The sequence below is a fragment of the Patagioenas fasciata genome, chromosome 25 (assembly GCF_037038585.1).
Source record: "Patagioenas fasciata isolate bPatFas1 chromosome 25, bPatFas1.hap1, whole genome shotgun sequence".
NCBI classification, from domain to species: Eukaryota; Metazoa; Chordata; class Aves; order Columbiformes; family Columbidae; genus Patagioenas; species Patagioenas fasciata.
The window spans coordinates 7723609-7794447 of NC_092544.1; the positions used below are offsets into that span (position 1 = coordinate 7723609).

A 70839-nucleotide genomic window follows, 5' to 3' on the forward strand; every position below is an offset into this window, starting at 1 on the left:
GGACAAAGGGGGTCCCCATGGTGTCACAATGGCCCTGGGGATAAAGGGGGACCCCAGGATGTGTATAATGGGGCCTGGGGACAATGGGGGGTCCTGGGATGTCACAATGGGCTCTGGGGACAATAGGGGGTTTTGGGACGTCACAATGGGCCCTGGAGAAAAGGGGGGGTCCTGGCATGTCACAATAGGCCCTGGGGACAAAGGGGGTCTTCAGGATGTCACAATGGGCCCGGGGGACAAAGGGGGTCCCCAGGATGTCACAATAGGCCCTGGGGAAAAAGAGGGCTCCCCAGGATATCACAATGGGCCCTGGGGACAAAGAGGGGTCCACAGGATGTGCACAATGGGCCCTGGGGACAAAGGGGGCTCCCCAGGATATCACAATGGGCTCTGGTGACATAGGGGTCCCCAAGATGTCACAACGGGTCCTGGGGACAAGGGGGGTCCCAAGGATGTCACAATGGGCACTGGAGACAAAGGGGGGGTCCCCACGGTGCCACGATGGGCCCTGGGGACAAGGGGGTCCCCAGGATGTAACAATGTGCCCTTGGGACAATGGGGGCTCCTGCGATGTCACAATGGGCCCTGGGGACAAAGGGAGGCCCCAGGATGTCACAATGGACCCTGGGGACAAAAGGGGTCCCCGGGATGTCACAATGGGCCCAGGGGACAACGAAGCATCCTGGGACGCCACAATGGGCCCGGGGAAAAAGGGGGGTCCCCAGGTTGTTCACAATGGGCCCTGGGGACAATGGGGGTCCTGGGATGTCACAATGAACCCTAGGGACAAAGGGGGTCCCCAGGATGTCACAATAGGCCCTGGGGACAAAGGGGGTCCCCAGGATGTCACAACGGGCCCTGGGTACAAGGGGGGTCCCACCCTGTCACAATGAGCACTGGGGACAAAGGGGGTCCCCAGGATGTCACAATGGGCACTGGAGACAAAGGGGGGGTCTCCACGGTGCCACAATGGGCCCTGGGGACAAGAGGGTCCCCACGGTTTCACAATGGGCCCTGGGGACAAGGGGGATCCCCAGGATGTCACAATGGGCCCTGGGGACAAGGGGGGGTTCCCATGGAGTCACAATGGGTCCTGGGGACAACGAGGCGTCCTGGGACGTCACAATGGGACTTGGGGACAAAGGGGGTCTTCCACAGTCTCACAATGGGCCCTAGAGACAAGGGGAGATCCCCAGGATGACACAATAGGCCCTGGGGACAAAGAGGAGTCCCCCTGAATGTCACAATGGGCCCTGGGGACAAGGGGGGTCCCCATGGTATCACAATAAGCCCTGGGGACAAAGTGGGGTCCTGGGATGTCACAACTGGCCCCAGTGACAAAGGGTGTCCCCATGGTGCCACAATGGGCCCTGGGGACAAAGAGGGTCCCCAGGATGTCACAATGGGCTTTGGGGACAAGGCGGGGTCCCCAGGATGTCACAATGGGGTCTTGGGACAAAGGGGGTCCCCAGGATGTCACAATGGTCCCTGGGGACAATGGGGGGTCCTGGGACGTCACAATGGGCCCTGGGGACAAAGGCGGTCCCAGGGTGTCACAATAAGCCATGGGGACAAGGGGGGTCCCCAGGATGTCACAATGGGCACTGGGGACAAAGGGGGGTCCCCACGGTGCCATGATGGGCCCTGGCGACAAGGGGGTCCCCAGGATGTCACAATGGGCCCATGGGACAAAGGGGGTACCCATGGTGTCACAATGGGCGCTGGGGACAACTTGGGGACAACTTGGGGTCCTGGGATGTCACAATGGGCCCCGGTGACAAAGGGGGTCCCCGTGGTGCCACAATGTGCCCCTGGGACAAAGGGGGTCCCCAGAATGTCATAATGGGCACTGGGGACAAGGGGGGTCCCCAGGATGTCACAAGTGGCCCTGGGGATAAAGGGGGTCCCCATGGTGCCACAATGTGCCCCTGGGACAAAGGGGTCCCCAGGATGTCACAATAAGCCCTGGGGACAAGGGGGGTCCCCAGGATGTCAGAATGGGCCCTGGGGACAACGCGGGGTCCTGGGATGTCACAATGGGCCACGGGGACAAAGGCGATCCCCATGGTGTCACAATGGGCCCTGGGGACAAGGGGGTCCCCAGGATGTCACAATGGGCTCATGGGATAAAGGGGGTACCCACGGTGTCACTATAGGCCCTGGGGACAACGGGGGGTCCCCACGGTGCCACGATGGGTCGTGTGGACAAGGGGGTCCCCAGGATGTTCACAACGGGCCCTGAGGACAAAGGGGGTCCCCACGGTGTCACAATGGTCCCTGGGGACAACTTGGGGTCCTGGGATGTCACAATGGGCCCTGGGGACAAAGGCGGTCCCCAGGATGTCACAATAAGCCCTGGGGACAAGGGGGGTCCCCAGGATGTCACAATGGGCACTGGGGACAAAGGGGGTACCCACGGTGTCACTATAGGCCCTGGGGACAACGGGGGGTCCCCATGGTGCCACGATGGGCCCTGGGGACAAGGGGGTCCCCAGGATGTTCACAATGGGCCCTGGAGACAATGGGGTGTCCCCAGGATGTCACAATGGGCCCTGGGGACAAAGAGGGTCCCCAGGATGTCACAATCGGCCCTGGGCACAAAGCGGGGTGCACATGGTGTCAAAATGGGCCCTGGGGACAAAGGGCGTCCCCAGGATGTCACAGTGGGCCCTGGGGACAAAGTGGTCCCCATGGTATCAGAATGGGCCCTGGGGACAAAGAGGGGTGCCCTGAATGTCACAATGGGCCCTAAGGACAAAGGGGGGTCCCCAGGATGTCGCAATGGGCCTTGGGGACAATGGGGGGTCCTAGGATGTCACAATGGGCCCGAGTGACAAATGGGGTCTCCATGGTGTCACAACGGGCCCTGAAGACAAAGGGGGTCCCCTGAAAGTCACAATGGGCCCTGAGGACAATGGGGGTTCCTGGAACGTCACAATGGGCCCTGGGGAGAAAGGGAGGTCCCCAGGATGTCACAATGGGCCCTGGAGACAATTGGGGGTTTTGGGATGTCACGATGGGCTCTGACGACAAGGGGAGGTGCCCATGGTGTCACAATGGGTCCTCAGTGACAAGGGGGGTCCCTATAGTGTCACAATGGGCTCTGCAGACAATGGGGGGTCCTGGGATGTCACAATGGGCACCAGTGACAAAGGGGGTCCTCATGGTGCCACAATGGGCCCTGGGGAGTAAGTGGGGTCCTGGGATGTCACAATGGGTCCTGGGGACAAAGGGTGATCCTTTGATGTCACAAGGGGCCCTGGAGGCAAGGGGGTCCCCAGGATGTTACAATGGGCCCTGGGCACAAAGGGGGTCCCCATAGTGTCACAATGGGTCCCCAGTGACAAGGGGGTCCCCACGGTGCCACGATGGGCCCTGGGGACAAGAGGGGGTCCCCATGGTGTCACAATGGACCCTGGGGTCAAAGGGGGTTCCCAGGACATCACAATGGGCTCTGGGGACAATGGGGATCCTGGGACATCACAATGAGCCCTGGGGACAAGGGGGGGTCCTGGGACGTCACAATGGGTCCTGGGGACAAAGCGGTTCCCCAGGATGTCACAATGGGCCCCGGGGACAAAGCAGGGTCCTGGGACGTCACAATGGGCCCTGGAGACAAAGGGATTCCCCAGGATGTCACAATGGGCCCTGGGGACAAAGGGGGTCCCCACAGTGTCACAATGGTCCCTGGGGACAAAGGAGATCCCCACAGTGTCACAATGGGCCCAGGGGAAAAAAGGGGGACCCCAGGATGTCACAATGGGCCCAGGGGACAATGGGGGGTCCTGGGACGTTATAATGGGCCCTCGGGAAAAAGGGGGTCCACATGGTGCCACAATGGGCCCTGGGGACAACGGGGGTCCCAGGATGCCACAATGGACACTGGGGACAAGGGGGTCCCCAGGATGTCACAATGGGCCCTGGGGACAACGGTGGCTCCTGGGATGTCACAATGGGCCCTGGGGACACAGGTGGTCCCCAGGATGTCACAATGGGCCCTGGGGACAAAGTGGGGTCCTAAGATGTCACAATGGGCACTGGGGACAAAGGGGGTCCCCATGGTGCCACAATGGGCCTTGGGGACAATGGGGTCTCCCCAGGATGTCACAATGGGCCTTGGGGACAAAGGGGTGTCCCCTGAATGTGCATAATGGGCCCTGGGGACAAAGGGTGGTCGCCGGGATGTCTCAGTGGGCCCTGGGGACAATGGGGTGTCCTGGGATGTCACAATGGGCCCCAGTGACAAATGGGGTCTCCACGGTGTCACAATGGGCCCTGGAGTAAAGGGGCGTCCCCAGGATGTCACAATAGTCCCTGGGGACAAAGAGGAGTCCCCTGAATGTCATAATGGGCCCTGAGGACAAGGAGGGTCTCCACGGTGTCACAATGGGCCCTGGGGACAATGGGGGGTCCTGGGATGTCACAATAGGCCCTGGGGACAAAGGGGGTCCCCATGATTTCACAATGGGCCCAGGGGACAATGGGGCATCCTGGGACGTCACAATGGGCCCTGGGGACAAAGGGGGTCCCCATGGTGTCACAATGGCCCTGGGGATAAAGGGGGACCCCAGGATGTGTATAATGGGGCCTGGGGACAATGGGGGGTCCTGGGATGTCACAATGGGCTCTGGGGACAATAGGGGGTCCTGGGACGTCACAATGGGCCCTGGAGAAAAGGGGGGGTCCTGGCATGTCACAATAGGCCCTGGGGACAAAGGGGGTCTTCAGGATGTCACAATGGGCCCGGGGGACAAAGGGGGTCCCCAGGATGTCACAATAGGCCCTGGGGAAAAAGAGGGCTCCCCAGGATATCACAATGGGCCCTGGGGACAAAGAGGGGTCCACAGGATGTGCACAATGGGCCCTGGGGACAAAGGGGGCTCCCCAGGATATCACAATGGGCTCTGGTGACATAGGGGTCCCCAAGATGTCACAACGGGTCCTGGGGACAAGGGGGGTCCCAAGGATGTCACAATGGGCACTGGAGACAAAGGGGGGGTCCCCACGGTGCCACGATGGGCCCTGGGGACAAGGGGGTCCCCAGGATGTAACAATGTGCCCTTGGGACAATGGGGGCTCCTGCGATGTCACAATGGGCCCTGGGGACAAAGGGAGGCCCCAGGATGTCACAATGGACCCTGGGGACAAAAGGGGTCCCCGGGATGTCACAATGGGCCCAGGGGACAACGAAGCATCCTGGGACGCCACAATGGGCCCGGGGAAAAAGGGGGGTCCCCAGGTTGTTCACAATGGGCCCTGGGGACAATGGGGGTCCTGGGATGTCACAATGAACCCTAGGGACAAAGGGGGTCCCCAGGATGTCACAATGGGCCCTGGGGATAAAGGGGACTCCCCAGGATGTCACAATAGGCCCTGGGGACAAAGGGGGTCCCCAGGATGTCACAACGGGCCCTGGGTACAAGGGGGGTCCCACCCTGTCACAATGAGCACTGGGGACAAAGGGGGTCCCCAGGATGTCACAATGGGCACTGGAGACAAAGGGGGGGTCTCCACGGTGCCACAATGGGCCCTGGGGACAAGAGGGTCCCCACGGTTTCACAATGGGCCCTGGGGACAAGGGGGATCCCCGCCCTGTCACAATGGGCCCTGGGGCCAAAGGGATCCCCAGGATGTCACAATGGGCCCTGGGGACTGCGGGGGGTACTAGGATGTCACAATGGGTCTTGGGGACAAAGGGGGTACCCAGGATGTCACAATGGGCCCTGGGGACAATGGGGGGTCCCTTGAAGGTCACAATGGGCCCATGGGACAAAGAGGGTGCCCACGGTGTCACAGTGGGCCCTGGCAACAAAGGGGGATCCCCAGGATGTCACAATGGGCCCCGGGGACAAAGTAAAATCCTGGAATGTCACAATGGTCCCCAGTGACAAAGGCGCTCCCCATGGTGCCACAATGGGCCCTGGGGACAAAGTGGGTCCCCAGGATTTCACAATGAGCACTGGGGACAAAGGGGGGGTCCCAGGATGTCACAATGGGCCCTGGGGACAAGGCGGGGTTCCCATGGAGTCACAATGGGTCCTGGGGACAACGAGGCGTCCTGGGACGTCACAATGGGACTTGGGGACAAAGGGGGTCTTCCACAGTCTCACAATGGGCCCTAGAGACAAGGGGAGATCCCCAGGATGACACAATAGGCCCTGGGGACAAAGAGGAGTCCCCCTGAATGTCACAATGGGCCCTGGGGACAAGGGGGGTCCCCATGGTATCACAATAAGCCCTGGGGACAAAGTGGGGTCCTGGGATGTCACAACTGGCCCCAGTGACAAAGGGTGTCCCCATGGTGCCACAATGGGCCCTGGGGACAAAGAGGGTCCCCAGGATGTCACAATGGGCTTTGGGGACAAGGCGGGGTCCCCAGGATGTCACAATGGGGTCTTGGGACAAAGGGGGTCCCCAGGATGTCACAATGGGGTCTTGGGACAAAGGGGGTCCCCAGGATGTCACAATGGTCCCTGGGGACAATGGGGGGTCCTGGGACGTCACAATGGGCCCTGGGGACAAAGGCGGTCCCAGGGTGTCACAATAAGCCATGGGGACAAGGGGGGTCCCCAGGATGTCACAATGGGCACTGGGGACAAAGGGGGGTCCCCACGGTGCCATGATGGGCCCTGGCGACAAGGGGGTCCCCAGGATGTCACAATGGGCCCATGGGACAAAGGGGGTACCCATGGTGTCACAATGGGCGCTGGGGACAACTTGGGGACAACTTGGGGTCCTGGGATGTCACAATGGGCCCCGGTGACAAAGGGGGTCCCCGTGGTGCCACAATGTGCCCCTGGGACAAAGGGGGTCCCCAGAATGTCATAATGGGCACTGGGGACAAGGGGGGTCCCCAGGATGTCACAAGTGGCCCTGGGGATAAAGGGGGTCCCCATGGTGCCACAATGTGCCCCTGGGACAAAGGGGTCCCCAGGATGTCACAATAAGCCCTGGGGACAAGGGGGGTCCCCAGGATGTCAGAATGGGCCCTGGGGACAACGCGGGGTCCTGGGATGTCACAATGGGCCACGGGGACAAAGGCGATCCCCATGGTGTCACAATGGGCCCTGGGGACAAGGGGGTCCCCAGGATGTCACAATGGGATCATGGGATAAAGGGGGTACCCACGGTGTCACTATAGGCCCTGGGGACAACGGGGGGTCCCCACGGTGCCACGATGGGTCGTGTGGACAAGGGGGTCCCCAGGATGTTCACAACGGGCCCTGAGGACAAAGGGGGTCCCCACGGTGTCACAATGGTCCCTGGGGACAACTTGGGGTCCTGGGATGTCACAATGGGCCCTGGGGACAAAGGCGGTCCCCAGGATGTCACAATAAGCCCTGGGGACAAGGGGGGTCCCCAGGATGTCACAATGGGCACTGGGGACAAAGGGGGTACCCACGGTGTCACTATAGGCCCTGGGGACAACGGGGGGTCCCCATGGTGCCACGATGGGCCCTGGGGACAAGGGGGTCCCCAGGATGTTCACAATGGGCCCTGGAGACAATGGGGTGTCCCCAGGATGTCACAATGGGCCCTGGGGACAAAGAGGGTCCCCAGGATGTCACAATCGGCCCTGGGCACAAAGGGGGGTGCACATGGTGTCAAAATGGGCCCTGGGGACAAAGGGCGTCCCCAGGATGTCACAGTGGGCCCTGGGGACAAAGTGGTCCCCATGGTATCAGAATGGGCCCTGGGGACAAAGAGGGGTGCCCTGAATGTCACAATGGGCCCTAAGGACAAAGGGGGGTCCCCAGGATGTCGCAATGGGCCTTGGGGACAATGGGGGGTCCTAGGATGTCACAATGGGCCCGAGTGACAAATGGGGTCTCCATGGTGTCACAACGGGCCCTGAAGACAAAGGGGGTCCCCTGAAAGTCACAATGGGCCCTGAGGACAATGGGGGTTCCTGGAACGTCACAATGGGCCCTGGGGAGAAAGGGAGGTCCCCAGGATGTCACAATGGGCCCTGGAGACAATTGGGGGTTTTGGGATGTCACGATGGGCTCTGACGACAAGGGGAGGTGCCCATGGTGTCACAATGGCTCCTCAGTGACAAGGGGGGTCCCTATAGTGTCACAATGGGCTCTGCAGACAATGGGGGGTCCTGGGATGTCACAATGGGCACCAGTGACAAAGGGGGTCCTCATGGTGCCACAATGGGCCCTGGGGAGTAAGTGGGGTCCTGGGATGTCACAATGGGTCCTGGGGACAAAGGGTGATCCTTTGATGTCACAAGGGGCCCTGGAGGCAAGGGGGTCCCCAGGATGTTACAATGGGCCCTGGGCACAAAGGGGGTCCCCATAGTGTCACAATGGGTCCCCAGTGACAAGGGGGTCCCCACGGTGCCACGATGGGCCCTGGGGACAAGAGGGGGTCCCCATGGTGTCACAATGGACCCTGGGGTCAAAGGGGGTTCCCAGGACATCACAATGGGCTCTGGGGACAATGGGGATCCTGGGACATCACAATGAGCCCTGGGGACAAGGGGGGGTCCTGGGACGTCACAATGGGTCCTGGGGACAAAGCGGTTCCCCAGGATGTCACAATGGGCCCCGGGGACAAAGCAGGGTCCTGGGACGTCACAATGGGCCCTGGAGACAAAGGGATTCCCCAGGATGTCACAATGGGCCCTGGGGACAAAGGGGGTCCCCACAGTGTCACAATGGTCCCTGGGGACAAAGGAGATCCCCACAGTGTCACAATGGGCCCAGGGGACAAAAGGGGGACCCCAGGATGTCACAATGGGCCCAGGGGACAATGGGGGGTCCTGGGACGTTATAATGGGCCCTCGGGAAAAAGGGGGTCCACATGGTGCCACAATGGGCCCTGGGGACAACGGGGGTCCCAGGATGCCACAATGGACACTGGGGACAAGGGGGTCCCCAGGATGTCACAATGGGCCCTGGGGACAACGGTGGCTCCTGGGATGTCACAATGGGCCCTGGGGACACAGGTGGTCCCCAGGATGTCACAATGGGCCCTGGGGACAAAGTGGGGTCCTAAGATGTCACAATGGGCACTGGGGACAAAGGGGGTCCCCATGGTGCCACAATGGGCCTTGGGGACAATGGGGTCTCCCCAGGATGTCACAATGGGCCTTGGGGACAAAGGGGTGTCCCCTGAATGTGCATAATGGGCCCTGGGGACAAAGGGTGGTCGCCGGGATGTCTCAGTGGGCCCTGGGGACAATGGGGTGTCCTGGGATGTCACAATGGGCCCCAGTGACAAATGGGGTCTCCACGGTGTCACAATGGGCCCTGGAGTAAAGGGGCGTCCCCAGGATGTCACAATAGTCCCTGGGGACAAAGAGGAGTCCCCTGAATGTCATAATGGGCCCTGAGGACAAGGAGGGTCTCCACGGTGTCACAATGGGCCCTGGGGACAATGGGGGGTCCTGGGATGTCACAATAGGCCCTGGGGACAAAGGGGGTCCCCATGATTTCACAATGGGCCCAGGGGACAATGGGGCATCCTGGGACGTCACAATGGGCCCTGGGGACAAAGGGGGTCCCCATGGTGTCACAATGGCCCTGGGGATAAAGGGGGACCCCAGGATGTGTATAATGGGGCCTGGGGACAATGGGGGGTCCTGGGATGTCACAATGGGCTCTGGGGACAATAGGGGGTCCTGGGACGTCACAATGGGCCCTGGAGAAAAGGGGGGGTCCTGGCATGTCACAATAGGCCCTGGGGACAAAGGGGGTCTTCAGGATGTCACAATGGGCCCGGGGGACAAAGGGGGTCCCCAGGATGTCACAATAGGCCCTGGGGAAAAAGAGGGCTCCCCAGGATATCACAATGGGCCCTGGGGACAAAGAGGGGTCCACAGGATGTGCACAATGGGCCCTGGGGACAAAGGGGGCTCCCCAGGATATCACAATGGGCTCTGGTGACATAGGGGTCCCCAAGATGTCACAACGGGTCCTGGGGACAAGGGGGGTCCCAAGGATGTCACAATGGGCACTGGAGACAAAGGGGGGGTCCCCACGGTGCCACGATGGGCCCTGGGGACAAGGGGGTCCCCAGGATGTAACAATGTGCCCTTGGGACAATGGGGGCTCCTGCGATGTCACAATGGGCCCTGGGGACAAAGGGAGGCCCCAGGATGTCACAATGGACCCTGGGGACAAAAGGGGTCCCCGGGATGTCACAATGGGCCCAGGGGACAACGAAGCATCCTGGGACGCCACAATGGGCCCGGGGAAAAAGGGGGGTCCCCAGGTTGTTCACAATGGGCCCTGGGGACAATGGGGGTCCTGGGATGTCACAATGAACCCTAGGGACAAAGGGGGTCCCCAGGATGTCACAATAGGCCCTGGGGACAAAGGGGGTCCCCAGGATGTCACAACGGGCCCTGGGTACAAGGGGGGTCCCACCCTGTCACAATGAGCACTGGGGACAAAGGGGGTCCCCAGGATGTCACAATGGGCACTGGAGACAAAGGGGGGGTCTCCACGGTGCCACAATGGGCCCTGGGGACAAGAGGGTCCCCACGGTTTCACAATGGGCCCTGGGGACAAGGGGGATCCCCAGGATGTCACAATGGGCCCTGGGGACAAGGGGGGGTTCCCATGGAGTCACAATGGGTCCTGGGGACAACGAGGCGTCCTGGGACGTCACAATGGGACTTGGGGACAAAGGGGGTCTTCCACAGTCTCACAATGGGCCCTAGAGACAAGGGGAGATCCCCAGGATGACACAATAGGCCCTGGGGACAAAGAGGAGTCCCCCTGAATGTCACAATGGGCCCTGGGGACAAGGGGGGTCCCCATGGTATCACAATAAGCCCTGGGGACAAAGTGGGGTCCTGGGATGTCACAACTGGCCCCAGTGACAAAGGGTGTCCCCATGGTGCCACAATGGGCCCTGGGGACAAAGAGGGTCCCCAGGATGTCACAATGGGCTTTGGGGACAAGGCGGGGTCCCCAGGATGTCACAATGGGGTCTTGGGACAAAGGGGGTCCCCAGGATGTCACAATGGTCCCTGGGGACAATGGGGGGTCCTGGGACGTCACAATGGGCCCTGGGGACAAAGGCGGTCCCAGGGTGTCACAATAAGCCATGGGGACAAGGGGGGTCCCCAGGATGTCACAATGGGCACTGGGGACAAAGGGGGGTCCCCACGGTGCCATGATGGGCCCTGGCGACAAGGGGGTCCCCAGGATGTCACAATGGGCCCATGGGACAAAGGGGGTACCCATGGTGTCACAATGGGCGCTGGGGACAACTTGGGGACAACTTGGGGTCCTGGGATGTCACAATGGGCCCCGGTGACAAAGGGGGTCCCCGTGGTGCCACAATGTGCCCCTGGGACAAAGGGGGTCCCCAGAATGTCATAATGGGCACTGGGGACAAGGGGGGTCCCCAGGATGTCACAAGTGGCCCTGGGGATAAAGGGGGTCCCCATGGTGCCACAATGTGCCCCTGGGACAAAGGGGTCCCCAGGATGTCACAATAAGCCCTGGGGACAAGGGGGGTCCCCAGGATGTCAGAATGGGCCCTGGGGACAACGCGGGGTCCTGGGATGTCACAATGGGCCACGGGGACAAAGGCGATCCCCATGGTGTCACAATGGGCCCTGGGGACAAGGGGGTCCCCAGGATGTCACAATGGGATCATGGGATAAAGGGGGTACCCACGGTGTCACTATAGGCCCTGGGGACAACGGGGGGTCCCCACGGTGCCACGATGGGTCGTGTGGACAAGGGGGTCCCCAGGATGTTCACAACGGGCCCTGAGGACAAAGGGGGTCCCCACGGTGTCACAATGGTCCCTGGGGACAACTTGGGGTCCTGGGATGTCACAATGGGCCCTGGGGACAAAGGCGGTCCCCAGGATGTCACAATAAGCCCTGGGGACAAGGGGGGGTCCCCAGGATGTCACAATGGGCACTGGGGACAAAGGGGGTACCCACGGTGTCACTATAGGCCCTGGGGACAACGGGGGGTCCCCATGGTGCCACGATGGGCCCTGGGGACAAGGGGGTCCCCAGGATGTTCACAATGGGCCCTGGAGACAATGGGGTGTCCCCAGGATGTCACAATGGGCCCTGGGGACAAAGAGGGTCCCCAGGATGTCACAATCGGCCCTGGGCACAAAGGGGGGTGCACATGGTGTCAAAATGGGCCCTGGGGACAAAGGGCGTCCCCAGGATGTCACAGTGGGCCCTGGGGACAAAGTGGTCCCCATGGTATCAGAATGGGCCCTGGGGACAAAGAGGGGTGCCCTGAATGTCACAATGGGCCCTAAGGACAAAGGGGGGTCCCCAGGATGTCGCAATGGGCCTTGGGGACAATGGGGGGTCCTAGGATGTCACAATGGGCCCGAGTGACAAATGGGGTCTCCATGGCGTCACAACGGGCCCTGAAGACAAAGGGGGTCCCCTGAAAGTCACAATGGGCCCTGAGGACAATGGGGGTTCCTGGAACGTCACAATGGGCCCTGGGGAGAAAGGGAGGTCCCCAGGATGTCACAATGGGCCCTGGAGACAATTGGGGGTTTTGGGATGTCACGATGGGCTCTGACGACAAGGGGAGGTGCCCATGGTGTCACAATGGGTCCTCAGTGACAAGGGGGGTCCCTATAGTGTCACAATGGGCTCTGCAGACAATGGGGGGTCCTGGGATGTCACAATGGGCACCAGTGACAAAGGGGGTCCTCATGGTGCCACAATGGGCCCTGGGGAGTAAGTGGGGTCCTGGGATGTCACAATGGGTCCTGGGGACAAAGGGTGATCCTTTGATGTCACAAGGGGCCCTGGAGGCAAGGGGGTCCCCAGGATGTTACAATGGGCCCTGGGCACAAAGGGGGTCCCCATAGTGTCACAATGGGTCCCCAGTGACAAGGGGGTCCCCACGGTGCCACGATGGGCCCTGGGGACAAGAGGGGGTCCCCATGGTGTCACAATGGACCCTGGGGTCAAAGGGGGTTCCCAGGACATCACAATGGGCTCTGGGGACAATGGGGATCCTGGGACATCACAATGAGCCCTGGGGACAAGGGGGGGTCCTGGGACGTCACAATGGGTCCTGGGGACAAAGCGGTTCCCCAGGATGTCACAATGGGCCCCGGGGACAAAGCAGGGTCCTGGGACGTCACAATGGGCCCTGGAGACAAAGGGATTCCCCAGGATGTCACAATGGGCCCTGGGGACAAAGGGGGTCCCCACAGTGTCACAATGGTCCCTGGGGACAAAGGAGATCCCCACAGTGTCACAATGGGCCCAGGGGACAAAAGGGGGACCCCAGGATGTCACAATGGGCCCAGGGGACAATGGGGGGTCCTGGGACGTTATAATGGGCCCTCGGGAAAAAGGGGGTCCACATGGTGCCACAATGGGCCCTGGGGACAACGGGGGTCCCAGGATGCCACAATGGACACTGGGGACAAGGGGGTCCCCAGGATGTCACAATGGGCCCTGGGGACAACGGTGGCTCCTGGGATGTCACAATGGGCCCTGGGGACACAGGTGGTCCCCAGGATGTCACAATGGGCCCTGGGGACAAAGTGGGGTCCTAAGATGTCACAATGGGCACTGGGGACAAAGGGGGTCCCCATGGTGCCACAATGGGCCTTGGGGACAATGGGGTCTCCCCAGGATGTCACAATGGGCCTTGGGGACAAAGGGGTGTCCCCTGAATGTGCATAATGGGCCCTGGGGACAAAGGGTGGTCGCCGGGATGTCTCAGTGGGCCCTGGGGACAATGGGGTGTCCTGGGATGTCACAATGGGCCCCAGTGACAAATGGGGTCTCCACGGTGTCACAATGGGCCCTGGAGTAAAGGGGCGTCCCCAGGATGTCACAATAGTCCCTGGGGACAAAGAGGAGTCCCCTGAATGTCATAATGGGCCCTGAGGACAAGGAGGGTCTCCACGGTGTCACAATGGGCCCTGGGGACAATGGGGGGTCCTGGGATGTCACAATAGGCCCTGGGGACAAAGGGGGTCCCCATGATTTCACAATGGGCCCAGGGGACAATGGGGCATCCTGGGACGTCACAATGGGCCCTGGGGACAAAGGGGGTCCCCATGGTGTCACAATGGCCCTGGGGATAAAGGGGGACCCCAGGATGTGTATAATGGGGCCTGGGGACAATGGGGGGTCCTGGGATGTCACAATGGGCTCTGGGGACAATAGGGGGTCCTGGGACGTCACAATGGGCCCTGGAGAAAAGGGGGGGTCCTGGCATGTCACAATAGGCCCTGGGGACAAAGGGGGTCTTCAGGATGTCACAATGGGCCCCGGGGACAAAGGGGGTCCCCAGGATGTCACAATAGGCCCTGGGGAAAAAGAGGGCTCCCCAGGATATCACAATGGGCCCTGGGGACAAAGAGGGGTCCACAGGATGTGCACAATGGGCCCTGGGGACAAAGGGGGCTCCCCAGGATATCACAATGGGCTCTGGTGACATAGGGGTCCCCAAGATGTCACAACGGGTCCTGGGGACAAGGGGGGGTCCCAAGGATGTCACAATGGGCACTGGAGACAAAGGGGGGGTCCCCACGGTGCCACGATGGGCCCTGGGGACAAGGGGGTCCCCAGGATGTAACAATGTGCCCTTGGGACAATGGGGGCTCCTGCGATGTCACAATGGGCCCTGGGGACAAAGGGAGGCCCCAGGATGTCACAATGGACCCTGGGGACAAAAGGGGTCCCCGGGATGTCACAATGGGCCCAGGGGACAACGAAGCATCCTGGGACGCCACAATGGGCCCGGGGAAAAAGGGGGGTCCCCAGGTTGTTCACAATGGGCCCTGGGGACAATGGGGGTCCTGGGATGTCACAATGAACCCTAGGGACAAAGGGGGTCCCCAGGATGTCACAATAGGCCCTGGGGACAAAGGGGGTCCCCAGGATGTCACAACGGGCCCTGGGTACAAGGGGGGTCCCACCCTGTCACAATGAGCACTGGGGACAAAGGGGGTCCCCAGGATGTCACAATGGGCACTGGAGACAAAGGGGGGGTCTCCACGGTGCCACAATGGGCCCTGGGGACAAGAGGGTCCCCACGGTTTCACAATGGGCCCTGGGGACAAGGGGGATCCCCAGGATGTCACAATGGGCCCTGGGGACAAGGGGGGGTTCCCATGGAGTCACAATGGGTCCTGGGGACAACGAGGCGTCCTGGGACGTCACAATGGGACTTGGGGACAAAGGGGGTCTTCCACAGTCTCACAATGGGCCCTAGAGACAAGGGGAGATCCCCAGGATGACACAATAGGCCCTGGGGACAAAGAGGAGTCCCCCTGAATGTCACAATGGGCCCTGGGGACAAGGGGGGTCCCCATGGTATCACAATAAGCCCTGGGGACAAAGTGGGGTCCTGGGATGTCACAACTGGCCCCAGTGACAAAGGGTGTCCCCATGGTGCCACAATGGGCCCTGGGGACAAAGAGGGTCCCCAGGATGTCACAATGGGCTTTGGGGACAAGGCGGGGTCCCCAGGATGTCACAATGGGGTCTTGGGACAAAGGGGGTCCCCAGGATGTCACAATGGTCCCTGGGGACAATGGGGGGTCCTGGGACGTCACAATGGGCCCTGGGGACAAAGGCGGTCCCAGGGTGTCACAATAAGCCATGGGGACAAGGGGGGTCCCCAGGATGTCGCAATGGGCCTTGGGGACAATGGGGGGTCCTAGGATGTCACAATGGGCCCGAGTGACAAATGGGGTCTCCATGGTGTCACAACGGGCCCTGAAGACAAAGGGGGTCCCCTGAAAGTCACAATGGGCCCTGAGGACAATGGGGGTTCCTGGAACGTCACAATGGGCCCTGGGGAGAAAGGGAGGTCCCCAGGATGTCACAATGGGCCCTGGAGACAATTGGGGGTTTTGGGATGTCACGATGGGCTCTGACGACAAGGGGAGGTGCCCATGGTGTCACAATGGCTCCTCAGTGACAAGGGGGGTCCCTATAGTGTCACAATGGGCTCTGCAGACAATGGGGGGTCCTGGGATGTCACAATGGGCACCAGTGACAAAGGGGGTCCTCATGGTGCCACAATGGGCCCTGGGGAGTAAGTGGGGTCCTGGGATGTCACAATGGGTCCTGGGGACAAAGGGTGATCCTTTGATGTCACAAGGGGCCCTGGAGGCAAGGGGGTCCCCAGGATGTTACAATGGGCCCTGGGCACAAAGGGGGTCCCCATAGTGTCACAATGGGTCCCCAGTGACAAGGGGGTCCCCACGGTGCCACGATGGGCCCTGGGGACAAGAGGGGGTCCCCATGGTGTCACAATGGACCCTGGGGTCAAAGGGGGTTCCCAGGACATCACAATGGGCTCTGGGGACAATGGGGATCCTGGGACATCACAATGAGCCCTGGGGACAAGGGGGGGTCCTGGGACGTCACAATGGGTCCTGGGGACAAAGCGGTTCCCCAGGATGTCACAATGGGCCCCGGGGACAAAGCAGGGTCCTGGGACGTCACAATGGGCCCTGGAGACAAAGGGATTCCCCAGGATGTCACAATGGGCCCTGGGGACAAAGGGGGTCCCCACAGTGTCACAATGGTCCCTGGGGACAAAGGAGATCCCCACAGTGTCACAATGGGCCCAGGGGACAAAAGGGGGACCCCAGGATGTCACAATGGGCCCAGGGGACAATGGGGGGTCCTGGGACGTTATAATGGGCCCTCGGGAAAAAGGGGGTCCACATGGTGCCACAATGGGCCCTGGGGACAACGGGGGTCCCAGGATGCCACAATGGACACTGGGGACAAGGGGGTCCCCAGGATGTCACAATGGGCCCTGGGGACAACGGTGGCTCCTGGGATGTCACAATGGGCCCTGGGGACACAGGTGGTCCCCAGGATGTCACAATGGGCCCTGGGGACAAAGTGGGGTCCTAAGATGTCACAATGGGCACTGGGGACAAAGGGGGTCCCCATGGTGCCACAATGGGCCTTGGGGACAATGGGGTCTCCCCAGGATGTCACAATGGGCCTTGGGGACAAAGGGGTGTCCCCTGAATGTGCATAATGGGCCCTGGGGACAAAGGGTGGTCGCCGGGATGTCTCAGTGGGCCCTGGGGACAATGGGGTGTCCTGGGATGTCACAATGGGCCCCAGTGACAAATGGGGTCTCCACGGTGTCACAATGGGCCCTGGAGTAAAGGGGCGTCCCCAGGATGTCACAATAGTCCCTGGGGACAAAGAGGAGTCCCCTGAATGTCATAATGGGCCCTGAGGACAAGGAGGGTCTCCACGGTGTCACAATGGGCCCTGGGGACAATGGGGGGTCCTGGGATGTCACAATAGGCCCTGGGGACAAAGGGGGTCCCCATGATTTCACAATGGGCCCAGGGGACAATGGGGCATCCTGGGACGTCACAATGGGCCCTGGGGACAAAGGGGGTCCCCATGGTGTCACAATGGCCCTGGGGATAAAGGGGGACCCCAGGATGTGTATAATGGGGCCTGGGGACAATGGGGGGTCCTGGGATGTCACAATGGGCTCTGGGGACAATAGGGGGTCCTGGGACGTCACAATGGGCCCTGGAGAAAAGGGGGGGTCCTGGCATGTCACAATAGGCCCTGGGGACAAAGGGGGTCTTCAGGATGTCACAATGGGCCCGGGGGACAAAGGGGGTCCCCAGGATGTCACAATAGGCCCTGGGGAAAAAGAGGGCTCCCCAGGATATCACAATGGGCCCTGGGGACAAAGAGGGGTCCACAGGATGTGCACAATGGGCCCTGGGGACAAAGGGGGCTCCCCAGGATATCACAATGGGCTCTGGTGACATAGGGGTCCCCAAGATGTCACAACGGGTCCTGGGGACAAGGGGGGTCCCAAGGATGTCACAATGGGCACTGGAGACAAAGGGGGGGTCCCCACGGTGCCACGATGGGCCCTGGGGACAAGGGGGTCCCCAGGATGTAACAATGTGCCCTTGGGACAATGGGGGCTCCTGCGATGTCACAATGGGCCCTGGGGACAAAGGGAGGCCCCAGGATGTCACAATGGACCCTGGGGACAAAAGGGGTCCCCGGGATGTCACAATGGGCCCAGGGGACAACGAAGCATCCTGGGACGCCACAATGGGCCCGGGGAAAAAGGGGGGTCCCCAGGTTGTTCACAATGGGCCCTGGGGACAATGGGGGTCCTGGGATGTCACAATGAACCCTAGGGACAAAGGGGGTCCCCAGGATGTCACAATAGGCCCTGGGGACAAAGGGGGTCCCCAGGATGTCACAACGGGCCCTGGGTACAAGGGGGGTCCCACCCTGTCACAATGAGCACTGGGGACAAAGGGGGTCCCCAGGATGTCACAATGGGCACTGGAGACAAAGGGGGGGTCTCCACGGTGCCACAATGGGCCCTGGGGACAAGAGGGTCCCCACGGTTTCACAATGGGCCCTGGGGACAAGGGGGATCCCCAGGATGTCACAATGGGCCCTGGGGACAAGGGGGGGTTCCCATGGAGTCACAATGGGTCCTGGGGACAACGAGGCGTCCTGGGACGTCACAATGGGACTTGGGGACAAAGGGGGTCTTCCACAGTCTCACAATGGGCCCTAGAGACAAGGGGAGATCCCCAGGATGACACAATAGGCCCTGGGGACAAAGAGGAGTCCCCCTGAATGTCACAATGGGCCCTGGGGACAAGGGGGGTCCCCATGGTATCACAATAAGCCCTGGGGACAAAGTGGGGTCCTGGGATGTCACAACTGGCCCCAGTGACAAAGGGTGTCCCCATGGTGCCACAATGGGCCCTGGGGACAAAGAGGGTCCCCAGGATGTCACAATGGGCTTTGGGGACAAGGCGGGGTCCCCAGGATGTCACAATGGGGTCTTGGGACAAAGGGGGTCCCCAGGATGTCACAATGGTCCCTGGGGACAATGGGGGGTCCTGGGACGTCACAATGGGCCCTGGGGACAAAGGCGGTCCCAGGGTGTCACAATAAGCCATGGGGACAAGGGGGGTCCCCAGGATGTCACAATGGGCACTGGGGACAAAGGGGGGTCCCCACGGTGCCATGATGGGCCCTGGCGACAAGGGGGTCCCCAGGATGTCACAATGGGCCCATGGGACAAAGGGGGTACCCATGGTGTCACAATGGGCGCTGGGGACAACTTGGGGACAACTTGGGGTCCTGGGATGTCACAATGGGCCCCGGTGACAAAGGGGGTCCCCGTGGTGCCACAATGTGCCCCTGGGACAAAGGGGGTCCCCAGAATGTCATAATGGGCACTGGGGACAAGGGGGGTCCCCAGGATGTCACAAGTGGCCCTGGGGATAAAGGGGGTCCCCATGGTGCCACAATGTGCCCCTGGGACAAAGGGGTCCCCAGGATGTCACAATAAGCCCTGGGGACAAGGGGGGTCCCCAGGATGTCAGAATGGGCCCTGGGGACAACGCGGGGTCCTGGGATGTCACAATGGGCCACGGGGACAAAGGCGATCCCCATGGTGTCACAATGGGCCCTGGGGACAAGGGGGTCCCCAGGATGTCACAATGGGATCATGGGATAAAGGGGGTACCCACGGTGTCACTATAGGCCCTGGGGACAACGGGGGGTCCCCACGGTGCCACGATGGGTCGTGTGGACAAGGGGGTCCCCAGGATGTTCACAACGGGCCCTGAGGACAAAGGGGGTCCCCACGGTGTCACAATGGTCCCTGGGGACAACTTGGGGTCCTGGGATGTCACAATGGGCCCTGGGGACAAAGGCGGTCCCCAGGATGTCACAATAAGCCCTGGGGACAAGGGGGGTCCCCAGGATGTCACAATGGGCACTGGGGACAAAGGGGGTACCCACGGTGTCACTATAGGCCCTGGGGACAACGGGGGGTCCCCATGGTGCCACGATGGGCCCTGGGGACAAGGGGGTCCCCAGGATGTTCACAATGGGCCCTGGAGACAATGGGGTGTCCCCAGGATGTCACAATGGGCCCTGGGGACAAAGAGGGTCCCCAGGATGTCACAATCGGCCCTGGGCACAAAGGGGGGTGCACATGGTGTCAAAATGGGCCCTGGGGACAAAGGGCGTCCCCAGGATGTCACAGTGGGCCCTGGGGACAAAGTGGTCCCCATGGTATCAGAATGGGCCCTGGGGACAAAGAGGGGTGCCCTGAATGTCACAATGGGCCCTAAGGACAAAGGGGGGTCCCCAGGATGTCGCAATGGGCCTTGGGGACAATGGGGGGTCCTAGGATGTCACAATGGGCCCGAGTGACAAATGGGGTCTCCATGGCGTCACAACGGGCCCTGAAGACAAAGGGGGTCCCCTGAAAGTCACAATGGGCCCTGAGGACAATGGGGGTTCCTGGAACGTCACAATGGGCCCTGGGGAGAAAGGGAGGTCCCCAGGATGTCACAATGGGCCCTGGAGACAATTGGGGGTTTTGGGATGTCACGATGGGCTCTGACGACAAGGGGAGGTGCCCATGGTGTCACAATGGGTCCTCAGTGACAAGGGGGGTCCCTATAGTGTCACAATGGGCTCTGCAGACAATGGGGGGTCCTGGGATGTCACAATGGGCACCAGTGACAAAGGGGGTCCTCATGGTGCCACAATGGGCCCTGGGGAGTAAGTGGGGTCCTGGGATGTCACAATGGGTCCTGGGGACAAAGGGTGATCCTTTGATGTCACAAGGGGCCCTGGAGGCAAGGGGGTCCCCAGGATGTTACAATGGGCCCTGGGCACAAAGGGGGTCCCCATAGTGTCACAATGGGTCCCCAGTGACAAGGGGGTCCCCACGGTGCCACGATGGGCCCTGGGGACAAGAGGGGGTCCCCATGGTGTCACAATGGACCCTGGGGTCAAAGGGGGTTCCCAGGACATCACAATGGGCTCTGGGGACAATGGGGATCCTGGGACATCACAATGAGCCCTGGGGACAAGGGGGGGTCCTGGGACGTCACAATGGGTCCTGGGGACAAAGCGGTTCCCCAGGATGTCACAATGGGCCCCGGGGACAAAGCAGGGTCCTGGGACGTCACAATGGGCCCTGGAGACAAAGGGATTCCCCAGGATGTCACAATGGGCCCTGGGGACAAAGGGGGTCCCCACAGTGTCACAATGGTCCCTGGGGACAAAGGAGATCCCCACAGTGTCACAATGGGCCCAGGGGACAAAAGGGGGACCCCAGGATGTCACAATGGGCCCAGGGGACAATGGGGGGTCCTGGGACGTTATAATGGGCCCTCGGGAAAAAGGGGGTCCACATGGTGCCACAATGGGCCCTGGGGACAACGGGGGTCCCAGGATGCCACAATGGACACTGGGGACAAGGGGGTCCCCAGGATGTCACAATGGGCCCTGGGGACAACGGTGGCTCCTGGGATGTCACAATGGGCCCTGGGGACACAGGTGGTCCCCAGGATGTCACAATGGGCCCTGGGGACAAAGTGGGGTCCTAAGATGTCACAATGGGCACTGGGGACAAAGGGGGTCCCCATGGTGCCACAATGGGCCTTGGGGACAATGGGGTCTCCCCAGGATGTCACAATGGGCCTTGGGGACAAAGGGGTGTCCCCTGAATGTGCATAATGGGCCCTGGGGACAAAGGGTGGTCGCCGGGATGTCTCAGTGGGCCCTGGGGACAATGGGGTGTCCTGGGATGTCACAATGGGCCCCAGTGACAAATGGGGTCTCCACGGTGTCACAATGGGCCCTGGAGTAAAGGGGCGTCCCCAGGATGTCACAATAGTCCCTGGGGACAAAGAGGAGTCCCCTGAATGTCATAATGGGCCCTGAGGACAAGGAGGGTCTCCACGGTGTCACAATGGGCCCTGGGGACAATGGGGGGTCCTGGGATGTCACAATAGGCCCTGGGGACAAAGGGGGTCCCCATGATTTCACAATGGGCCCAGGGGACAATGGGGCATCCTGGGACGTCACAATGGGCCCTGGGGACAAAGGGGGTCCCCATGGTGTCACAATGGCCCTGGGGATAAAGGGGGACCCCAGGATGTGTATAATGGGGCCTGGGGACAATGGGGGGTCCTGGGATGTCACAATGGGCTCTGGGGACAATAGGGGGTCCTGGGACGTCACAATGGGCCCTGGAGAAAAGGGGGGGTCCTGGCATGTCACAATAGGCCCTGGGGACAAAGGGGGTCTTCAGGATGTCACAATGGGCCCCGGGGACAAAGGGGGTCCCCAGGATGTCACAATAGGCCCTGGGGAAAAAGAGGGCTCCCCAGGATATCACAATGGGCCCTGGGGACAAAGAGGGGTCCACAGGATGTGCACAATGGGCCCTGGGGACAAAGGGGGCTCCCCAGGATATCACAATGGGCTCTGGTGACATAGGGGTCCCCAAGATGTCACAACGGGTCCTGGGGACAAGGGGGGTCCCAAGGATGTCACAATGGGCACTGGAGACAAAGGGGGGGTCCCCACGGTGCCACGATGGGCCCTGGGGACAAGGGGGTCCCCAGGATGTAACAATGTGCCCTTGGGACAATGGGGGCTCCTGCGATGTCACAATGGGCCCTGGGGACAAAGGGAGGCCCCAGGATGTCACAATGGACCCTGGGGACAAAAGGGGTCCCCGGGATGTCACAATGGGCCCAGGGGACAACGAAGCATCCTGGGACGCCACAATGGGCCCGGGGAAAAAGGGGGGTCCCCAGGTTGTTCACAATGGGCCCTGGGGACAATGGGGGTCCTGGGATGTCACAATGAACCCTAGGGACAAAGGGGGTCCCCAGGATGTCACAATAGGCCCTGGGGACAAAGGGGGTCCCCAGGATGTCACAACGGGCCCTGGGTACAAGGGGGGTCCCACCCTGTCACAATGAGCACTGGGGACAAAGGGGGTCCCCAGGATGTCACAATGGGCACTGGAGACAAAGGGGGGGTCTCCACGGTGCCACAATGGGCCCTGGGGACAAGAGGGTCCCCACGGTTTCACAATGGGCCCTGGGGACAAGGGGGATCCCCAGGATGTCACAATGGGCCCTGGGGACAAGGGGGGGTTCCCATGGAGTCACAATGGGTCCTGGGGACAACGAGGCGTCCTGGGACGTCACAATGGGACTTGGGGACAAAGGGGGTCTTCCACAGTCTCACAATGGGCCCTAGAGACAAGGGGAGATCCCCAGGATGACACAATAGGCCCTGGGGACAAAGAGGAGTCCCCCTGAATGTCACAATGGGCCCTGGGGACAAGGGGGGTCCCCATGGTATCACAATAAGCCCTGGGGACAAAGTGGGGTCCTGGGATGTCACAACTGGCCCCAGTGACAAAGGGTGTCCCCATGGTGCCACAATGGGCCCTGGGGACAAAGAGGGTCCCCAGGATGTCACAATGGGCTTTGGGGACAAGGCGGGGTCCCCAGGATGTCACAATGGGGTCTTGGGACAAAGGGGGTCCCCAGGATGTCACAATGGTCCCTGGGGACAATGGGGGGTCCTGGGACGTCACAATGGGCCCTGGGGACAAAGGCGGTCCCAGGGTGTCACAATAAGCCATGGGGACAAGGGGGGTCCCCAGGATGTCGCAATGGGCCTTGGGGACAATGGGGGGTCCTAGGATGTCACAATGGGCCCGAGTGACAAATGGGGTCTCCATGGTGTCACAACGGGCCCTGAAGACAAAGGGGGTCCCCTGAAAGTCACAATGGGCCCTGAGGACAATGGGGGTTCCTGGAACGTCACAATGGGCCCTGGGGAGAAAGGGAGGTCCCCAGGATGTCACAATGGGCCCTGGAGACAATTGGGGGTTTTGGGATGTCACGATGGGCTCTGACGACAAGGGGAGGTGCCCATGGTGTCACAATGGCTCCTCAGTGACAAGGGGGGTCCCTATAGTGTCACAATGGGCTCTGCAGACAATGGGGGGTCCTGGGATGTCACAATGGGCACCAGTGACAAAGGGGGTCCTCATGGTGCCACAATGGGCCCTGGGGAGTAAGTGGGGTCCTGGGATGTCACAATGGGTCCTGGGGACAAAGGGTGATCCTTTGATGTCACAAGGGGCCCTGGAGGCAAGGGGGTCCCCAGGATGTTACAATGGGCCCTGGGCACAAAGGGGGTCCCCATAGTGTCACAATGGGTCCCCAGTGACAAGGGGGTCCCCACGGTGCCACGATGGGCCCTGGGGACAAGAGGGGGTCCCCATGGTGTCACAATGGACCCTGGGGTCAAAGGGGGTTCCCAGGACATCACAATGGGCTCTGGGGACAATGGGGATCCTGGGACATCACAATGAGCCCTGGGGACAAGGGGGGGTCCTGGGACGTCACAATGGGTCCTGGGGACAAAGCGGTTCCCCAGGATGTCACAATGGGCCCCGGGGACAAAGCAGGGTCCTGGGACGTCACAATGGGCCCTGGAGACAAAGGGATTCCCCAGGATGTCACAATGGGCCCTGGGGACAAAGGGGGTCCCCACAGTGTCACAATGGTCCCTGGGGACAAAGGAGATCCCCACAGTGTCACAATGGGCCCAGGGGACAAAAGGGGGACCCCAGGATGTCACAATGGGCCCAGGGGACAATGGGGGGTCCTGGGACGTTATAATGGGCCCTCGGGAAAAAGGGGGTCCACATGGTGCCACAATGGGCCCTGGGGACAACGGGGGTCCCAGGATGCCACAATGGACACTGGGGACAAGGGGGTCCCCAGGATGTCACAATGGGCCCTGGGGACAACGGTGGCTCCTGGGATGTCACAATGGGCCCTGGGGACACAGGTGGTCCCCAGGATGTCACAATGGGCCCTGGGGACAAAGTGGGGTCCTAAGATGTCACAATGGGCACTGGGGACAAAGGGGGTCCCCATGGTGCCACAATGGGCCTTGGGGACAATGGGGTCTCCCCAGGATGTCACAATGGGCCTTGGGGACAAAGGGGTGTCCCCTGAATGTGCATAATGGGCCCTGGGGACAAAGGGTGGTCGCCGGGATGTCTCAGTGGGCCCTGGGGACAATGGGGTGTCCTGGGATGTCACAATGGGCCCCAGTGACAAATGGGGTCTCCACGGTGTCACAATGGGCCCTGGAGTAAAGGGGCGTCCCCAGGATGTCACAATAGTCCCTGGGGACAAAGAGGAGTCCCCTGAATGTCATAATGGGCCCTGAGGACAAGGAGGGTCTCCACGGTGTCACAATGGGCCCTGGGGACAATGGGGGGTCCTGGGATGTCACAATAGGCCCTGGGGACAAAGGGGGTCCCCATGATTTCACAATGGGCCCAGGGGACAATGGGGCATCCTGGGACGTCACAATGGGCCCTGGGGACAAAGGGGGTCCCCATGGTGTCACAATGGCCCTGGGGATAAAGGGGGACCCCAGGATGTGTATAATGGGGCCTGGGGACAATGGGGGGTCCTGGGATGTCACAATGGGCTCTGGGGACAATAGGGGGTCCTGGGACGTCACAATGGGCCCTGGAGAAAAGGGGGGGTCCTGGCATGTCACAATAGGCCCTGGGGACAAAGGGGGTCTTCAGGATGTCACAATGGGCCCGGGGGACAAAGGGGGTCCCCAGGATGTCACAATAGGCCCTGGGGAAAAAGAGGGCTCCCCAGGATATCACAATGGGCCCTGGGGACAAAGAGGGGTCCACAGGATGTGCACAATGGGCCCTGGGGACAAAGGGGGCTCCCCAGGATATCACAATGGGCTCTGGTGACATAGGGGTCCCCAAGATGTCACAACGGGTCCTGGGGACAAGGGGGGTCCCAAGGATGTCACAATGGGCACTGGAGACAAAGGGGGGGTCCCCACGGTGCCACGATGGGCCCTGGGGACAAGGGGGTCCCCAGGATGTAACAATGTGCCCTTGGGACAATGGGGGCTCCTGCGATGTCACAATGGGCCCTGGGGACAAAGGGAGGCCCCAGGATGTCACAATGGACCCTGGGGACAAAAGGGGTCCCCGGGATGTCACAATGGGCCCAGGGGACAACGAAGCATCCTGGGACGCCACAATGGGCCCGGGGAAAAAGGGGGGTCCCCAGGTTGTTCACAATGGGCCCTGGGGACAATGGGGGTCCTGGGATGTCACAATGAACCCTAGGGACAAAGGGGGTCCCCAGGATGTCACAATGGGCCCTGGGGATAAAGGGGACTCCCCAGGATGTCACAATAGGCCCTGGGGACAAAGGGGGTCCCCAGGATGTCACAACGGGCCCTGGGTACAAGGGGGGTCCCACCCTGTCACAATGAGCACTGGGGACAAAGGGGGTCCCCAGGATGTCACAATGGGCACTGGAGACAAAGGGGGGGTCTCCACGGTGCCACAATGGGCCCTGGGGACAAGAGGGTCCCCACGGTTTCACAATGGGCCCTGGGGACAAGGGGGATCCCCGCCCTGTCACAATGGGCCCTGGGGCCAAAGGGATCCCCAGGATGTCACAATGGGCCCTGGGGACTGCGGGGGGTACTAGGATGTCACAATGGGTCTTGGGGACAAAGGGGGGTACCCAGGATGTCACAATGGGCCCTGGGGACAATGGGGGGTCCCTTGAAGGTCACAATGGGCCCATGGGACAAAGAGGGTGCCCACGGTGTCACAGTGGGCCCTGGCAACAAAGGGGGATCCCCAGGATGTCACAATGGGCCCCGGGGACAAAGTAAAATCCTGGAATGTCACAATGGTCCCCAGTGACAAAGGCGCTCCCCATGGTGCCACAATGGGCCCTGGGGACAAAGTGGGTCCCCAGGATTTCACAATGAGCACTGGGGACAAAGGGGGGTCCCAGGATGTCACAATGGGCCCTGGGGACAAGGGGGGGTTCCCATGGAGTCACAATGGGTCCTGGGGACAACGAGGCGTCCTGGGACGTCACAATGGGACTTGGGGACAAAGGGGGTCTTCCACAGTCTCACAATGGGCCCTAGAGACAAGGGGAGATCCCCAGGATGACACAATAGGCCCTGGGGACAAAGAGGAGTCCCCCTGAATGTCACAATGGGCCCTGGGGACAAGGGGGGTCCCCATGGTATCACAATAAGCCCTGGGGACAAAGTGGGGTCCTGGGATGTCACAACTGGCCCCAGTGACAAAGGGTGTCCCCATGGTGCCACAATGGGCCCTGGGGACAAAGAGGGTCCCCAGGATGTCACAATGGGCTTTGGGGACAAGGCGGGGTCCCCAGGATGTCACAATGGGGTCTTGGGACAAAGGGGGTCCCCAGGATGTCACAATGGTCCCTGGGGACAATGGGGGGTCCTGGGACGTCACAATGGGCCCTGGGGACAAAGGCGGTCCCAGGGTGTCACAATAAGCCATGGGGACAAGGGGGGTCCCCAGGATGTCACAATGGGCACTGGGGACAAAGGGGGGTCCCCACGGTGCCATGATGGGCCCTGGCGACAAGGGGGTCCCCAGGATGTCACAATGGGCCCATGGGACAAAGGGGGTACCCATGGTGTCACAATGGGCGCTGGGGACAACTTGGGGACAACTTGGGGTCCTGGGATGTCACAATGGGCCCCGGTGACAAAGGGGGTCCCCGTGGTGCCACAATGTGCCCCTGGGACAAAGGGGGTCCCCAGAATGTCATAATGGGCACTGGGGACAAGGGGGGTCCCCAGGATGTCACAAGTGGCCCTGGGGATAAAGGGGGTCCCCATGGTGCCACAATGTGCCCCTGGGACAAAGGGGTCCCCAGGATGTCACAATAAGCCCTGGGGACAAGGGGGGTCCCCAGGATGTCAGAATGGGCCCTGGGGACAACGCGGGGTCCTGGGATGTCACAATGGGCCACGGGGACAAAGGCGATCCCCATGGTGTCACAATGGGCCCTGGGGACAAGGGGGTCCCCAGGATGTCACAATGGGATCATGGGATAAAGGGGGTACCCACGGTGTCACTATAGGCCCTGGGGACAACGGGGGGTCCCCACGGTGCCACGATGGGTCGTGTGGACAAGGGGGTCCCCAGGATGTTCACAACGGGCCCTGAGGACAAAGGGGGTCCCCACGGTGTCACAATGGTCCCTGGGGACAACTTGGGGTCCTGGGATGTCACAATGGGCCCTGGGGACAAAGGCGGTCCCCAGGATGTCACAATAAGCCCTGGGGACAAGGGGGGTCCCCAGGATGTCACAATGGGCACTGGGGACAAAGGGGGTACCCACGGTGTCACTATAGGCCCTGGGGACAACGGGGGGTCCCCATGGTGCCACGATGGGCCCTGGGGACAAGGGGGTCCCCAGGATGTTCACAATGGGCCCTGGAGACAATGGGGTGTCCCCAGGATGTCACAATGGGCCCTGGGGACAAAGAGGGTCCCCAGGATGTCACAATCGGCCCTGGGCACAAAGGGGGGTGCACATGGTGTCAAAATGGGCCCTGGGGACAAAGGGCGTCCCCAGGATGTCACAGTGGGCCCTGGGGACAAAGTGGTCCCCATGGTATCAGAATGGGCCCTGGGGACAAAGAGGGGTGCCCTGAATGTCACAATGGGCCCTAAGGACAAAGGGGGGTCCCCAGGATGTCGCAATGGGCCTTGGGGACAATGGGGGGTCCTAGGATGTCACAATGGGCCCGAGTGACAAATGGGGTCTCCATGGTGTCACAACGGGCCCTGAAGACAAAGGGGGTCCCCTGAAAGTCACAATGGGCCCTGAGGACAATGGGGGTTCCTGGAACGTCACAATGGGCCCTGGGGAGAAAGGGAGGTCCCCAGGATGTCACAATGGGCCCTGGAGACAATTGGGGGTTTTGGGATGTCACGATGGGCTCTGACGACAAGGGGAGGTGCCCATGGTGTCACAATGGGTCCTCAGTGACAAGGGGGGTCCCTATAGTGTCACAATGGGCTCTGCAGACAATGGGGGGTCCTGGGATGTCACAATGGGCACCAGTGACAAAGGGGGTCCTCATGGTGCCACAATGGGCCCTGGGGAGTAAGTGGGGTCCTGGGATGTCACAATGGGTCCTGGGGACAAAGGGTGATCCTTTGATGTCACAAGGGGCCCTGGAGGCAAGGGGGTCCCCAGGATGTTACAATGGGCCCTGGGCACAAAGGGGGTCCCCATAGTGTCACAATGGGTCCCCAGTGACAAGGGGGTCCCCACGGTGCCACGATGGGCCCTGGGGACAAGAGGGGGTCCCCATGGTGTCACAATGGACCCTGGGGTCAAAGGGGGTTCCCAGGACATCACAATGGGCTCTGGGGACAATGGGGATCCTGGGACATCACAATGAGCCCTGGGGACAAGGGGGGGTCCTGGGACGTCACAATGGGTCCTGGGGACAAAGCGGTTCCCCAGGATGTCACAATGGGCCCCGGGGACAAAGCAGGGTCCTGGGACGTCACAATGGGCCCTGGAGACAAAGGGATTCCCCAGGATGTCACAATGGGCCCTGGGGACAAAGGGGGTCCCCACAGTGTCACAATGGTCCCTGGGGACAAAGGAGATCCCCACAGTGTCACAATGGGCCCAGGGGACAAAAGGGGGACCCCAGGATGTCACAATGGGCCCAGGGGACAATGGGGGGTCCTGGGACGTTATAATGGGCCCTCGGGAAAAAGGGGGTCCACATGGTGCCACAATGGGCCCTGGGGACAACGGGGGTCCCAGGATGCCACAATGGACACTGGGGACAAGGGGGTCCCCAGGATGTCACAATGGGCCCTGGGGACAACGGTGGCTCCTGGGATGTCACAATGGGCCCTGGGGACACAGGTGGTCCCCAGGATGTCACAATGGGCCCTGGGGACAAAGTGGGGTCCTAAGATGTCACAATGGGCACTGGGGACAAAGGGGGTCCCCATGGTGCCACAATGGGCCTTGGGGACAATGGGGTGTCCCCTGAATGTGCATAATGGGCCCTGGGGACAAAGGGTGGTCGCCGGGATGTCTCAGTGGGCCCTGGGGACAATGGGGTGTCCTGGGATGTCACAATGGGCCCCAGTGACAAATGGGGTCTCCACGGTGTCACAATGGGCCCTGGAGTAAAGGGGCGTCCCCAGGATGTCACAATAGTCCCTGGGGACAAAGAGGAGTCCCCTGAATGTCATAATGGGCCCTGAGGACAAGGAGGGTCTCCACGGTGTCACAATGGGCCCTGGGGACAATGGGGGGTCCTGGGATGTCACAATAGGCCCTGGGGACAAAGGGGGTCCCCATGATTTCACAATGGGCCCAGGGGACAATGGGGCATCCTGGGACGTCACAATGGGCCCTGGGGACAAAGGGGGTCCCCATGGTGTCACAATGGCCCTGGGGATAAAGGGGGACCCCAGGATGTGTATAATGGGGCCTGGGGACAATGGGGGGTCCTGGGATGTCACAATGGGCTCTGGGGACAATAGGGGGTCCTGGGACGTCACAATGGGCCCTGGAGAAAAGGGGGGGTCCTGGCATGTCACAATAGGCCCTGGGGACAAAGGGGGTCTTCAGGATGTCACAATGGGCCCGGGGGACAAAGGGGGTCCCCAGGATGTCACAATAGGCCCTGGGGAAAAAGAGGGCTCCCCAGGATATCACAATGGGCCCTGGGGACAAAGAGGGGTCCACAGGATGTGCACAATGGGCCCTGGGGACAAAGGGGGCTCCCCAGGATATCACAATGGGCTCTGGTGACATAGGGGTCCCCAAGATGTCACAACGGGTCCTGGGGACAAGGGGGGTCCCAAGGATGTCACAATGGGCACTGGAGACAAAGGGGGGGTCCCCACGGTGCCACGATGGGCCCTGGGGACAAGGGGGTCCCCAGGATGTAACAATGTGCCCTTGGGACAATGGGGGCTCCTGCGATGTCACAATGGGCCCTGGGGACAAAGGGAGGCCCCAGGATGTCACAATGGACCCTGGGGACAAAAGGGGTCCCCGGGATGTCACAATGGGCCCAGGGGACAACGAAGCATCCTGGGACGCCACAATGGGCCCGGGGAAAAAGGGGGGTCCCCAGGTTGTTCACAATGGGCCCTGGGGACAATGGGGGTCCTGGGATGTCACAATGAACCCTAGGGACAAAGGGGGTCCCCAGGATGTCACAATGGGCCCTGGGGATAAAGGGGACTCCCCAGGATGTCACAATAGGCCCTGGGGACAAAGGGGGTCCCCAGGATGTCACAACGGGCCCTGGGTACAAGGGGCGTCCCACCCTGTCACAATGAGCACTGGGGACAAAGGGGGTCCCCAGGATGTCACAATGGGCACTGGAGACAAAGGGGGGGTCTCCACGGTGCCACAATGGGCCCTGGGGACAAGAGGGTCCCCACGGTTTCACAATGGGCCCTGGGGACAAGGGGGATCCCCACCCTGTCACAATGGGCCCTGGGGCCAAAGGGATCCCCAGGATGTCACAATGGGCCCTGGGGACTGCGGGGGGTACTAGGATGTCACAATGGGTCTTGGGGACGAAGGGGGTACCCAGGATGTCACAATGGGCCCTGGGGACAATGGGGGGTCCCTTGAAGGTCACAATGGGCCCATGGGACAAAGAGGGTGCCCACGGTGTCACAGTGGGCCCTGGCGACAAAGGGGGATCCCCAGGATGTCACAATGGGCCCCGGGGACAAAGTAAAATCCTGGAATGTCACAATGGTCCCCAGTGACAAAGGCGCTCCCCATGGTGCCACAATGGGCCCTGGGGACAAAGTGGGTCCCCAGGATTTCACAATGAGCACTGGGGACAAAGGGGGGTCCCAGGATGTCACAATGGGCCCTGGGGACAAGGGGGGGTTCCCATGGAGTCACAATGGGTCCTGGGGACAACGAGGCGTCCTGGGACGTCACAATGGGACTTGGGGACAAAGGGGGTCTTCCACAGTCTCACAATGGGCCCTAGAGACAAGGGGAGATCCCCAGGATGACACAATAGGCCCTGGGGACAAAGAGGAGTCCCCCTGAATGTCACAATGGGCCCTGGGGACAAGGGGGGTCCCCATGGTATCACAATAAGCCCTGGGGACAAAGTGGGGTCCTGGGATGTCACAACTGGCCCCAGTGACAAAGGGTGTCCCCATGGTGCCACAATGGGCCCTGGGGACAAAGAGGGTCCCCAGGATGTCACAATGGGCTTTGGGGACAAGGCGGGGTCCCCAGGATGTCACAATGGGGTCTTGGGACAAAGGGGGTCCCCAGGATGTCACAATGGTCCCTGGGGACAATGGGGGGTCCTGGGACGTCACAATGGGCCCTGGGGACAAAGGCGGTCCCAGGGTGTCACAATAAGCCATGGGGACAAGGGGGGTCCCCAGGATGTCACAATGGGCACTGGGGACAAAGGGGGGTCCCCACGGTGCCATGATGGGCCCTGGCGACAAGGGGGTCCCCAGGATGTCACAATGGGCCCATGGGACAAAGGGGGTACCCATGGTGTCACAATGGGCCCTGGGGACAACTTGGGGTCCTGGGATGTCACAATGGGCCCCGGTGACAAAGGGGGTCCCCGTGGTGCCACAATGTGCCCCTGGGACAAAGGGGGTCCCCAGAATGTCATAATGGGCACTGGGGACAAGGGGGGTCCCCAGGATGTCACAAGTGGCCCTGGGGATAAAGGGGGTCCCCATGGTGCCACAATGTGCCCCTGGGACAAAGGGGTCCCCAGGATGTCACAATAAGCCCTGGGGACAAGGGGGGTCCCCAGGATGTCAGAATGGGCCCTGGGGACAACGCGGGGTCCTGGGATGTCACAATGGGCCACGGGGACAAAGGCGATCCCCATGGTGTCACAATGGGCCCTGGGGACAAGGGGGTCCCCAGGATGTCACAATGGGCTCATGGGATAAAGGGGGTACCCACGGTGTCACTATAGGCCCTGGGGACAACGGGGGGTCCCCACGGTGCCACGATGGGTCGTGTGGACAAGGGGGTCCCCAGGATGTTCACAACGGGCCCTGAGGACAAAGGGGGTCCCCACGGTGTCACAATGGGCCCTGGGGACTAAGGCGGTCCCCAGGATGTCACAATAAGCCCTGGGGACAAGGGGGGTCCCCAGGATGTCACAATGGGCACTGGGGACAAAGGGGGTACCCACGGTGTCACTATAGGCCCTGGGGACAACGGGGGGTCCCCACGGTGCCACGATGGGCCCTGGGGACAAGGGGGTCCCCAGGATGTTCACAATGGGCCCTGGAGACAATGGGGTGTCCCCAGGATGTCACAATGGGCCCTGGGGACAAAGAGGGTCCCCAGGATGTCACAATCGGCCCTGGGCACAAAGGGGGGTGCACATGGTGTCAAAATGGGCCTTGGGGACAAAGGGCGTCCCCAGGATGTCACAGTGGGCCCTGGGGACAAAGGGGTCCCCATGGTATCAGAATGGGCCCTGGGGACAAAGAGGGGTGCCCTGAATGTCACAGTGGGCCCTGAGGACAAAGGGGGGTCCCCAGGATGTCGCAATGGGCCTTGGGGACAATGGGGGGTCCTAGGATGTCACAATGGGCCCGAGTGACAAATGGGGTCTCCATGGTGTCACAATGGGCCCTGAAGACAAAGGGGGTCCCCTGAATGTCACAATGGGCCCTGAGGACAATGGGGGTTCCTGGAACGTCACAATGGGCCCTGGGGAGAAAGGGAGGTCCCCAGGATGTCACAATGGGCCCTGGAGACAATTGGGGGTTTTGGGATGTCACGATGGGCTCTGACGACAAGGGGAGGTGCCCATGGTGTCACAATGGGTCCTCAGTGACAAGGGGGGTCCCTATAGTGTCACAATGGGCTCTGCAGACAATGGGGGGTCCTGGGATGTCACAATGGGCACCAGTGACAAAGGGGGTCCTCATGGTGCCACAATGGGCCCTGGGGAGTAAGTGGGGTCCTGGGATGTCACAATGGGTCCTGGGGACAAAGGGTGATCCTTTGATGTCACAAGGGGCCCTGGAGGCAAGGGGGTCCCCAGGATGTTACAATGGGCCCTGGGCACAAAGGGGGGTCCCCATAGTGTCACAATGGGTCCCCAGTGACAAGGGGGTCCCCACGGTGCCACGATGGGCCCTGGGGACAAGAGGGGGTCCCCATGGTGTCACAATGGACCCTGGGGTCAAAGGGGGTTCCCAGGACATCACAATGGGCTCTGGGGACAATGGGGATCCTGGGACATCACAATGAGCCCTGGGGACAAGGGGGGGTCCTGGGACGTCACAATGGGTCCTGGGGACAAAGCGGTTCCCCAGGATGTCACAATGGGCCCCGGGGACAAAGCAGGGTCCTGGGACGTCACAATGGGCCCTGGAGACAAAGGGATTCCCCAGGATGTCACAATGGGCCCTGGGGACAAAGGGGGTCCCCACAGTGTCACAATGGTCCCTGGGGACAAAGGAGATCCCCACAGTGTCACAATGGGCCCAGGGGACAAAAGGGGGACCCCAGGATGTCACAATGGGCCCAGGGGACAATGGGGGGTCCTGGGACGTTATAATGGGCCCTCGGGAAAAAGGGGGTCCACATGGTGCCACAATGGGCCCTGGGGACAACGGGGGTCCCAGGATGCCACAATGGACACTGGGGACAAGGGGGTCCCCAGGATGTCACAATGGGCCCTGGGGACAACGGTGGCTCCTGGGATGTCACAATGGGCCCTGGGGACACAGGTGGTCCCCAGGATGTCACAATGGGCCCTGGGGACAAAGTGGGGTCCTAAGATGTCACAATGGGCACTGGGGACAAAGGGGGTCCCCATGGTGCCACAATGGGCCTTGGGGACAATGGGGTCTCCCCAGGATGTCACAATGGGCCTTGGGGACAAAGGGGTGTCCCCTGAATGTGCATAATGGGCCCTGGGGACAAAGGGTGGTCGCCGGGATGTCTCAGTGGGCCCTGGGGACAATGGGGTGTCCTGGGATGTCACAATGGGCCCCAGTGACAAATGGGGTCTCCACGGTGTCACAATGGGCCCTGGGGATAAAGGGGGGTCTCCAGGATGTCACAATGGGCCCAAGTGATGAGTCCCCACAGTGCCACTATGGGCCCTGGAGACAAGGGGGGTCCCCAGGATGTCACGATGGGGCCTGGGGACAACGAGGGGTCCTGGGACGTCTCAATGAGCCCTGGGGAAAAAGGGTGGTCCCCATGATGTCACAATGGGCACTGGAGACAGTGGGGGGTCCTGGGATGTCACAATGGGCCCTGGGGACAAAGTAAGGTCCTCGGCTGTCACAATGAGCCCTGAGGACAAGGGGGGGTCCCCAGAATTTCACAATGAGTACTGGGGACAAAGTGGGGTCCTGGGACGTCACAATGGGCCCTGGGGACAAGGGGGGTCCCCACGGTGTCACAATGGGCCCTGGGGACAATGGGGGGTCCTGGGATGTCACAATGGGCCCCAGTGACAAAGGGGGTCCCCATGGTGCGATAACGAGCTCTGGGGATAAAGGGGGTCTCCAGGATGTCACAATGGGCCCTGGGGACAAAGGAAGTCCCCAGAATGCCACAATGGGTCCTGGAAAGAAGTGGGGTCCCCACGGTGTCACAATGGGCCTTGGGGACAAAGGGGGGTCACAATGGGCCCCGGGGACAAAGGGGTCCCCAGGATGTCACAATGGGTACTGGGGACAAAGGCGGGGTCCCCATGGTGTCACAATGGACCCAAGTGACAGGACGAGTCCCCACGGTACCACTATGGGCCCTGGAGACCAGGGGGTTCCCCGGATTTCACAATGGGCCCTGGGGACAAGGGGGGTCCCCAGGATGTCACAATGGGCACTGGGGACAACGAGGGGTCCTGGGACGTCACAATGAGCCCTGGGGAGAAAGGGGGGTCCCCACCCTGTCAGAAGGGACCCTGGGGACAAGGTGGGGTCCTGGGATGTCACAATGGGCCCTGGGGACAAAGGGGGTGTCCATGGTGCCACAATGGGCCCTGGGGACTAGGGGGGGGGGGTCCCCTCGGTGCCACGATGGGCCCTGGGGACAAAGGGGGTCCCCAGAATGTCACAATGGGCCCTGGGGACATTTGGGGTCCCCAGAATGTCACAATGGGCCCTGGGGACAATGGGGGATCCTGAGACGTCACAATGGGCCCTGGGGACAAAGTGGGTCCCCATGGTGTCACAACACCCTGGGGACAATGCAGGGTCCCCAGGATGTCACAATGGCCCCTGGGGACATTAGGGGTCCCCACGGTTTCACGATCTTAACCCTTGACACCCCCCAACTACTGGGTCCTTAGGGTTACTCCCGGGTCCCTCCTGAACTGAATCCCCGCCCGAACTCCTGGGTCTGATAGAGGGCACGAACATTTTAAGGGTTAACAAAACATAATTGGGTGCCCACTAACGAGCCAACACTTTAGGGCTGAGCCACACGAGTGCTCAGTTCAGAGCTTTAGGTGAACTCATGGTAAGGAAACCAGAACCCAGCAGTGCCAGGATCAGGAGTTTTACGGCACCAGCTGTGAACTCGAGGGGCCGAGAGAACCGAGATTTACAGCAAAAAGGGGGCGCCAGGCTGGGTTCAACCGACCTGGAGCTTGGGTCCCAGTCCATTCAACACAAGGAGCCAAACCTGAGGAAGCTGAAGGAGCCTTCATCCAAAGACCCCTCCTCCAGAGCACCAGGTGGCGCCGCGCAGGCGAACGGGGGGGGTCCAGGCGGAGACTACAGCAGTGATGAGCGGGAAAGGTTATGGATGTGCGCGGGCGCTCCGGGGTCGCTGGGACATGAGCACCTCGCTGTATTTAAACGCAGCTCCTGCCGCTCGGAGCGGCGCACGAGGGGTGGAACCATCGCTCCCCTTGCGCCCGACGGCGAAACGAACGCAGCTGCTCTGGGGCCCTGCGGGGTGTGGAGGTTCATGGCTCCGGAGGCTGTAAAGTTGTTTCTGCGCCTCCGTTCCCCTCATGGCCCCCCCATTCCCTTCACACCGACCCTCAATCCACCCCCCACCCGACCCCCAGCTCCCCCCAAACCCCGACCCCCAGCTCCCCCCCACCGACCCCCAAATGCCCCCCCGACCCCCAATTCCTCCCCAGACTGACCCCCAATGCCCCCTCACACCGACCCCCAAGGCCGCCCCCGCACACCAACCCCCCAGTTCCCCCCTCAAACACCGACCCCCAATCCCCCCCCGGACCCTAATTCCCCCTCGCACCGACCCCCAACGCCCCCCACACCAACCCCTAATGCCCCTCACATCGACCCCCAAATCCTCCCCACACTGACCCCTCAAATCCTCCCCAGAACGAGCCCCAACTTTCCCCCCACACCGAGCCCCAATTCCCCCCACACTGACCCCCAATGTCCCCCCCCACGCCAGACCCCAATTCCCCCCCACACCGACCCCCAATTCCCCCCACACTGATCCCCAATGCCCCCCTCCAAACCGACCCCCAATTCCTCCCCAGACTGACCCCCAATGCCCCCTCACACCGACCCCCAAGGCCCCCCCTGCACTGACCCCCCCACACCGACCCCCCAATTCCCCCCTCAAACACCGACCCCCAGTGCCCCCCCACTGGACCCTAATTCCCCCTCGCACCGACCCCCAACGCCCCCCACACACCGACCCCCAGTTCCTGCCCCCCACACCAACCCCTAATGCCCCTCACATCGACCCCCAAATCCTCCCCACACTGACCCCTCAAATCCTCCCCACACAAACCCCCAACTTCCCCCCCCACCGACCCCCAATTCCCCCTCACACCGACCCCCCAAGCCCCCCCCACCGATCCCCAATTCCTCCCCACACCGACCCCCAATGTCCCGCTCACACCGACCCCCAGTTCCTCCCCCACACCGCCCCCCAATTCCCCCCTCACACCGACCCCAAATCCCCACCACCACACTGCCCCCCAAATCCCCCCCTCACACCGACCCCCAATGTCCCCCCCCGGCCCCCCAATGCCCCTCACACCGACCCCAATTCCTCCCCCCACACCGACCCCCAATGCCCCTCCCGCCGACCCCCAGCTCCCCTCACAACCTCCACCAAAACGGCGGCGCCTCCCTCTCCTCCCTCCCGCCTTTTCCCGCCACACACTCCCGGACGTGACGCCGGCGAGGGGGCGTGGCCGGCGGCGAGGGGGCGTGGCCGCGGCGCCGGCGGGCGGGAAGCGCCGGGGCGGGAAACACCGGGTGAGGAGATCGCCTCCCCTCGGGTCCCTCGTGTCTCTTCATGTCCCATCGCGTCTCTTCATGTCCCATCGCGTCCCCTCGGGTCCCTCGTGTCCCTTCATGTCCCATCGTGTCCCCTCGCGTCCCTCGGGTCCCTTCATCGTCCCCTCGTGTCCCTCGGGTCCCCTCGTGTCCCCTCATCTCCTCAGCACCCCCGCTGGAGCCCGCCCGTCCCTCCCCTCCAGGAGAGACCCCGGGGCTGGGGCGGATCCGCCATCAATCCCCCCACAGACTTTTTCTGAGATTAACCCGCGGGAAGAGGGCCCACGGGTGCGCGCCCTTCTTTCCCCCTTTTTCCCTTCCCCCCTTTTTCCCTCTTTCCCTCTTTCCACCGTTTCTTTTCCCTCTTTTCCCTCCACTTTCCCTCTTCCCCCTTTTCCCCCCTTTTTCCCTCTTTTCCCTCTTTCCCCCTTTATCCCTGTTTCCCCCCTTTTTCTCCCTTTCCCCCCTTTTTCCCTCTTCCCCCTCTTTTCCCCCTTTTTCTCCCTTTTTCCTTCTTCCCCCCCTTTTCTCCCTTTTCCCTCTTTCCCCCTTTATCCCTCTTTTCCCTCTTTCCGCCCTTTTCCCTCTTCCCCCCTTTTTCCCTCTTTTCCCTCTTTCCCCTTTATCCCTCTTTGCCCCCTTTTTCCCTCTTTTTCCTCTTCCCCCCCTCTTCCCCCTCTTTTCCCTCTTCCCCCTTTTTCCCTTTTCCCCCCTTTTCCCCCTTTTTCCTCTTTCCCCCCTTTTCTCCCCTTTTCCCTCTTCCCTCTTTTCCCTTCTTTCCCCCCTTTCCCTCTTCCCCCCTCTTTCCATCTTATCCCTCTTTTCCCCCTTTATCCCTGTTTCTTCCCTTTTCCCCCCCTTTCCCTCTTTCCTCGCTTTTTCCCTATTTTTCCCTCTTTCCCCCCTTTTTCCCTCTTTTCCCTCTTTCCTCGCTTTTTCCCTCTTTTTCCCTCTTTCCCCCCTTTTTCCCTCTTTCCCCCCTTTTTCCCCCTTTTCCCTCTTTCCTTGCTTTTTCCCCCTTTTCCCTCTTTCCCCCCTTTTCCCTCTTTCCCCCCTTTTCCCTCTTTCCCCCCTTTTCCCCTCTTTTCCCTTTTCCCCCCTTTTCCCTCTTTCCCCCCTTTTCCCCTCTTTTCCCTTTTTCCCCCTTTTCCCTCTTTCCCCCCTTTTTCCCCCTTTCCCCCCTTTTCCCTCTTCCCCGTTTCCCTCTCCCGTTTTCCCGTCCCTCCTCCCATTCCCGTGCAGCCCAACCCCTTCCCCCCTTTTCCCCAGAGCAGTTTTCATACAGATCCCCCCTTTCCCCCCAGCCCCGAACCCCCGGGGGTTTCTCAGCATCAGCAGCCACTTCACTCCCCCCAATTTAACTCTTTGTGTCCCTTTTCCAGGCTCTTTGGGAGCCCGGGTGTCCTGGGGCCGCTCTGGTTTTTGCTCCGGGGTGTTTGGAGCCCGGTGACCATGGACCTGTTTCCCTTGGGCGACGAGCTGCGTGGCTTTGCCCAGAGCCCCGGGCTGCTCTGCGGGGAAGCGCTGGAGCCCGACCTGGAGCCCAGTCTGAGCCTGGAGCCCGACCTGGAGCCCAACCTGAGCCTGGAGCCCATCCTGAGCCTTGAGCCTGACCTGGAGCCCAACCTGAGCCTGGAGCCCAACCTGGAGCCCAATCTGAGCCTTGAGCCCAACCTGGAGCCCAACCTGAGCCTGGTTACTAATGATCAGTATTTACTAATGATGGTCATAATTTATTAATAGTGATCAGTATTTATTAATAACAACCAGTATTTATTAATGATGGTTAGTATTTATTAATGACAATTAGTATTTATTAATAACCACCAGTATTTATTAATAACGGCCAGTATTTATTAATGGCGGTCAGTATTTCTTAATGACAATCAGTATTGATTAATGATGGTATTTATTAAGGATGATTATTATTTATTAATGATGATCAGTATTTGTTAATGGTGATCGGCATTTATTAATAATGGTTAGTATTTATTAATGACGATCAGTATTTATTAATGACCGTCACTATTAATGATGATCAGTATTGATTAATGATGGCGAGTATTTATTAATGATGATCAGTATTTATTAATAACAGTCAGTATTTATTAATGACAATCAGTATCGATTAATGATTGTGAGTATTTATTAATGATGATCAGTATTTATTAATGATGGTCAGTATTTATTAATAACGATCAGTATTTATTAGTGACGGTCACTATTTATTAATGACAATCAGTAATTATTAATGAGGGTCAGTATTTATTAATCCTTGCTATTTAACCCTTTTGGGTTGAAACCTTTGAGACCGAACGCCGATTGATTCCACCGGGCAAGCTCCACCTGCCTGGAGCTTCAGTGCCGACTACGCCATCTGTTCTAAAAGCGCCGCGGCTTTATCATGTTGATTTTTTTACCTATTTATCCTGATTTTTGTCACTTTAGCCACTTGGCGGCTGCTCCGGTTGAGGATGGCGGCGTCTCCATGTGCCGGAACCACGGGTGGTCGGTGGACGCCGAGAGGGGGCAGGTAACGGGCACCCATGGGTGCTGCTCATTGAGCGGGGATCTGAGCGAAGGCGGCGGGGGGGACGGCGGTGCCGTCGAAGCCCTTTGCGGGGGTCGTTACCAAATTGTGCGTAACTGGATGATGCGTAACTGGATGATTTGTGAACGTCGCTGCCGATTGAGTGGAGACGACGGGGTGAGAAAACGAGAAATAGGGAATCGCTGCAGTGTAAAGATTCACGTTGCGCGCTCCCGCCCGGTTTGGGTCGTGTTTAGCGTAGCGGGTTTTATTATCCTCGTTATATAACGGAGAAATAATTGGGAAGAGCAGTTTGCAAAGCGCTTTGATATCCTCCAGCGCCACCGACGCTCCCGGTTCCGTTTGTGCTCAGGTGCGCGACGCGGGCGATGCAAACACCGCGAAACCATCGTTGGGAGATGGAAACGGCGCCTCCGAACCCCCGACACTGTCTGAAAACCCCCCTGGTGATCCCGGTGTTGGTTCCAGTGACAAGGAACGAGGTGGGTGAGGAGTACTTGGATGGTTGTGCGATGATTCGGCAACCGGCGGCGCCGGAGTCGCTTCCCGGAGCACCCGTGTGTGTGTCCCTGGCTGAACCAAGGGTGCTACGTGCCCCAAAACCCCCCAAATTACACCCAAATAACGCTATGGGGACGCGCTCGGCGGCCGCTACCCCAGGGACGGGCTCTGGGAGGCTCCAGGCTCCCGCTGGGTTATTGATCCGAAATACGGAACCCGGCGATCGCCTCGAGTTGGGTGAAAGGGAGGAAGCATCAGCAGGACTGGTGGGTCCCCAGACCCCTCATTTTGGGGTTCGCCGCTTGCTTTTGAGCCAAAAAAGGAGGAAAAGCAGATAAACGCCCGTGTGATTTTGTGCGTTTTCCACCTTTAACCCTTTTCTCGTTCGATGTTGCCCAGATCACCGAAAATGCGTCTCCGGATGGGAAGATCTCGCAGCAAAAAGGCGACGGAGGCCAAAACCCCTCGTGATCCCGACACCGGGATTGAAGCGCTTTCGGCCGCCCCGCGGGGTTAATTCAGTGCGATGCGGATGTCCCCACGTAGCGCTTTGGGGGGAACACCCCGCTTTATGGTTGTGGTTTACGGGGGGTTTATCTCAACCCGGGCCGAGCGATCCCGGTGTAAAACCGCCCGGTGAACCCGGTTTGGGTTCGGCGTCCCCTCGCTGGTTTGTGGTGACAAACGCAGAGCTCGTGCTCCCCAAAAACCCCCAAAATGGGTGCTTTTGTGGAATATGGGATGGAAACAACCCCCCAGCGTTTCGCTGTGATATCGGGTGTAAAAACCACCCGAGTGCTGCGATCGACTGCAAAACCCCATTGGGATGATCCATCAGCGACCGATTTCACCAAAACGATGGGAATTGGGACAATTTGTGGTTGTGATGCCGAGGAACGGTCTCGGCACGATGATTTTGATCCTGAGCCTTGCTTTTCCCCCCTTATTTCTCAATATCCCGCAGGCAGAATGGACGGCGACTTGGGATTGTGCCTGGTGAAGGACGCCCCCAAAATCAGCATCCGGCCGTGAGTCCCCAAACCACCAAAAACGGGCGCAAAACAGGTGCGTCGCGCTTTTCCTGCCCCTCGTTTGGCCCGCCAGGACCCATTGACGTCCATTCCGAACGGAACACGAGGCGCTGATGTCACCGGCGGCGCTGATGTCGCGGCGGAACCCCGGCAACGCTTTGTTGTTCCGAGCCCTCGCAGGGCGTCTCTCCCACTCTGCCGCGTCTTGGAGCGAATCCCTGTGGTTTTCGGCCGAACCGCGCGGTTTCGGTGCCGATCGGAGCACGATGATGCCGTGAGCGCTCAGAACGCCCCCGTCCCCCCCGCCGCGCCGCCGCGGTCCCCGTCACCGCCTCCCGTCCCCTCTCCAGGCAGATCAACGTGGGGAGCGGCTTCCAGGCGGAGCTGCCGGCCCTGCGCGACCCAGCGCAGGCGCAGCAGGACGAGGAGCGCGCGGAGCTGGTCTGGAAGCCCTGGGGGGACATGGACACCGACCCGCAGGCGCCCGACCCAGGTATCGCACGCATTGGGTGCCTGGCCCACCCCACCTGGGCCCCGGGGGGGTCGTCGCTGCTCTTGGGGCTCCCAACGCTGCCTTTTGGGTAGAAATAGTGACGTTTTTCCGTGTGTTTCTTGCTCTCCGCTCCACCTGGTTGGCTCGTTTTCCGCTGTCCCGTATCGCACCTTTTGTCCCCAAAACCCAACTTTTCCTTCTCGTATCGTACCCATTATCATGTCGCACCTTTTCTTGACCAACCCCGACGTTTCCTTTGTCCTATCACACTTTTCTTGATAAAACCCAACTTTTCCTTGTTGTAGCGCGTCTTTTCTTGACATAAACCCAACTTTTCCTTCTCGTATCGTACCCATTGTTGTATCGCACCTTTTCTTGACCAACCCTGACGTTTCCATTGTCCTATCACGTCTTTTCTCAACAAAACCCAACTTTTCCTTGTCCTATCGCATCTTTTCTCAACAAAACCCAACTTTTCCTTGTCTTATCACGTCTTTTCTTGACAGAACCCAACGTTTCTGTTGTCCTATCGCGTCTTTTCTTGACATACACCCAACTTTTCCTTGTCCTATTGGTTCTTATCTTGACCAACTCCAACTTTTCCTTGACCTATTGTGTCTTTTCGTGACAAAAGCCAACTTTTCCTTGTCCTATTGTCTTTTCTTGACATAAACCCAACTTTTCCTTGTCCTATCGCGTCTTTTCTCAACAAAACCCAACTTTTCCTTGTCCTATCGCACCTTTTCTTGACAAACCCCAACATTTCCTTTATCATATCGCATCTTTTCTTGACCAACTCCAACTTTTCCTTGAATCGTACCCATTGTCGTATCACGCTTTTCCTTGACAAACCCCAGCTTTTCCTTGTTGGATCCCATTTTTCCACCCCCAAACCCCAACATCCCCATGTCACATCCCCCTTTCCCCCAACACCCCCATGTCACATCCCCCTTTCCCCAAACCCCAACACCCCCATGTCACATCCCCCTTTCCCCCAACACCCCCATGTCACATCCCCCTTTCCCCAAACCCCAACACCCCCATGTCACATCCCCCTTTCCCCAAACCCCAACACCCCCATGTCACATCCCCCTTTCCCCAAACCCCAACACCCCCATGTCACATCCCCCTTTCCCCAAACCCCAACACCCCCATGTCACATCCCCCTTTCCCCAAACCCCAACACCCCCATGTCACATCCCCCTTTCCCCCCCAAACCCCAACATCCCCACCTCATATCACCCCATTTCCCCCCCGAACCCCAACATCCCCATGTCCCATCACCCCGTTTCCCCCACCCCGTGTCGGTTGCAGTGTTGACCCTGCTGTCCATGGCAAGCTCCAGCACCATCCCCGGGAGCTCCAGCACCGTCCCCGGGAGCTCCAGCGCCATCCCCAGGAGCTCCAACGCCATCCTCGGGAGCTCCAGTGCCGTCCCTGGGAGCTCCAGTGCCATCCTCGGGAGCTCCAGTGCCATCCCTGGAAACTCCAGCGCCATCTTCGGGAGCTCCAGTGCTGTTCCTGGGAGCTCCAGTGCTGTCCCCGGGAGCTCCAGTGCCATCCCCGGGAGCTCCAGTGCCATCCCTGGGAGCTCCAGTGCCATCCCCGGGAGCTCCAGTGCCATCCTCGGGAGCTCCAGTGCCGTCCCCGGGAGCTCCAGTGCCGTCCCTGGGAGCTCCAGTGCCATCCCCGGGAGCTCCAGTGCCATCCTCGGGGCTCCAGTGCTGTCCCTGGGAGCTCCAGCGCCGTCCCCGGCGCCGTCCCCAACCTGGAGCTGGCCCTGCACTGCCTGCACGCGGCGCGCGGCGACCTGATGGTGAGTGACCCCAAAACCACCCGATATCACCCCAAACCCCCTGATATCACCCCCAAACCCCCCGATATCACCCCCAAAGCCCCCCGATATCACCCCCATACCCCCGATATCTCCCCAAAACCCCCGATATCTCCCCAAACCCCCCTGATATCACCCCAAAACCTCCTGATATCTCCCCAAAACCCCTTGATACCAGCCCAGAACCCCCTAATATCACCCCAAACCCACCGATATCATCCCCAAAAGCCCCAGTATCACCCCCATGTCCCCGATATCACCCCAAACCCCCCGATATCACCCCAAAACCCCCTGATATCTCCCCAAATCCCATTGATATCTCCCCAAAACCCCCCGATATCTCCCCAAAACCCCCGATATCTCCCCAAAGCCCCCCGATATCACCCCAAAACCCCCCGATATCACCCCAAAACCCCCCGATATCACCCCAAAACCCCCTGATATCTTCCCAAAACACCCCGATATCTCCCCAAAACAACTTGGCATCTGCCCAAATCCCCTTGATATCACCCCAGAACCCCTTGATATCACCCCAGAACCCCCCGATATCACCCCAAAACCCTATGATATCTCCCCAAAACCCCCCGATATCACTCCAAACCCCCCCAGTATCTCCCCAAAACCCCCCAATATCACCTCAAAATCTCCCGATATCTCCCCAAACCCCCTGATATCACCCCAGAACCCCCCAATATCACCCCCAAGCCACCCGATATCACCCCCAAAAGCCCCAATATCACCCCCATGCCCCCGATATCACCCCAAAACCCCCCGGTATCACCCCAAAACCCCGATATCACCCCAAAACCCCCTCATATCACCCCAAAATCCCCTGATATCTCCCCAAAACACCCCGATATCTCCCCAAAACACCTTGATATCACCCCAAAACCCCCTGATATCTCCCCAAAACACCCTGATATCTCCCCAAAACACCTTGATATCACCCCAAAACCCCCTGATATCTCCCCAAATCCCGATATCACCACAAAACCCCTCGATATCTCCCCAAAACCCCTCGATATCACCCCAAAACCCCCTGATATCTCCCCAAAACCCCTCGATATCTCTTCAAAACCCCCTGATATCTCCCCAAAGCCCCTCAATGTTACCCCAAAACCCCCCGATATCACCCCCAAACCCCGATATCACCCCAAAACCCCCCGATGTCTCCCCAAAACACCCCGATATCTCCCCAAAACACCTCGATATCACCCCAGACCCCCCAATATCACCCCAAAACCCCCTGATATCTCCTCAAATCCCCTGATATCACCCCAGAACCCCTCGATATCACCCCACACCCCCTGATATCTCCCCAAAACCCCTCAATATCACCCCAAAACCCCTCGATATCACCCCAAAACCCCCTGATATCTCCCCAAAACCCCTTGATATCACCCCAAAACCCCCCGATATCACCGCCAAACCCCCCGATATCACTCCAAAACCTCCTGATATCTCCCCAAAACCCCCCGATATCACCCCAAATCCTCCTGATATCTCCCCAAAACCCCCCGATATCACCCCAAACCCCCCGATATCTCCCCAAAACCCCCTGATATCACCCCCAAACCTCCTGATATCGCCCCAAAACCCCCCGATATCTCCCCAAGCCCCCCGATATCTCCCCAAAACCCCCCGATATCACCCCAAAACCCCCAAAATCACAACTTGGGGCGTCCTGCTCCGAATGGAAGGCGAACCCCGAGCCTCTTCCTCTTGCAGAAGGCGCTGGAGATGCTGCTTTCGGGGGGGCCCCCCAAGTCCAAATCGGACCCTCTGGCCAATTATCATTACGCAGGTAAACGAGGAACGGGGCCCATTCCCCCCCAGGACACAAACAGACACCACGATACCCTTTCCACGCCGATTTAAACATCTTGGGCTGCCGATAACGACCCCCCCGCCCCGTTTGCTAATTGCGTTCCCCATAACGAACCCGCTCATTGCCCCGCAGGCTCGGACACGTGGACGCCATTGGAGCAGCAGCTTTTCCACCGTGCTTTTGCCACCCACAAGAAGGACTTTTATCGCATCCACAAGAAGGTAAATCCCCCAAAATCATCGGGTTTTAACCCAAAAAGCCGCGTTTTTGAGTCACGCATCGAACTCCCGTTCTCCAAATGTCATTTTGCTGCTTAACGCTGCAAAAAAGGCACCGGAATGAGACAAAACGAGGCGTAAATGTGATTTACCGCAGCGTTTCCATCCTAAACCGCCCCTATCCCCTCGCTTAGGTCCAGACTAAGACTGTGGCCCAGTGTGTTGAATATTACTACATCTGGAAGAAAACGACCAAACTCAAGTCCTACCGAGCAAAAGGGACGGGCAAAAAAGCCAAGAGAAACAAGGAAAAGGCCGAGGAGAAGGTAGAAAACGCGTTTACACAGAATTTGCGCTGCAGGAAAACCGCCTTGAGGCCAAAAAAGCGGCTTTTTGGGCCCGAAATGGGCTCGATTGGCTGCAGGTTGATTGCAGTGATTCCAGGTATTAACGATCCTGGTGGGGTTTGAATGGTTTGGGGGATATTCTGTGGTTTTGGCTTCGCCGCCGAAGGGAATTGCTGTGCGTTCCCTGCCAAAAAGCGGTGGTTTGTGTCACAAAAAGAGCCGGTTTTGGCTCTTTTAGCCTCACCTGGCTGAGTTGTCTCTATGGGCTGTTCCATAGGGTCTTGTTTCCAAGCTGGTTTATTCTCAGCGCTCTCGACCTTTGGTGAAAGGGGGGAATGAGGGGAATCTCTGCTTTCCAGGCCACTTTCCAGCCCCCGAAGAAGAAGCCCCGTCCCTCGCCCGAGGAAAGGGCCAAAATGAAGCAGCAAATGGCCCAAAATGAGGGCGCCGGGGAGTCCTTTCCATGCACGGAGTGCGGCAGGTGAGTTGTTGCTTATTTGGGGATAAAGAGGTTAAAAGGTGTTAAAGCCACCCGGCGCGGAGCCGAGAAACGGCGCCGGACCCGCGCCAAAACGCACCCAGAGAGGGTGAAGCCAAAAAGCACTAAAACCTGGGTTTTCCGCCCCGTTTCCAGGGCGTTTGCCACGATGCGGGGCAAGAACGCACACATGAGGTGGCACCGGGCGCGGGAGCTGCAGGCGGGGACCGAGCTGACTCCAAAGGGCTTGGAAATTGAGGACAAACCAGCCGAAATGGTGATTGCTGCGCTGGTTCTGGAGCCGCAGGCCGGGACCGAGCTGCCCATAAAGTGCTTGAAGATTGAGGAGAAACCAGCTGAAATGGCGATTGCGGGACCGGAGCTGCAGGATGGCACCGAGCCGCCCCCAAGATCCTTGGAAATTGAGGACAAACCAGCCGTAATGGAGATTGCGGTGCCAGAACCGCAGGTGGGGACCGAGCCGCCCCAAAAATGCTTGAAGATTGAGGACAAACCAGCCGAAATGGTGAATGCGGGACCGGAGCTGCAGGATGGCACCGAGCCACCCCCAAAGGGCCTGAATATCGAGGAGAAACCAGCTGAAATGGTGATTGCAGCGCTGGAGCCGCAGACCGGGACTGAGCCACCCCTGAAATGTGTGAAAATTGAAGAGAAACCAGCTGAAATGGTGACTGTGGCGCTGGAGCCGCAGGCTGAGACCAAGCTGCCCCTAAAGTGCTTCAAAATTGAGGGCAAACCAGCCAAAATGGTGATTGTGGGACCAGAGCTGCAGGATGGCACTGAGCCACCCCCAAAGGGCCTGGAAATTGAGGAGAAACCAGCTGAAATGGCGATTGCTGCGCCGGTTCTGGAGCCGCAGGCCGGGACTGAGCCGCCTCCAAGATGCTTGGAAATTGAGGAGAAACGAGACAAAATGGTGATTGCGGGACCGGAGCTGCAGGCTGACACTGAGCCACCACCAAAATACCTGCAAATTGAGGACAAACCAGCTGAAACGGTGATTGCGGCGCCAGCGCCGGAGCCGCAGGCTGAGACCGAGCCCACCCTGAAGCGCTTTAAAATTGAAGAGAAACCAGCGGAAATGGCGATGCCGGAGCCGGAGGCCGGGACTGAGCCACCCCTGAAGCGCTTAAGAATTGAGGAGAAAGCAGCTGAAATGGAGATTGCAGCACTGGAGCTGCAGGCCGGGACTGAGCCACCGCCAAAGTGTTTGAAAATTGAGGAGAAAGCAGCCGAAATGGAGATTGCGGTGCCAGAGCCACAGGCCGGGACCGAGCCGCCCGAAAAGTGCCTGAAAATTGAGGGAAAACCAGCGGAAATGGTGATTGTGGCACCGGAGCCGCAGGTGGGGACCGAGCCGCCCCCAAAATGCTTTCAAATTGAGGAAAAAACAGGCGAAATGGCGATGCCGGTGCGGGAGCTGCAGGCCGGGACCGAGCCGCCTCCAAATTGCCTGGAAATGGAGGAAAAAGCAGCTGAAAAGGCGATTGCGGAGCCAGAGCCGGAGGCCGGGACCGAGCCGCCCCCAACGTGTGTGAAGATTGAGGAGAAAGCAGCTGAAATGGAGATGCCGGAGCCAGAGCCTCAGGCCGGGACTGAGCCACCACCAAAGTGCCTGAATATTGAGGAGAAACCAGCTAAAATGGAGATTGTGGTGCCAGCACCAGAGCCACCGGCCGGGACCGAGCCGCCCCCAAAATGCGTTAAAATTGAGGAGAAAGCAGCTGAAATGGTGATTGTGGCACTGGAGCTGCAGGTGGGGACCGAGCCGCCCCCAAAATGCTTTGAAATCAAGAAACCAGGTGAAATGGCGATGCCGGAGTCGGAGCTGCAAGCTGGGATGGAGCCGCCCCCAAAGCGCCTGAAAATTGAGGAGGAACCAGCCGAAATGGGGATTGCGGCACCGGAGCTGCAGGACGGGACCGAGCCACCACCAAAATACCTGAAAATTGAGGAGGAACCAGCCGAAACGGTGATTGCGGCACCAGAGCTGCAGGACGGGACCGAGCCACCACCAAAATACCTGAAAATTGAGGAGGAACCAGCCGAAACGGTGATTGCGGCACCAGAGCCACGGGCCGGGACCGAGCCGCCCCTGAAGCACTTGGAAATTGAGAAACCAACCGAAATGGCGATTGTGACGCCGGAACCGCCGGCTGAGACCGAGCCACCACCAAAATGCATGAAAATAGAGGAGAAACCAACCGAAATGGCGATGCCGGAGCCGCAAGCCGGGACCGAGCCGCCCCCGAAGCGCCTTAAAATGGAGGAACCAGCCGAAATGGGGATCGCGGCGCCGGAGCAGCGCCCGGGGTAGGTTTGCGCCCTCAGGAAACCCCCGCGCCGAAACCACCGTCGGCTTTCCCACCGGACGGCGCATCCAGAGGGGGTTTTTGGGGAGAAAAGGGGTGAATCTGCGCGTGTTTGAAGAAGCGACCGCGGGGGGTTTGGTTTCTCGGCATCGGGTTTGATGGGAAGAGCTGGCGCCCGATCGTCATCTCCGGCACCAGGGGGCGCACGGAACGGGGCCGGAATTGGGCTGAAATCCTGCGAGATTGGGAAAAAACGCCGCTGTGAGATCAACGGGCAGCGGCTGCTCGCGGTGGGAAGAACCGGAAAGGGAAATGGTGGCAAAATGGTGCCGTAAAGCGCACCGATCTGAGCCGAGAAACAGGGGTTTTGGTGTTTTTCTTTCTATTTAACGCGCTTTCTGCTTTGCTTAATAAACTGGGTTCTGGAATGAGTTGAAGTTCGTTAATGCAGCGATTTGTGACAACGGGGGGGTTGAGTTGTTTGATTAATGAAAAGTTAATTAAGGGTCTTGTCACACCAGGAGGGATGGAAGGGGGATTTATTTTGGGAGGTCTTGAGATTTATTGCTGTCACGATACCGGGGCTGTTGGTGCCACCCATCGCGATACCGGGGCCGTCGGTGCCACCCATCGTGATACCGGGGCCATTGTCGCTGCCCATCACGATACCGGGGCCATCAGTGCCACCCATTGCGATACCAGGGCCGTCAGTGCCACCCATCGCGATACCAGGGCCGTCGGTGCCACCCATCGCGCTACCAGGACCATCATTGCTGCCCATCACGATACTGGGGCCGTCGTCACTGCTGTTGTGACGATACCAGCGCTGTTGTTGCCACCTGTCGTGATACCAGGACCATCAGTGCTCGCTATTGCGATACCGGGGCCGTCGGTGCCGCCCTTCGCGATACCGGGGCTGTTGGTGCCACCCATCGCGATACCGGTGCTGTCGGTGCTGCCGTCGCAATACCGGGACCGTCAGTGCTGCCCATCACGATACTGGAGCTGTTGGTTCTGCCCATCACGATACCAGGGCCCCTGTCACTGCCCATCACAATATCAGGGCCGTCGGTGCTGCCGTCGCAATACCAGCTCCATCACTGCTGCCCGTCGCGATACCGGGGCTGTCGGTGCCGCTGTCGCGATACCGGGGCTGTCGGTGCCGCTGTCGCGATACCGGGGCCGTCGGTGCTGCTGTCGCGATACTGGGGCCGTCGGTGCTGCTGTCGCGATACCGGGGCCGTCGGTGCTGCTGTCGCGATACCGGGGCTGTTGTCGCTGCCCAACGGTGAGAGGAAAGCTGCACTTGGAAGGGATTTCCTGTCCAGAGTCCTCATCGTCTTGGCCATGCACAGCACAGTGAGATGTTCCCCATCGAACAGAAACGGTAACTGGGGTCTGTGGAGAGCGCAGGGGGTAAAAGGGGTCTGGGAGGAAACTCTGCCTGAGGAAAAGTGAGACATCCCTTTTCCCTCTGTTTTAGAAGCCCCAGCCAACTCGAGAGCATCTTGGGAGGGGTCGAGCTGCACTTACCCAGAGGACACAGCAGCTGGAGGAAGCCAGGAGAGATCGGCGTGGAGAGGACGAGCGCAAGGAGGCTGCAAAAGGGAGAGGAAAGAAATCAGTGCCGCGGCCACTGCTGTTGCTGGGATGGGAGACGTGAGGGCCTGGGGAGCTGCGGTGGGGCAGCCGTGGCTGGCAGAGCAGCCCCACGCACCCCTCAGTAGGATGGGAATGAAGAATATGAGGAGCAAAAGTAAGAAAACTCATGGGCTAAGATAAAAAAACACAAGTGAGATAAGTAATTGAAAGAGGAAGAGAGAATAAAACGCAAGGCGTGATGCAAAGACTCGTGGGCTCCCACAAGCACAGGGAGATCCCGCAGACCCCGAGCGATGGCTGCCCTGCAACCCCCTTCCCTCCCTTCTTACTGATGAGCACCACGTTAGGGCGCTGTTGGTGCCACCCATCGCGATACCGGGGCTGTTGGTGGCACCCATCGCGATACCGGGGCTGTCGGTGCCACCCATCACGATACCGGGGCCGTCGGTGCCACCCATCGCGATACCGGGGCCGTCGGTGCCACCCATCGCGATACCGGGGCCGTCGGTGCCACCCATCGCGATACCGGGGCCGTCGGTGCCACCCATCGCGATACCGGGGCTGTCGGTGCCACCTATCGCGATACCGGGGCCGTCGGTGCCACCCATCGCGATACCGGGGCCGTCGGTGCCACCCATCACGATACCGGGGCCGTCGGTGCCACCCATCGCGATACCGGGGCCGTCGTCACTGCTGTTGTGACGATACCAGCGCTGTTGTTGCCACCTGTCGCAATACCAGGACCATCAGTGCTCGCTATTGCGATACCGGGGCCGTCGGTGCCACCCATCGCGATACCGGGGCCGTTGGTGCCACCCATCGCGATACCGGGCTGTCGGTGCCACCCATCGCGATACCGGGGCTGTCGGTGCCACCCATCGCGATTCCGGGGCTGTCGGTGCCACCCATCGCGATACCGGGGCTGTCGGTGCCACCCATCGCGATACCGGGGCCGTTGGTGCCACCCATCGCAATACCAGGGCTGTTGGTGCCACCCATCGCGATACCGGGGCGATACCGGCCCCTCCTGGGGCAGCAGGGGTCCAGTACCAGCACGGTTTGGGGGTGGACCCGCTGGAAAGCAGCTCTGCGAGAAGGACTTGGGAGTTCTGGGTGACATCAGGTTGGCCACAAGTCACCAATGTGTCCTTGTGGTCACGAGGCCGAGGGTACCTGGGGGATATTTATTAAGAAGAGTGTGAGCAGCAGGTGAGAGAGGTGAATCCTCCCCCTCTGCCCCACCCTGGGGAAGCTGCATCTGCAGTTCTGGGTCCAGTTCTGGGCTCCCCAGTTGAAGAAGGACAAGGAGTTACTGGAGGGAGTCCAGTGGAGGGACACAGAGATGCTGAGGGGTCTGGAGCATCATTCTGATCAGGAGAGACTGAGAGAGCTGGGGCTGTTGAGCTGGAGAAGAGAAGCTGAGAGGGATGTGATCAATGGGATCAATATCTCAGGTGGGTGTCAGGATGGAGCAGACTCTGTTCAGTGGTGCCCAGCGCCGGGGTGAGGGGCATCGGGCACAGACTGAAACCCAGGAGGCTCCATCTGAACGGAAGGAGAAACTTGCTTGCTGGGAGGTGCCAGAGCGCGGCCCAGGCTGCCCAGAGCGGGTGTGGAGTCTCCTTCTGTGAGACATTCAGACCCCTGGGATCCTGTGTGATCTGCTCTGGGACCCCGCGGGAGCAGGGGGGTTGGACTGGATGATCTCCAGAGATCCCTTCATCCCAAACCAGAATGGGGTTCTGAGGGAAGGGGAGAGGAGGAAGGGGAGAGGAGGAAGGGGAGAGGAGGAAGGGGAGAGGAGGAAGGGGAGAGGAGGAAGGGGAGAGGAGGAAGGGCAGAGGAGGAAGGGCAGAGGAGGAAGGGCAGAGGAGGAAGGGCAGAGGAGGAAGGGCAGAGAAGAGAAGCTGGGGCTGTGAAACAGAGGGAAAAGGGATGTTTCACTCTTCCCCTCACAAAGTTCCCTGCCAGCCTCCAAATTCTTTTTGATCTCAGGGACCCCCCAGGGATCCCAGAAACCACTGAGACCCCCCCAGACCCACTCGCAAGAACCCCTGGGACCCCCCCCCAAACCCAGGTTTCCCCCTTTCTCCCCTCCAGCCCCCAGGGACCTCACAACCCACCCAGGACCCCCGAGGGGCAGCTGCATGGGGGGGGGCTCTGACACCCCAAAAGTGATGGGGCGCATGGGGTGATGTGGATCCCCCTGTGGTGGTTTGGGGGTCCCTGAGTTGCCGTCCCCCCACTTTAGAGCTTTTGTACAAATTGTCTCTATATTCGTAGCTGGGGGAAAAAGCGGCCCCTCCCCAGTGCTGCTCCCACAAACCTGGGGGGGCCTGGGTGGGTCCTCTGGGTCCCCCCCACTGGCACGGGGGGAAAGGAAAGGATTTAGCACAGAAATCACAGTATCACAGTATCACGGTGTGTTTGGGACTGGAAGGGACCTCGAAAGCTCATCCAGTGCAATCCCCCCATGGAGCAGGAACGCCCAGGAGAGGTCGCACAGGAACATGTCCAGGGGGTTTGAACGTCTGCAGGGAAGGAGACCCCACAGCCCCCTGGGCAGCCTGGGCCGGGCTCTGCCACCCTCACTGGGAAGAAGTTCTTTCTCAAATTTAAGTGGAACCTCTTGTGTTCCAGCTTGATCCCATTGCCCCTCGTCCTATCATTGTTTGCCACCGAGAAGAGCCCGGCTCCATCCTCCTGGCACTCACCCTTTATATATTTATAAATATTAATGAGGTCACCCCTCAGTCTCCTCTTCTCCAAACTAAAGAGCCCAGCTCCCTCAGCCTTTCCCCACACGGGAGATGCTCCACTCCCTTCAGCATCTTGGTGGCTGCGCTGGACCCTCTCCAGCAGTTCCCTGTCCTTCTGGAACTGAGGGGCCACAACTGGACACAATATTCCAGGTGTGGTCTCCCCAGGGCAGAGCAGAGGGGCAGGAGAACCTCTCTGACCTACTGACCACCCCCTTCTAACCCACCCCAGGTCCCATTGGCTTCCTGGCCACAAGGGCCCAGTGCTGGCTCATGCTCACCCTGCTGTCCCCAGGACCCCAGCTCCCTTTCCCTACCCTGCTCTCTAACAGCTCATTCCCAGCCTATACTGACCCTGGGGTTGTTCCTGCCCAGGTGCAGCACTCTGCACTTCCCCTTGTTAAATCTCACCAGGTTATCCCCCCCCAGCTCTCAGCCTGTCCAGGTCTCTGATGGCAGCACAGCTTCCAGGGTCACCCACTCCTCCCAGCTTGGTGTCCCCAGCAAACTCGCTGACAGTCACTCAATTCCCTCATCCGAATCGTTAACGAATATATTGAATAATATTGGCCCCTGAGGCCCTGCACTGGATCCAGGCCTCAACCGGACTCTGCCCATTGACCACCACTCTCTGGCTTCTCCCTCTCAGCCAGTTTGCACCCCCCACTCCCCACTGCCCAGAGCACCCCTCCCCAGCTCAGCTGTGCGGATGCTGTGCAGACGGTGTCAGAGGCTTTGCTGAAGCCCAGGGAGCCCACACCCACCGCCCGCCCCCTCCATCCACCCGGGTACGTTCCCATGAACGGCGACGGGGTTGGTGGGGATGAACTGAGCTGAGCCCGAAATCAAGAGATTGAGCCACGCGCTCAGAGCGATATCGGCTGTTCAACCGCTCAGTCACCGCATTTTTAAACTACAGAATGTAGATCACAGGGGTTTAATTACGGGAAATATTTAACTGTTTAATGATGGATTTTTAATGCGGAGAGGGACCAACGAAGTGGGGTTTAAGCACCACTGCCTCTGACGGACGTTTAATCCCAAGAAATTTAATGGGAAATTAATTTAATTTGAAATGTTCTTTATCAAACTGTTCAGGTCACTTTTGAGATACAAAAAGTTTTTAAAGCAAAACATTAATCCCAGTAAATTTCCAACAACGCTCCCTTCCGTGAAACCAAAATTCAACAAAAACCTCAACGAAACGTCAACATTTGTTGTTTTTTAGTTAACGTTCAAATGTCGCGTTTAATGTTACACATTTAATTTATACACTGGAGGCCTTGGTGCGGGGGGGCTGGGGGGAGGGTGTGTTAAAGGGACATTGGGGGGCACATTTGGGGCTGTTTTGGGGTCAAAAAGGGGCATTGAGGTTCAGGGGGACTTGAGGGAGTCGCGGGGGGCGGGGACCGATCGGGGGGGCGGGGGGAGCCCCGCAGGGGGATTTGCTGGGGGAGGCAGGGTCAGCAGGGCCTCCCCTCCCCCGCAAAGGGACCCAGGGCCCCCCAAACCTGGTCCCTCCTGCCGGCTGCACCCCAACCCCCACAGCTCCCCTGCACCCCCAGACCCGCCCCGCGCCCCCCACAACCCCCGCACCAACCAAATCCGCCCCCGCCGCTCACCCGGGACGGAACTGGCGGCGATCGCGGTCCCAGCGCGGTGTGAGGAGGATTTTCAACCGCGGAACTGCGGGGGCGACCAGCGGGACCCCCCCACTGCCGCCCGGGGGCAACACGGCGACCGCCCGGGGGCAACACGGCGACCGCCCGGCCCCGGCCAGCGGGGCCGCAGCCCCGGGCCCCCCGCCCGCCCCCGCAGCCGCTGCAGCCGCAGGACCCGCCCGTGGCAGCGGCGCTCCGGCGGCAGGAGGGGACGAACCGCCACGGCCGGGCCGCCGCTCCCGGGGCGGGCTGCCTGGCCACGCCCCCGGCACCGCCATTGGCCACACAGCCGGCTCGTCACCGTCCCTCAGCACCCGTCCCGAGCCGCCATTGGCCTGGAGGCGGCCTCCTGATGCCCATTGGCTGTGCCGCTTCCAGCGGGAAGTCCCTCCCCTTCCCGACACGGCTCCGCGCCTGCGCAGTGCAGCCCCCGCGCAGCCCCGCGGTGGCGCCGTCGTCCGTTGCGGGCTCTCGCTGCTGTTTAATCCAATTCTTTAATTGTGTTGTTTAAACGCGGGTTCATGAGAGCACAAGCGAAACAGCGCTGGGTGCGCGGGAGATTCGCTCGGCCCAACACGCACACCTTTAACAACAGGAAGTGTGTTAATTACAGTAAGTGTTCATAATGACCCCAGAACTGTGCATGTCCATGAGGTGATCTCAGAACCGTTTCCACAGCCCTGAGCCCCCTGTTCTCCTGCGCAGTGGCACTGGGTGCATTTGAGGAGGGGTCCTTGGGGTCTTTGGATGAAGGCTCCTCAGCCTCCTCACAGTGGGCTTTGCCCCTTTGGCTCATTGTGAGGAACTGGTGGGACCCAAGCGGCCAAGGCGGTTGAACCCGGCCTGGCGCCCCCTTTTTGCTGGAAATCTTGGCGATCTCGTCTCCTCAAGGTTGCAGCTGGTGCCGTGAAACTTCTGATCTCGGCATTTGATGAAGTTCAGCCGCAGGTGTTAGTGACGGGATCGGTTTTACAAGGTGTTCCCTTCTGGAACAGGTATGGGATGGGCCTTGGCTGGCTCTGCCCTGGGTACCACTGATCTGTTACAGTTGGATCCCTGGGTATCACTGACCTGTTACAGCTGGATCCCTGGGTATCACTGACCTGTTACGGTTGGATCCCTGGGTATCACTGACCTGTTACAGCTGGATCCCTGGGTATCACTGACCTGTTACGGTTGGATCCCTGGGTATCACTGATCTGTTACGGTTGGATCCCTGGGTATCACTGATCTGTTACGGTTGGATCCCTGGGTATCACTGACCTGTTACGGTTGGATCCCTGGGTATCACTGATCTGTTACGGTTGGATCCCTGGGTATCACTGACCTGTTACGGTTGGATCCCTGGGTATCACTGATCTGTTACGGTTGGATCCCTGGGTATCACTGATCTGTTACAGCTGGATCCCTGGGTATCACTGATCTGTTACGGTTGGATCCCTGGGTATCACTGATCTGTTACGGTTGGATCCCTGGGTATCACTGACCTGTTACGGTTGGATCCCTGGGTATCACTGATCTGTTACGGTTGGATCCCTGGGTATCACTGACCTGTTACAGTTGGATCCCTGGGTATCACTGATCTGTTACGGTTGGATCCCTGGGTATCACTGATCTGTTACGGTTGGATCCCTGGGTGTCACTGATCTGTTACGGTTGGATCCCTGGGTATCACTGATCTGTTACGGTTGGATTAACTTTAAGACAGTAACCAAACCTTATTCTTAAAGTTGACGTAGATTTACGATATATTCTTTTAAAGGTAGCTGTAACCAAGCCTTATTCTTAAGGTTGACATACATTTATGATATATTCTTCTAAAGCAGGTAGCTGCAACCAAGCCTTATTCTTAAGGTTGACATACATTTATGATATATTCTTTTCAAGTTGGTACCTTAGAAATAACTGATAAACATGCGACTGTTGCTTAACATCTCTTAGACAGACAGTTTGTGTTAGAATAGGTGTGGGATGTGCTCATGGTTGTCAGGGGTCATAAGGAATATGTATGTGACCAACTTGTATAAATAAGGTGGAGTCTGAATCAGCTGTTGGAAGCTCTGGGTGCGAACCCCGGGTTTCCCAGCGCTGGAATAAAGCACCGCATGGAGCTGCGCCCGTGGTTCCGTGTCCTGATCACTGACACCGCTGTCATCGCTGTCACAATGGGCCGTGGGGACAAAGGGGGTCCCCATGGTACAACAATGGGCCTTGCGGACAAATGAGGTCCCAAGGATGTCACAATGGGCCCTGGGGATAAAGGGGGGTCCCCTGAATGTCACAATGGGCCCTGGGGACAAAGCGGGGGTCCCTAGGATATCACAATGGGCTCTGGTGACAAAGGGGTCCCCAGGATGTCACAATGGGCTCTGGGGACAAGGGGGGTCCCACCCTGTCACAATGGGCCCTGGGGACAAAGACGGGTCCCCAGGATGTCACAATAGGCTCTGGGGACAAAGGGCATCCTCAGGATGTCACAATGGGCCCTGGGGACAACGGGGGGTCCTTGGACATAACAATGGGCCCTGGGGACAAAGGGGGCTCCCCAGGATGTCACAATGGGCTCTGCAGACAAAGGGGGTCCCCAGGATGTCACAATGGGCCCTGGGGACAAGGGGGGGTCCTGGGATATCACAATGGGCCCTGGGGACAAAGGGCATCCTAAGAATGTCACAATGGGCCCTGGGGACAATGGGGGATCCTCAGGATGTCACAATGGGCCCTGGGCACAAGGGGGGTCCCACCCTGTCACAATGGGCCCTGGGGACAAAGGTGGGATCCCCATGGTGCCACGATGGGCCCTGGGGACAAAGGGGGGGTCCCCAGGATTTCATAATGGGCCCTGGGAACAATGGGGGGTCCTGGGACGTCACAATGAGCCCTGGGGACAAAGGGGGTGTCCCAGGATGTCACAATAGGCCCTGGGGACAGAGGTGGTTCCCCTGAACGTCACAATGGGCCCTGGGGACAAAGGGGGGTCCCCAGGACGTCACAATGGGCCCTGAGGAGAAAGGGGGGGTTCCCCCGGATTTCACAATGGGCCCTAAGGAAAATGGGGGGTCCTGGGACATCACAATGGGACTGGAGACAAGGGGGTTCCCCAGGATGTCACAATAGGCCCTGGGGACAAAGAGAGGTCCCCTGAATGTCACAATGGGCCCTGAGGACAAGCGGGGTCCCCACGGTGTCACAATGGACCCTGGGGACAAGGGGGGGTCCTCGGACGTCACAATGGGCCCTGGAGACAAGGGGGGGTCCCCAGTATGTCACAATAGGCCCTGGGGACAAAGAGGGGTCTTGATGGTGTCACAATGGGCCCTGGGGACAAAGACGGTCCCCACGATATCACAATGGGCCCCGGGGGCCAAAGGGGGGTCCCCTGAATGTCACAATGCGCCCTGGGGACAATGGGGGGTCCAGGGATGTCACAATGGGCCCTGGGGACAAAGGGGGTCCCCAGGATGTTCACAATGGGCCCTGGGGACAAAGCGGGGGTCGCCAGGATATCACAATGGGCCCTGGGGACAAAGAGAGTCCCCAGGATGGCACAATGGGCCCTGGGGACAGGGGGGTCCCCACTGTGTCACAACGGGCCCTGGGGACAAAGGGGCGTCCTGTGATGTCACAATGAGCCCTGGAGACAAGGGGGGTCCTGGAATGTCACAATGGGCCCTGGGACAATTGGGGGTCCCCAGGATGTCACAATGGACACTGGGGACAAGGGGGTACCCAAGATGTCACAATGGGCCCTGGAGACAAAAAAGGTCCCCACCCCGTCACAATGGGCCCTTGGGACAAAGGGTGATCCCCAGGATGTCACAATGGGCCCTGGGGACAATGGGGGTCCCCACGGTGTCAGAACGGGCCCTGGGGACAAAGTGGAATCCTGGAATGTCACAATGGTCCCCAGTGACAAAGGCGGTCCCATGGTGCCACAATGGGCCCTCGGGACAAAGGGAATCCCCAGGATTTCACAATGAACACTGGGGACAAGGGGGTCCTGGGACATTACAATGGACCCAGGGGACAAAGGGGGATCCCCAGGATGTCACAATGGGCTCTGGGGAAAATGGGGAGTCCTAGAATGTCACAATGGGCCCTGGGCACATAGTGGGTCCCCATGGTGTCACAATGGGCCCAAGTGACAAGAGTGGTCCCCAAGGTGACACTATGGGCCCTGGGGACAAGGGGGTCCCTCGGATATCACAATGGGCCCTGGGGACAAAGGAGGTCCCCATGGTGCCACAGTGGGTCCTGGGAAAAAACGGGGTCCCCAAGATGTCGCAATGGGCCCTGGCGACAAGGGGGGGTCCCCAAAATGTCACAATGGGCCCTGGGGACAACGGGGGGTCCTGGGATGTCGCAATGGGCCCTGGGGACAAAGGGGATCCCTATGGTGTCACAATGGGCCCTTGGGACAATGGGGGGGTCCACAGGATGTCACAATGGGGTCTTGGGACAAAGAGGGTCCCCAGGATGTCACAATGGGCCCTGGGGACCACGGGGGGTCCTGGAATGTCACAATGGGCCCCAGTGACAAAGAGGGTCCCCATGGTGCCACAATGGACCCTGGGGACAAAGGGGGTCCCCAGGATGTCACAATGGTCCCTGGGGACAAGGAGGGTCCCCACAGTGCCACGATGGGCCCTGCGGACAAGGGTGTCCACATGGTGTCACAATGGGTCCTGGGGACAAAGTGGGGTCCTGGGATGCCACAGTGGGCCCCAGTGACAAAGGGGGTCCCCATGGTGCCACGATGGGCCCTGCGGACAAGGGGTGTCCCCTGAATGTCACAATGGGCCCTGGGGACAAGGGAGGTCCCCACAGTGTCACAATGGGCCCTGGGGACAAAGAGGCGTCCTGTGATGTCACAAGGGGCCCTGGAGACAAAGGGGGTCCACATGGTGCCACAATGGGCCCTGGGGACTAAGTGGGGTCCTGGGATGTCACAATGGGCCCTGGGGACAAAGGAGGTCCCCATGGTGCCACAATGGGCCTTGGGAACAATGGGGTCTCCCCAGGAGGTCACAATGGGCCCTGGGGACCTGGGGTATCCTGACGGTTTCACCATGGGCCATGGGGACAAACGGAGTCCCTAGAATGCCACAATGGGTCCTGGGAACAAGTGGCGTCCGCATGGTGTCGCAATGGGCCCTGGGGACAAAGGGGGGTCCCCAGGATGTCACAATGGGCCCTGGAGACAATGGGGGGTTTTGGGATGTCACGATGGGCTCTGAGGACAAGGGGGTTCCTGGGATGCCACAATGGGCACCAGTGACAAAGGGGGTCCCCATGGTGCCACAATGGGCCTTGGGGACAATGGGGTCTCCCCAGGAGGTCACAACGGGCCCTGGGGACATGAGTAACCTGACGGTGTCACAATGGGCCCTCGGGACAAAGGGGTGTCCCCTGAATGTCACAATGGGCCCTGGGGACAATGGGGGGTCCTGGGATGTCACAATGGGCCCCAGTGACAAATGGGGTCCCCATGGTGTCACCATGGGCCATGGGGACAAAGGGAGTCCCCAGAATGCCACAATGGGTCCTGGGAACAAGTGGGGTCCCCATGGTGTCACAATGGGCCCTGGGGACAAAGGGGGTCCCCAGAATGTCACAATGGGCACTGGGAACATAGGGGGGGTCCCCATGGTGTCACAACGGGCCCTGGAGACAAACGGGGTCCCCAAAATGTCACAATGGACCCTGGGAACAATGGGGGGTCCTGGGATGTCACAATGGGCCCCAGGGACAAATGTGGTCCCCATGGTGTCTACAATGGGCCCTCGGGACAAAGTGGAGTCCTGGGATGTCACAATGGGCCCCAGTGACAAAGGGGGTCCCTATGGTGCCACAGTGAGTCCTGGGGACAAAGGGGGTGCCCAGAATGTCACAATGGGCCCTGCAGACAACGAGGGTTCCTGGGACGTCACAATGGGCCCCAGGAACAATAGGGTCCCTAAGATGTCACAATGGTCCCTGGGGACAAAGGCGGGGTCCCCTCGGTGCCACGATGGGCCATGGGGACAAGGGGGGTCCCCGGGATGTCAGAATGGGCCCTGGGGACAAATTGGGGTCCTGGGATGTCACAATGAGCCCCAGTGACAAAGGGGGTCCTCATGGTGCCACATTGGGCCCTGGGGACAAAGGGGCTCCCCAGAATGTCACAATGGGCCCTGGGGACATTTGGGGTGCCCAGAATGTCACAATGGGCTCTGGGGACAAAGGGGGTCCCCAGGATGTCACAATGGGCCCTGGGGTCAAAGGGGCGTCCTGGGATATCACAATGGGCCCTGGGGACAAGGGGATCCCCATGGTGTCACAATGGGCCCTTGGGACAATGGGTGGTCCCCAGGATGTCACAATTGGGTCTTGGGACAAAGGGGGTGCCCAGGATGACGCCATGGGCCCTTGGGACCAGGCGGGGTCCTGGGATGTCACAATGGGCCCCAGTGACAAAGGGGGTCCCTATGGTGCCAGAGTGAGTCCTGGGTACAAAGGGGGTGCCCAGAATGTCACAATGGGCCCTGCAGACAATGAGGGTTCCTGGGACGTCACAATGGGCCCTGGGGACAAGGGGGATTCCCTTGAATGTCACAGTGGGCCCTGGGGACAAAGTGGGGTCCTGGGATGTCACAATGGGCCCTGGGGACAAAGGGGGTCCCCACGGTGCCACGACGGGCCTTAGGGACAAGAGGGTCCCCAGGATGTCACAATGGGCCCTGGGGACAGAGGGGGTCCCCACGGTGTCACAATGGTCCCTGGGGACAAAGCGGGTGTCCCCTTGGTGCCACGATGGGCCATGGGGACAAGGGGGGTTTCCAGGATGTCACAATGGGCCCTGGGGACAACAGGGGGTCCTGGGATGTCACAATGGGCCCCAGTGACAAAGGGGGTCCCCATGGTACCACAATGGGCCCTAGTGACAAAGGGGGTCCCCATGGTGCCACAGTGAGTCCTGGGGACAAAGGGGGTGCCCAGGATGTCACAATGGGCCCTGGGGACAATGAGGGGTCCTGGGACATCACAATGGGCCCTGGGGACAAGGGGGGGGCCCTTGAATGTCACAGTGGGCCCTGGAGACAAAGGGTGGTCCCCAGGATGTCACAATGGGCCCTGGGGACAAAGGGGTGTCCTGGGATATCACAATGGGCCCTGGGGACAAGGGGATCCCCATGGTGTCACAATGGGCCCTTGGGACAATGGGTGGTCCCCAGGATGTCACAATTGGGTCTTGGGACAAAGGGGGTGCCCAGGATGACACCATGGGCCCTTGGGACCAGGCGGGGTCCTGGGATGTCACAATGAGCCCCAGTGACAAAGGGGGTCCCCAGGACACCACAATGGGCTCTGGGGACAATGGGGATCCTGGGACATCACAATGAGCCCTTGGGACAAAGGGGGTCCCCACCCTGTCACGATGGGCCTTGGGGACAAAGGTTGTCCCGAGGATGTCACAATGGGCTCTGGGGACAAAGGAGGTCCCCACAGTGTCACAATGGGCCCAGGGGACAAAAGAGGTCCCCAGGATGTCACAATGGGCCCTGGGGACAATGGGGGGTCCTGGGACGTCACAATGGGCCCTGGAGACAAGGGGGGGTCCCTTGAATGTCACAGTCGGCCCTGGGAACAAAGGGTGGTCCCCAGGATGTCACAATGGGCCCTGGGGACAAAGGGGGTCCCCACGGTGTCAAAATGGTCCCAGTGGACAAAGGGGGAAGTCCCCTCGGTGCCATGATGGGCCCTGGGGACAACGGAGTCCCCAGGATGTCACAATGGGCCCTGGAGACAAATTGGGGTCCTGGGATGTCACAATGGGGCCCAGTGACAAAGGGGATCCCCATGGTGCCACAATGGGCCCTGGGGACAAAGGGGGTCCCCAGAATGTCACAATGGGCCCTGGGGACATTTGGGGTCCTCAGAATGTCACAATGGGCCCAGGGGATAACGGGGGATCCTGAGACGTCACAATGGGCCCTGGGGACAAAGGGGTCCCCATGGTGCCACAATGGGCCCTTGGGACAAAAGGGGTCCCCAGGATATCACAACGGGCTCTGGGAACAAAGCGGGGTCCTGGCATGTCAAAATGGGCCCCAGTGACAAATGGGGTCTCCATGGTCTTACAATGGGCCCTGGGGACAAAGGGGGGTCCTAGGACATCTCAATGGGCCCTGGGGACAAAGAGGGGTCCCCAGGATGTCACAATGGGCTCTGGGGAAAATGGGGGGTCCTGGGATGTCACAATGTGCTCTGGGGACAAAGCAGGGGTCCCCATGGTGTCACAATGGGCTCAAGTGACAAGAGGGATCTCCACGGTGCCACTATGGGCCCTGGGGACAAGATAAGGTCCTCGGCTGTCACAATGGGCCCTGAGTACAAGGGGGGTCCCCAAAATTTCACAATGAGCACTGGGGACAAAGTGGCGTCCTGAAATGTCACAATGGCCCTGGGGACAATGGGAGGTCCTGGGATGTCACAATTGGCCCTGGGGACAAGGGGGGGTTCTGGGATGTTACAATGGTCCCTGGGGACAAAGAGGGGTCCCCAGGATGTCACAATAGGCCCTGGGAACAAAGACGGGTCTCCTGAATATCACAATGGGCTCTGACGACAAGTGGGGTCCCTACGGTGTCACAATGAACCCTGGAGACAGAGGGGGTCCCTAGGATGTCACAATGGGCTCTGGTGACAAGAGGGGTCCCAAAGATGTCACAACGGGGAATGGAGACAAAGGGGGGGTCCCAACGGTGCCACGATGGACCCTGGGGACAAGGGGGTCCGCAGGGTGTCACAATGGGCCCTGGGGACAAAGAAGGGGTCCCCAGGATTTCACAATGGGCCCTGGGAAAAATAGGGGGTCCTGGGATGTCACAATGGGCCCTGGAGATAAGGGGGGGTCCCCAGGATGTCACAATAGGCCCTGGGGACAAGGGGGGTCCCAAGGACGTCACAATGGGCACTGGAGACAAACAGGGGGTCCCCAGGATGTCACAATGGGCTCTGGGGACAATGGGGTGTCCTGGGATGACACAATGGGCCCTGGGGACAAAGGGGGCTCCCCAGGATATCACAATGGGCTCTGGGGAGAAGGGGTGTCCAACCCTGTCACAATGGGCCCTGGGGACAAAGGGGGGGTCCCCACGGTGTCACAATGGGCACTGGGGACAAGGAGGATCCCCATGGTGCCACGATGGGCCCTGGGGACAAGGGGGTCCCCAGGATGTCACAATGGGCACTGGGGTCAAAGAGGGTCCCCAGGATGTCACAATAGGCCCTGTGGACAAGGGGGTTCCACACTCTGTCACAATGTGCCCTGGGGACAAAGAGAGTCCCTACGGTGTCACAGTTGGACCTGGGGACAAAGTGGAGTCCTGGGATGTCACAATGGGCACTGGAGACGAGGGGGTCCTCCGGATGACACAAAGGACCCTGGGGACAAAGTAAGGTCCTCGGCTGTCACAATGGGCCCTGAGGACAAGGGGGGTCCCCAGAATTTCACAATGAGCACTGGGGACAAAGTGGAGTCCCAAAATGTCACAATGGGCCCTGTGGACAAGGGGGGGTCCCCAGGATGTCACAATGGGCCCTGGGGACAAGGGGGGTCCCCACAGTGTCACAATGGGCCCTGGGGACAAGGGGGACACTGGGATGTCACAGTGGGCCCCAGTGACACAGGGTGTCCCCATGGTGCCACAATGAGCTCTGGAGATAATGGGGGTCCCCAGCATGTCACAATGGGATCTGGGGACAAAGGGGGGTCCCCAGGATGTCACAATTGGCCCTGGGGACAATGGGAGGTCCTGGGATGTCACAATGGGCCCTGGGGACAAAGGTGGTCCCCATGGTGCCACAATGGGCCCTGGGGACAAAGATGGGTCCTGGGATGTCACAATAGGCACTGGGGACAAAGCGGGGGGCCCATGGTGTCACAATGGTTCCCCAGTAACAAGGGGGGTCCCCATGGTGCCACTATGGGCCCTGGGGACAAGGCGGGGTCCCCATGGTGTCACAATGGGCCCTGGGGACAAAGTGGGGTCCTGGGATGTCATAATGGGCACTGGGGACAAGGGGGATCTTGGGAAGTCACAATGGACCCTGGGGACAACGGGGTTCCCCACTCTGTCACAATGGGTCCTGGGGACAAAGAGGGTCCCTACGGTGTCACAGTTGGACCTGGGGACAAAGTGGAGTCCTGGGATGTCACAGTGGGCACTGGAGACGAGGGGGTTCCCAGGATGTCACAATGGGTCCTGGGGACAAAGGGGGTCGCCAGGATGTGATAATTGGCCCTGGGAACAAAGGAGGTCCCCACAGTGTCACAATGGGCCCAGGGGACAAAAGGGGGACCCCAGGATGTCACAATGGGCCCTGGGGACAATGGGGGGTCCTGGGATGTCACAGTGGGCCCCAGTGACAAAGGGTGTCCCCATGGAGCCACAATGAGTTCTGCGGATAATGAGGGTCCCAAGCATGTGACAATGCGATCTGGGGAGAAAGCGGGGGTCCCCAGGATGTCTCAGTGGGCCCTGGGGACAATTGGGCGGTCCTGGGATGTCACAATGGGCCCCAGTGACAAATCGGGTCCCCATGGTGTCACCATGGGTCATGGGGACAAAGGGAGTCCCCAGAATGCCACAATGGGTCCTGGGAACAAGTGGGGTCCCCATGGTGTCACAACGGGCCCTGGAGACAAACGGGGTGCCCAGGATGTCACAATGAGCCCTGGGGACAAAGGGGGTCCTGGGATGTCACAATGGGTTCTGGGGACAAATGTGGTCCCCATGGTGTCTACAATGGGCCCTGGGGACAAAGTGGCGTCCTGGGACGTCATAACGGGCCCTGGGGACGATGGGGGCTCCCTTGAAGGTCACAATGGGCCCTGGGGACAAGGGGGTTCCCTTGAATGTCACAGTGGGCCCTGGGGACAAAGGGGGTCCCCACAGTGCCAGGACGGGACCTGGGGACAATAGGATCCCCAGGATGTCACAATGGGCCCTGGGGACAAAGGGGGTCCCCACAGTGTCACAATTGTCCCTGGGGACAAAGAGGGGATCCCCTCGGTGCAACGATGGGCCCTGGGGACAAGGGGGTCCCCAGGATGTCACAATGGGTCCTGTGGACAAAGGGAGTCCCCACGGTGTCACAATGAGCCCTGGGGACAAAGGAGGTCCCCATGGTGCCACAGTGGGTCCTGGGAAAAAACGGGGTCCCCAGGATGTCACAGTGGGCCCTGGCGACAAGGGGGGGTCCCCAAAATGTCACAATGGGCCCTGGGGACAACGGGGGGTCCTGGGACATCGCAATGGGCCCTGGGGACAAAGGGGATCCCTATGGTGTCACAATGGGCCCTTGGGACAATGGGGGGGTCCACAGGATGTCACAATGGGGTCTTGGGACAAAGGGGTCCCCAGGATGTCACAATGGGCCCTGGGGACCACGGGGGGTCCTGGGATGTCACAATGGGCCCCAGTGACAAAGAGGGTCCCCATGGTGCCACAATGGGCCCTGGGGACAACGGGGGTCCCCAGGATGTCCCAATGGGCCCTGGGGACAAGGAGGGTCCCCACAGTGCCATGATGGGCCCTGGGGACAAGGGCGTCCACATGGTGTCACAATGGGCCCTGGGGACAAAGTGGGGTCCTGGGATGCCACAGTGGGCCCCAGTGACAAAGGGGGTCCCCATGGTACCACGATGGGCCCTGGGGACAAGGGGTGTCCCCTGAATGTCACAATGGGCCCTGGGGACAAGGGAGGTCCCCACAGTGTCACAATGGGCCCTGGGGACAGAGAGGCATCCTGTGATGTCACAAGGGGCCCTGGAGACAAAGGGGGTCCACATGGTGCCACAATGGGCCCTGGGGACAAAGTGGGTCCCCAGGATGTCACAATGGGCCCTGGGGACAATGGGGGGTCCTGGGATGTCACAATGGCCCCTGGGGACAAAGGGGGCTCCCCAGGATGTCACAATGGGCTCTGGGGACAAGGGGGGTCCCCAGGATGTCACAATGGGCCCTGGGGACATGGGGTATTTCGACGGTGTCACAATGGGCCCTGCGGACAAAGGCGTGTCCCCTGAATGTCACAATGGGCCCTGGAGACAATGGGGGGTTTTGGGATGTCACGATGGGCTCTGAGTACAAGGGGGGTCCTGGGATGTCACAATGGGCACCAGTGACAAAGGGGGTCCCCATGGTGCCACAATGGGCCTTGGGAACAATGGGGTCTCCCCAGGAGGTCACAGTGGGCCCTGGGGACCTGGGGTATCCTGACAGTTTCACCATGGGCCATGGGGACAAACGGAGTCCCTAGAATGCCACAATGGGTCCTGGGAACAAGTGGCGTCCCCATGGTGTCACAATGGGCCCTGGAGACAATGGGGGGTTTTGGGATGTCACGATGGGCTCTGAGGACAAGGGCGTTCCTGGGATGTCACAATGGGCACCAGTGACAAAGGGGGTCCCCATGGTGGCACAATGGGCCCTGGGGAAAAAGTGGGGTCCTGGGATGTCATAATGGGCACTGGGGACAAGGGGGGTCTTGGGATGTCACAATGGACCCTGGGGACAAGGGGGGGTCCCCAGGATGTCACAATGGGCCCTGGGTACAAAGGGGGTCCCCATGGTGTCAGAATGGGCCCCAGTGACAAAGGGGGGTCCCAAGATGTCACAGTGGGCCCTGGGGACAACGGGGAGTCCTGGGACGTCCAATGGGCCCTAGAGACAAAGGGGGTCCCCACGGTGTCACAATGGGCCCTGGGGACAGGGTGGGTTCCCCACGGTGCCATGATAGCCCATGGGGACAAGGGGGTCCCCAGGATATCAAAGTGGGCCCTGGGGACAATGAGGGGTGCCCAGGATGTCACAATGGACCTTGAGGAAAAGGGGGGGTCCCCATGGTGTCAAAATGGATCCCCAGTGACAAGGGGGGCCCCATGGTGTCGCGATGGGCCCTGGGTTCAAAGGGGGTCCCCAGGATGTCACAATGGACCCTGGGGACAATGGGGGGTCCCCATGGTGCCACAATGGGCCCTAGAGACAAAGGGGGGTCCTGGGATGTCACAATGGACACTGGGGACAAAGGGGGGACCCCCACGGTGTCACAATGGGTCCCCAGTGACAAGTAGGGTTCCTATGGAGCTGCTATGGGCCCTGGGGACAAGGGGGGGACCCCATGCTGTCACAATGGGCCCTGGGGACAAGTGGAGTCCCCACCCTGTCATAATGGGCCCTGGGGACTAAGGGGGTCCCCGGGATGTCACAATGGGCCCTGGGGACAAGGGGGATCCCCACAGTGCCACAACGGGCCCTGGGGACAAAGTGGGGTCCTGGGATGTCACAATGGGCCCTGGGGACAACGGGGTGTCCTGGGACGTCACAATTGGCCCAGGGGATAAAAAGGGGTCCCCTGAATGTGACAATGGGCCCTGGGGACAAGCGGAGTCCCCACGGAGTCACAATGGGCCCTGGGGACAAAGGAGGGTCCCCAGTATGTCACAATGGGCCCTGGGGACAATGTGGGGTGCCCAGGATGTCACAATGGCTCCTGAGTACAAGGCGGGGGTCCCCATGGTGTCACAATGGGCCCTGGGGACAATGGGGGGTCCTGGGACGTCACAATGGGCCCTGGGGAGAAGGAGGGGTCCCCAGGATGTCACAATGGGCCCTGGGGACAAGAGATGTCCCCAGGATGTCACGATGGGCCCTGAGGACAAGGGGGGGGTTCCCTATGGTGTCACAATGGGCCCCAGTGACAAGAGGGTCCCCATGGTTTCACAATGGGTCCTGGGGACATTAAGGGATCCTGGGATGTCAAAATGGGTCCTAGGGACAAGGGGGTGCCCAGGATGTCACAATGGGCCCTGGGGACAAAGTGGGGTCCCAGGATATCACAATGTGCCCCAGTGACAAAGGGCGTCCCCATAGTGCCACAATGAGCCCTGGGGACAAAGGGAGGTCCTCCGGATGTCACAATGGGCCCTGGGGGCTAATGGGGTCCCCAGGGTGTCACAATGGGCCCTGAGGATAAAGGGGGATCCCCAGGATGTCACAGTGGGCCCTTGGGACAATGGGGGGTCCTGGGCTGTCACAATGGGTCCCCAGTGATAAAGGGGGTCCCCAGGATTTCTCAATGGGCCCTGAGGACAACGGGAGGTCCCCATGGTGTCACAATGGGTCCCCAGTGACAAGGGGGGTCCCCACGGTGCCACGATGGGTCCTGGGGACAAGGGGGTCCCCAGGATGTCACAATGAGCCCTGGGGACAATGGGGGGTTCTGGGACGTCACAATGGGCCCTGGGGACAAAGGGGCTCCCCAGGATGTCAGAATGGGCCCTGGGGACAATGGAGGGTCCCCAGGATGTTCACAATGGGCCCTGAGGACAAGGGCGGCTCCCCATGGTGTCACAATGGGTCCTGGGGACAAGGGGGTCCCCAGGATGTAGCAATGGGCCCTGGGGACAATGGGAGGTCCTTGGATGTCACAATGGGCCACAGTGACAAAGGGTGTCCTTATGGTGCCACAGTGAGCTCTGGGGATAATGGGGGTCCCCAGGATGGCACAATGGGCCCTGAGGAGAAGGGGAGCTCCCCATGGTGTCACAATGGGTCCCCAGTGACAAGGGGGTTCCCCATGGTGTCACAATGGGCCCTGGGGACAATGGGGGGTCCTGGGATGTCACAATGGGCCCTGGGGACAAAGGGGTTAGGGGGTTGTGTTAGGGGGTTGGAGGATTAGGTGGTGCAGGATTTGGGGGTGCAAGGCTGGGGCAGCAGGATTTTGGGGGGCCTGATTTGGGGCTACAGGGTCTGGGGTTGCAGGTTCCAGGGGTGCAGGATTTGGGGGTTCAGGGTTTAGGGGTGCAGTGGTTTGGAGTGCAGTGTTTTGGGGTGCAGGGTTTGGGGAAGGAGGATATGGGGGTGCAGAGTTTAGGGTGCAGGATCTTGGGGTGCAGGGGTTTGGGGTGGAGGGCTTGGTAGGGCAGGATTTGGGGGTGGAAAGTTTAGGGGGTAGGGTTGGGGGTGCAGGATTTGGGGGTGAAGGGGTTGTGGGGTGCAGGGTTGTGGGATGCAGGGTTTGGGAGTTCGGTACGTGGGGCTGGAGGATTTGGGGGTGCAGGGTTTGGAGCAGCAGGATCTGGGGGTGCAAGATTGGGGGTAGCAGGGTTTTGGGGAGCAGGGTTTTGGGGTCAGGCTTTAGGGGGACAGGGTTTGGGGGGCAGGGTTGGTAGGGATGATTTTGGGGTGCAGGGTTTAGGTCAG

The 70839-nt window shown here is 60.1% G+C and overlaps 2 protein-coding genes across 2 annotated transcripts; one reads left to right on the forward strand and one right to left on the reverse strand.

Moving 5' to 3' along the window:
* The first annotated feature begins 39533 nt into the window (after positions 1-39533).
* Positions 39534-50088, forward strand: LOC136115897 (uncharacterized). Its single transcript, XM_065862110.2, has 11 exons — positions 39534-39644; positions 40398-40482; positions 40853-42306; positions 42383-42525; positions 43840-44042; positions 44207-44341; positions 46088-46163; positions 46320-46408; positions 46600-46731; positions 47112-47233; positions 47387-50088. Exons 3-11 carry the CDS (start codon positions 42146-42148, stop codon positions 49566-49568), a joined length of 3243 nt encoding a protein of 1080 aa, XP_065718182.2. The 5' UTR covers positions 39534-39644; positions 40398-40482; positions 40853-42145; the 3' UTR covers positions 49569-50088.
* LOC139825609 (uncharacterized) lies at positions 50087-55916 on the reverse strand. The gene is made up of 4 exons (XM_071799058.1): positions 55911-55916; positions 55547-55834; positions 51097-51161; positions 50087-50961 (listed from the first exon to the last, which is right to left on the reverse strand). The coding sequence occupies exons 1-4, from the start codon at positions 55914-55916 to the stop codon at positions 50661-50663; spliced, it is 660 nt and encodes a 219-aa protein (XP_071655159.1). The 3' UTR covers positions 50087-50660.
* Between the last annotated feature and the right edge of the window lie 14923 nt (positions 55917-70839).

What these genes read in the sequence shown, in the direction of transcription:
- LOC139825609 (XM_071799058.1), bottom strand. An exon ending in CGCCGCCAGTTCCGTCCCGG is followed by an intron (nt 51,162 to 55,546) that starts GTGAGCGGCGGG and finishes TCCCTTTTGCAG; the next exon opens with CCTCCTTGCGCTCGTCCTCT. An exon ending in CCAGCTGCTGTGTCCTCTGG is followed by an intron (nt 50,962 to 51,096) that starts GTAAGTGCAGCT and finishes CGCTCTCCACAG; the next exon opens with ACCCCAGTTACCGTTTCTGT.
- LOC136115897 (XM_065862110.2), top strand. Translation starts at nt 42,146, where the DNA reads ATGTCACCGGCGGCGCTGATGTCGCGGCGGAACCCCGGCAACGCTTTG. An exon ending in CCCGCAGGCGCCCGACCCAG is followed by an intron (nt 42,526 to 43,839) that starts GTATCGCACGCA and finishes TGTCGGTTGCAG; the next exon opens with TGTTGACCCTGCTGTCCATG. An exon ending in CCATGCACGGAGTGCGGCAG is followed by an intron (nt 47,234 to 47,386) that starts GTGAGTTGTTGC and finishes CCCCGTTTCCAG; the next exon opens with GGCGTTTGCCACGATGCGGG.